At 46.8% G+C, this 72089-nt stretch overlaps 1 protein-coding gene across 1 annotated transcript; it reads right to left on the bottom strand.

Annotated features, from left to right (window-relative positions):
• Positions 1–34368: 34368 nt before the first annotated feature.
• LOC124689338 (putative disease resistance protein RGA3) lies at positions 34369–41828 on the bottom strand. Its single transcript, XM_047222886.1, has 5 exons — positions 41502–41828; positions 38078–39223; positions 36176–37378; positions 35644–35809; positions 34369–34589 (listed from the first exon to the last, which is right to left on the bottom strand). The coding sequence occupies exons 1-5, from the start codon at positions 41817–41819 to the stop codon at positions 34369–34371; spliced, it is 3054 nt and encodes a 1017-aa protein (XP_047078842.1). The 5' UTR covers positions 41820–41828.
• Positions 41829–72089: the final 30261 nt, after the last annotated feature.

Below are 72089 nucleotides of genomic sequence, written 5' to 3'. Positions count from 1 at the left end.
GGAGAAGTGGTGGAGGAGAAAAGAAGTAGGAGATTGGCACCGGCCAAATTCAAAATTTTCGGGCCAAACTTCTGTGGCGCACGGACCAGTGGTGCGCCACAGAATTTTTTTTTCAATTTTTCTATTTTGCAGGAAAAAAACTTTAACTGGACGTAACTTTTTACTCTTTTCGAATTTGGCGAGTCTAAAAATTGTCCAACCGGGCATGCCCGGGTGAATTCGAATGTAGAATTTTCGTGGGAACATTTTGATATATTGTGCGTTTTTTTTCGAGTTCGTATGCAACCAGAAATCCAGTTCGATGATTTTCACACGCAATTTTGCAAAAAAGTCGAAATTCATATTTGTTAAATTGTAGTGGTGCTAGAAGACATAATATATGGGAATCTTGAAGGATTATATTTTTTGAAATTTCTATCTATTTTTTTTATTTTGTACAAAGGTAAAAAAGGCGATCCACGGGGGGGGGGGGGGGGGGAGTTGCGTGGGGAGAAAAAATGGGAATTCTGTGGCGCATATTGTTGGTGCGCCACAGAAATATGAACTTCTGTGGCGCACATGCCACCATGCGCCACAGAATTTTAAATTTCTGTGGCGCACATGCCACCATGCGCCACAGAATTCTCTTCGCCCATGTGCAGTGCTGGACCCCGTGTGGGCCCCACACACTTTCTGTGGCGCACAGCCCACGGTGCGCCACAGAATCTCCATCTTCTGTGGCGCATGAGCTGGCAGATGCGCCACAGAAACTTCCAATTTTTTATGGCGCATTATAGTGGTGCGCCACAGAAATATTTTTGTGGCGCATGGGCCCTTTGGTGCGCCACAGTTGTGGTTTCCACCTATAATGGTTTTCCTACTAGTGAACCAGTTAATCGTTGCACATCTTTGAGACAAGTTGGCCTCTTGATGTTCAGGATAGCCTTGATTTTTTCTGGGTTAACTTCAATGCCCCTGTGGGAAACAATGAAGCCAAGGAGTTTTCCGGCTGGTACGCCAAAGACGCACTTCAGCGGATTTAACATCATGTTGTACCGTCGGAGATTATCAAAGGTTTCCTTCAGGTCGCTGATCAAGTCGGATCCCTTTCGGGTCATGACCGCGATATCGTCGACGTAGGCATGCACGTTCCGACCGATTTGGTCCTTCAAGCACCGCTGCATCGTACGTTGGTATGTGGCACCTGCGTTTTTCAAGCCAAAAGACATGGTAACATAGCAGTATGTGCCAAAAGGTGTGATGAAAGAGGTCGCCTTTTGATCAGACTCCTTCATCCGGATCTGATGATACCCGGAATATGCGTCAAGAAAACACAGAAGTTCCGCCCCTGCCGTCGAATCAATGACTTGGTCAATGCGCGGCATGGGGAACGGATCTTTCGGACAATGCTTTGTTCAAGCCGGAGTAATCGATGCACATTCTTAGTATTTCAGAATTCTTTTTGGGTACAAGGATGGGGTTTGCGACCCACTCAGTATGGATAACTTCTACTACAAAACCTGCCTCTAGTAACTTTGCTAATTCCATTCCTATGGCGCGGCGCTTCTTATCTCTAAAGCGTCGCATAGCTTGCTTCACCGGCTTTGCACCCGAATTTATGTTGAGGTAGTGCTCGGCGAGTTCCCTTGGTACTCCGGACATGTCAGAAGGTTGCCATGCGAAGATATCCATGTTAGCTCGGAGGAACTCGACGAGCGCGCTTTCCTATTTGGGGTTCATGTTGGCTCCGACTGAAACCTGCTTGGAGTTATCGCCTTCAATGAGGTCATGCTTCTTGGTTTCTATCGCGGCTTTGAACGAAGTCTTCTGTTCGGAGATCTGCTTCTTGGTGGTCTGCATCTCAGTCGGATCCACCGCGGCTCTGTAGCCTTGCAGCTCCTCTCCAGATATGACGGATTCTGCAAAGGCGGCCTCGCCTTCCTCGCAGTCCCTAGCTTTCTTGTAATCTCCGGATACGGTGATCATACCGTTAGGACCCGGAATCTTGAGCTTGTTGTAGATGTAGCATGCCATGGCGTGAAACTTGTGGTAGGTGGGCCTGCCGAAGATCACATGATAGGAGCTTTTGAAGGGCACCACTTCAAACGTGATCATCTCTTCGTGGTAATTGTTAACATCGCCGAAGGCCATGGGAAGTTTGATGCTACCCAGGGAGTTTGCCTTTTTACCCGGAACCACACCGTGGAATTCAGTGGTGCTATGCTTCAGCTGGTCCTTGGTTAGGTTCATCCTCTCCAGAGTCTCCAGGTACATGATGTTCCAAGCTAGCTCCGCTATCCATAAGGCACTTGGAGAAGTCATACCCGTCAATACGGGGACTCACAACCAGAGCATAGCATTCTTTTGGGATGACAGCCGGATGATCCGACCTGTCAAAAGTACAGGCTTTCTCCGACCACTTGACATACTGCGGCACAGCCGGAACTGTGGCGTTCAAGAGCCGGAGCGCCGATTTTTTCGCGCGGACTGTTGGAGTTCCGAGGAAGGTGTGGAAGGCTCCGACACTCTTTTTGCCGAAGGGATTGGACTTGTTGGCTGCGGTACCCTCCTTGGGCTCCAGCGAAGCGTCGTCCTCGTCCATTGCCTCGGAACTGTCATCTTATTTGTCCTTGTTCTTGCCCTTGCCTCCTTTGCCGCGTGGGCGGTGCTTCCGGGCTCGCTTGTATCCTGCCTCCGGGTCGTTCTTCAGATCGTTGACCCACTTGCAGTTGCGATTGGTGTGAGTGGATTTGCCCGTTGCCGGATCAAGATGAGCCAGACACGGCATATCCCTATATTCTTCGTACGTTTGCGGGGCGCGAGATCCGACAGCGGTGACCTCGTCAGCGCGCTGCTGGCCCCGGCCTGCTCCGCCTCCACGTTCGCGGCCTCTTCCTCCTCCTGAACCTCCGCGTTGGAACGTCATGGCGACCATGTCGGATCCTCCGCCTTTCTGGTCTTCAGGGGGGTTCTTCCGCTTGTTGTTGTTGCTGACGCCATTGTCACGGTTTTTCTTTTGTTGGTGCAGGGGTATGGCTGTAGCTGCTAGATCTCCGCTTGCGTCGTCATCGCTGGCGATGTTTATCATCTCATCAAGGGTGAGCTTGTTTGCATTCACCAGGCAGGTAAGCTTGTGGCGCAGCAGCCCTCCACTCTGCAAGCCGCCAATGAAGGCGTGCATTGCTGTGCGGTTATCTACGTTCTCGCACTCGTTTCTGGTTGCCAACCATCGGGTGAGGAAGCTTCTGGATGTTTCACCCTTCTTTTGGATGCAGGCTTGAAGATCGCTAGTGGTGGCCGGTCTCTTGTAGGTGCCCCTGAAGTGGTTCTCGAAAGCCTTCTTCAAGTCAAACCAGCAAAAGATGGTGTTTTCCTCGAGGTCGCTGAGCCAAACACGAGCTGGACCAATAAGGTACAACTGGAGCATGCGGTAGGCTATATTCGGGGTTCCTCCGGCAAAGGATACAGCATTGTAGTAATCCTCAATCCAGGTATCCGGCCTCTTGCTGCCATCCTAATGCTTCAGGTTTCCGGGTAGCTTAAGGTTCAAGCTTCTTGGCTTTGGTTCCTCTCGGATCATCCGGCCAAAGCACTTTGGACCGATGTAGTCGGATATGTACTCGTTGAGGCGTTCCCGAGCGTCACGGGGACCGCCGCCGGGTGACTTTGAGCAGGAACGGGATCTCCGGCCTCCGCCTCCGCCTCCACCGCCGCCTCCACTGGGTGGTGGCGAGGGAGATCTGTGAGGGGGCCTATAAGATGTTCTTCCGCCTTCATATTCCCGGCGCTACTCCCGCGGCTAGCTCCGGCTTCGGTGGCTCCCTTCCTCTTGGTGATGGTCGCCTTCGTCGTTCTGGCTCCTGCGAGGCTCAGGCGCGCGCTCTTCGTTCCGACTCCTTCTGGGTTCAGGCTCGCGTCCTTGGCTTCTGCGAGGTTCTGGCTCGCGGTCTTGGTTCCGACGAGGCTCAGGCTTACAGTCTTGGTTCCGGCTCCTGCGTGGCTCCGGCGTGCGCTCCCTGCTCCTGTTCCTAGGCGGTGGCATGTTGTCGCGGATGTTGATTCCACCTGGCCCATGGGGCCTGGTGTTTCCGGCAGGACTGCGACGACGAGGGGGCAGCGGAGGACGCGAAGTCCGGGGTGGTGGCGATGGAACATGATACTTGTCTCTGCCAGTATACATCGGGTCCTTTCCCTTTGCCGGGTTTTTCGGGGTTGAATTCGAGGGCACCGGGATTGGATTCGGATGTTCTCTGACTCTCCTTCTGCGCTCCGTGGATCCGGTGCGCGACTCGCCATCACGATGTTGACTTGCTAGGGCGTCCTTCTGCGCGGTGGATATGCAATGATCCGGATTGGATTCTAATCTGCGCGAGTATCTGCCTTGCTCTGTTGCTGCATTGCTGAAGCAACGAGCTTCCGGACGTAGTTAATGTCAATCTCCTCATCCTTCTTTTTCAGGAGCTCCGCAGCCTTCTTCATGTTATCCTTTGGAGTTGTGAGCGGCTGTTGCTCTGTGGGAGTTGCAAAGGTGATCTTGCGGGGGGGGGGGGGCTTCTCGAACGATTCTATCAACCTCCTCCTGCGCACAGGCCATCCTTTCCTCCCATTCCTTTCGGAGCTTCTTGACTTTCGCAAGTGATTCGTCGACCTCGCGATCCTTCTTTTGAAAGTGGACTACAAAGTTCGCAGCTTCTGTTCTCTCTTCCAGCATCGCAGCTGCGGTGTTGGCAAACTTCTTGGCTGTAGCCAGCATCTCCTTCCTTCTGGCTTCCAAAGCCTCCAGATTTGCGGCTTCATCAGGGGTTATTGGCTTGTTGAGGACATCAGACTGCGCGACTAAATCCATCCGTGCTTGCTCGACCATCTCTTCTTGTGACAAGACATCTTTTCGCGGTCTTTCCCGATCTAAGGGAGATCCTGCGTTGGATGGTCCTGGGTCGGAGGTGGAGTCTTCATCTTCCGTTTCCTGCTGATCCAGCGGTGCTACGGTTGCTAGAACATGCATTGGCTGGGCGGATTCTGCGTCAGTTTGCTCACCGCCTCCGAGTTCCTCGAGCTTGGGGTTGAATTCTTCCGTATCCATGGACGAGGAATCGCCGGAATTTGGGCTTAAGTTGCCGAGAATTGATTCCTCGGGATTTCCGGCTCCATCTTGTTCCGGGGCGTTGCTATCTCCGACAACCTCTTGCTGATCCGGAGCGTCGCCGTTTCCGGGTGCCTCAACCTGCAAGGGGTCAGCTCCGTCCTCAAGGGGGGCGGCTCCTCCGGTGTGGGCCAAGAAGTGCACGAAGTGACACCTTTGCTTCTCTAACACCTGGGAGACCCAGGCGGATCTGCATTGGTCTTCCACCGTTTTCTCCTGCTCAGGGGCGGATTGGGTGGGCTTTGATTTTTTTAGATCTAAGGCGGAATCTTCCTTAGGAAGTTCCTGCGACTCAGATCGGATCTTCGCGACGGCGTCCTGCTCAGCGGCAGTCGCGTCAGCGTTACTTACCAGTGCGTTTCCGTCTGAGTCGACGGTTTCGCCGATGAAGATGTGGATGCCGCCGATTGGAACGATGGAGAGCTTGACGGGGTTTGACCTAGCCGGAATCCAGAATTCGTCCGGAGGGACGATCGGAAAATTTCCGGCGTAAAGTACACGCCCCACAGCGATCGAGTCGTCGTAGCTTCCCATGGCGGAGCCCTCCCGGTTCCGGCCTCCAGACGCCACAGGCCCCATGGTGGGCGCCAACTGTCGTTGCTTAGTAGACGGTACCTCGGAGGAGGGATCCTCACGAGGGGGAAAAGAAGTAGGGGCCATAGGGCGGAGTGTCCTCGGGACGGTAGTACGCGAGTTACCCAGCTTCGGAACACCTGCACGATGACAGGGCCTACTGCTGCTTATCCGGAATTATCTAGGCGCTTGCGCGTTGTTACAATGGTTGTGGTTGTGCCTCTAGGGCTCCCGGGATCCGGCTTATATAGACGCACGGATCTAGGGTTTACATGGAGAGTCCTAGCCGGATTACAGATTGCCTAAACTACGGTACAATGTCTTGCCGTGCACGCCAAGGATCCGCCTTCCATATACGTCGTACTGGATCCGGGTTCCTAACGGGCCTCCACGGATCCGGGTTCCTCCGAAGGTCGGTACGGATCCGGCTTACTGATCCTGGGCTGGACTTCATCCTTCACGATCTACAGCAACTGGGCCGCCCGATGGGCCACATGCCACCATCACCGTCTACGGGCCACCCGGGCTTGCCGGATCTAGGCACTGTCGATGGTACACCCATGAAGTATACCCACAACACTAAGCATATACAATTAATGCCGACTCATTTGGAAAATGAGTGATGCGTAGAGACGCAAATGAATTGCAAAATACATATGTTTCTGAACAGTCAGATCCGTTGACTAAAAACCTCTCCCGTGAGCAAAACATGATAAGCACCAGAAGGCCAAGGTGTTATATCTTTTCAAATGTAAATTATATTATTGACTCTAGTGCAAGTGGGAGACTGTTGGAGATATGCCCAAGAGGCAATAATAAATTAGTTATTGTTATATCTTAGTGTTCATGATAAATGTTTACATCTCATGCTATAAATTGTATTAACGAAACATTGATACATGTGTGTTATGTAAACAACAAGGAGTCCCTAGTAAGCCTCTTGTATAACTAGCTTGTTTATTATTGGATGATCATGGTTTCGTGATCATGAACATTGGATGTTATTAATAACAAGGTTATGTCATTAGGTGAATGATATAATGGACACACACCCAAATGAGCGTAGCATAAGATCAAGTCATTAAGTTCAATCTTCTATAAGCTTTCGATACATAGTTGCCTAAGTCCTTCGACCATGAGATCATGTAAATCACTTACACCGGAAGGGTACTTTGATTACATCAAACGCCATTGCGTAAATGGGTGGTTATAAAGATGAGATTAAGTATTCGGAAAGTGTGAGTTGAAGCATATTGATCAATAGTGGGATTTGTCCATCCTGACGACGGATAGATATACTCTGGACCCTCTCGATGGAATATCGTCTGATTAGCTTGCAAGCATATGATTGGATCATAAGAGATGACATACCACGGTACGAGTAAAGAGTACTTGTCAGTAACGAGGTTGAACAAGGTATGGAGATACCGATGTTCGAACCTCGGAAAAGTAAAATATCATGTGACAAAGGGAATTGGCATCGTATGTAAATGGTTCAATCGATCACTAAGTCATCGTTGAATATGTGGGAGCCATTATGGATCTCCAGATCCCGCTATTGGTTATTGCTCGGAGAGGAGTCTCGACCATGTCTGCATAGTTCACGAACCGTAGGGTGACGCGCTTAAGGTTCGATGTCGCATAAGTAGATTTGGAATATGGTATGGAGACGAAGTTTGTTCGGAGTGTCGGATGGGATCCAGGACATCACGAGGAGGTCCGGAATGGTCCGGAGAATAAGATTCATATATGGGAAGTCATTTTCAGGGTTACCGGAAAAATTCAGGATTTTTCGGTATTGTACCGGAGGTTCTAGAAGGTTCTAGAGGGTACCATAGTGGGGCCCACCTATCCCAGACGACCAACATGGACCGGAGGGGTTGCATAGGCCCACATGGGCCATGCACGCCAGCCCCCCAAGGCCCATGTGGTTGGATCAAGTGGATAAGATCAAATCCCTTGAAAATAGGGACTTAACTTGGGGGGGGGGGAGTTGCCCCCCTTGTTTTGGCCGACCCAAAGGCTTGGAGGGGGGCCAAGGCAGCCCCCCCACGCCTATATAAGAGGGAGGGGAGGGCTGGGGCGCAGCACATGATTTCCCCAAGCCCTAGCCGCCCCTCTCTCCCTCCTCCTTCTTCCTGCGCAGGCTTGGCGAAGCCCTGCAGGAATTTCTCCTCCACCTCCACTACCACGCCGTCGTGCTGCTGGGATTCCGAGGGGATCTACCACACCTCCGCTGCCCGCTGGAACGGGGAGAGGAAGGGTTTCATCGACACCGTACGCGCGACCGAGTACGGAAGTGCTTCTGGATTGCAGCACCGGGGACGATCGTCTACACCAACAACGAGATCTAATCTTGTAGGCTTTGGAAATCTTCGAGGGTTAGTCTCACATCAATCTCGTTGCTCCGATCTTGTAGATTAGATCTTGGGTGTTCCATAGATTAGATCGTGGATTTATTCGTCTTTGCGGTAGGAAATTTTTTGTTTTCTATGCAACGAACCCCAACAGTAGGCACCCATGGCTGAGGCGGCAGTGCATACACATTCCGCAAGGCTGGTGACTGAACAGGAAGCTGCTGAAACTGAGGAGAATACTGTCCATGTTGGTCTACCCAGAAGGGATATATGGGAACTGGTACACGTGATGCTGACCATGCATAGGAACAATCGAACCTTGAGGCTCAATACCCTGCTGCTGAATAGGATCCTGCTCGAATACTTGATGCGCGTAGATGTACACGTCCGTTGGGAACCCCAAGAGGAAGGTATGATGCGCACAGTGGCAAGTTTTCCCTCAGAAAGAAACCAAGGTTTAATCGAACCAGGAGGAGCCAAGAAGCACGTTGAAGGTTGATGGTGGCGAAATGTGATGCGGCGCAACAACAGGGATTCCGGCGCCAACGTGGAACCTGCACAACACAACCCAAGTACTTTGCCCCAACGAAACAGTGAGGTTGTCAATCTCACCGGCTTGCTGTAACAAAGGATTAAACGTATCGAGTGGAAGATGTTTGCAAGAAAACAGTAAAACAAGTATTGCAGTAGATTGTATGCTATGTAAAGAATAGGACCGGGGTCCAAAGTTCACTAGAGGTGTCTCTCCCATAAGATAAAAGAATGTTGGGTGAACAAATTACAGTCGGGCAATTGACAAATAGAGAAGGGCATAACAATGCATGTACATGATATGATAAATATAGTGAGATTTAATCCGGGCATTACGACAAAGTACATAGACCGCCATCCAACCGCATCTATGCCTAAAAAGTCCACCTTCAGTGTTATCATCCGAACCCCTTCCGTATTAAGTTGCAAAGCAACAGACAATTGCATTAAGTATGGTGCGTAATGTAATCAACAACTACATCCTTAGACATAGAATCAATGTTTTATCCCTAGTGGCAACAAGCACATCACAACCTTAGAACTTTCTCGTCACTCGTCCTGATGTCAATGAAGGCATGAACCCACTATCGAGCATAAATACTCCCTCTTGGAGTTAAGAGCAAAAACTTGGCCAGAGCCTCTACTAATAACGGAGAGCATGCAAGATCACAAACAACACATAAACAATAGATTGATAATCACCATAACATAGTATTCTCTATCCATCGGATCCCGACAAACACAACATATAGTATTACAGATAGATGATCTTGATCATGTTAGGCAGCTCACAAGATCCAACAATGAAGCACAATTAGGAGAAGACGACCATCTAGCTACTGCTATGGACCCATAGTCCAGGGGTGAACTACTCACTCATCACTCCGGAGGCGACCATGGCGGTGTAGAGTCCTCCGGGAGATGAATCCCTCTCTCCGGCGGGGTGCCGGAGGCGATCTCCCTGAATCCCCCGAGATGGGATTCGCGGCGGCGGCGTCTCGATGTCTACGGGTGCTTCTATTCTTGTAGACAAGTGTTGGGCCTCCAAGAGCGAGAGGTTTGTAGAACAGCAAGCAAGTTTCCCTTAAGTGGATTACCCAAGGTTTATCGAACTCGGGGAGGAAGAGGTCAAAGATATCCCTCTCATGCAACCACCGCAACCACAAAGCAAGAAGTCTCTTGTGTCCCCAACACACCTAATAGGTGCACTAGTTCGGCGAAGAGATAGTGAAATACAAGTGGTATGAATGAATATGAGCAGTAGTACGGCGCCGAAAAAGTGCTTGCTGGCGTGCGAGTTGATGGTAGTAATATTGCGGGAAGTAAACATGCGGTAGTAACGCAGCGATAGTAACGCAGTAAAACAAGTAACAAGCAGCGATAGCGATATTTAGGAACAAGGCCTAGGGATTAGACTTTCACTAGTGGACACTCTCAACTTTGATCACATAACAGAATAGATAAATGCATACTCTACACTCTTTTGTTGGATGATGAACACATTGCGTAGGATTACACGAACCCTCAATGCCGGAGTTAACAAGCTCCACAATTGTTCATATTTAAATAACCTTAGAGTGCAAGAAAGATCAATACGACTAAACCAAGTACTAACATAGCATGCACACTCGTCACCTTCACGCTTATGTAGGAGGAATAGATCACACCAATACCATCATAGCAATAGTTAACTTCATAATCTACAAGAGATCACAATCATAGCCTACGCCAAGTACTCACACGATGCACACACTGTCACCTTTACACACGTGGAGGAGGAATAGAGTACTTTAATAACATCACTAGAGTAGCACATAGATGAATAGTGATACAAAACGCATATGAATCTCAATCATGTAAAGCAGCTCATGATATCATTGTATTGAAGTACATAGGAGAGAGATGAACCACATAGCTACCGGTACAGCCCCGAGCCTCGATGGAGAACTACTCCCTCTTCATGGGAGCAGCAGCGGTGATGAAGATGGCGGTGGAGATGGCAGCGGTGTCGATGGAGAAGCCTTCCGGGGGCACTTCCCCGTCCGGCGGGGTGCTTGGAACGAGACTCCTGTCCCCCGGATCTTGGCTTCGCGATGGCGGCGGCTCTGGAAGGTTTTGCGTACCGTGGCTTCCTCCCTAAGGGTTTTCGATGCAGGGGCTTTATATAGGCGAAAGGGCAGCGTCGGAGGGTCGAAGGGGCGACCACACCATAGGGAGGCGCGGCCCAGGCCCTGGCCGCGCCACCCTATCATCTGGGGCCCACAGGGCCCCCCTCTGGCGGCTCTCGGGTGTTCTAGATGCTTCCGGGCAAAATAGGAACCTGGGCGTTGATTTCGTCCAATTCCGAGAATATTTCGTTACTAGGATTTACGAAACCAAAAACAGCAGAAAACAGGAACCGGCACTTCGGCATCTTGTTAATAGGTTAGTTCCGGAAAATGCACGAATATGACATAAAGTGTGCATAAAACATGTAGGTATCATCAATAAAGTAGCATGGAACATAAGAAATTATCGATACGTTGGAGACGTATCGGCATCCCCAAGCTTAGTTACGCTCGTCCCGAGCGAGGTAAAACGATAACAAAGATAATTTCCGAAGTGACATGCCATCATAATCTTGATCATACTATTTGTAAACATATGTAATGAATGCAGCGATCAAAACAATGGTAATGACATGAGTAAACAAATGAATCATATGACAAAGACTTTTCATGAATAGTACTTCAAGACAAGCATCAATAAGTCTTGCATAAGAGTTAACTCATAAAGCAATAAATCAAAGTAAATGTATTGAAGCAACACAAAGGAAGATTAAGTTTCAGCGGTTGCTTTCAACTTATAACATGTATATCTCATGGATATTGTCAACATAAAGTAATATAACAAGTGCAATATGCAAGTATGTAGGAATCAATGCACAGTTCACACAAGTGTTTGCTTCTTAAGGTGGAGGGAGATAGGTAAACTGACTCAACAATAAAAGTAAAAGAATGGTCCTTCAAAGAGGAAAGCATCGATTGCTATATTTGTGCTAGAGCTTTTATTTTGAAAACATGAAAAGAGCATAAAAATAAAGTTTTGAGAGGTGTTTGTTGTTGTCAACGAATGGTAGCGGGTACTCTAACCCCCTTGCCAGACAAACCTTCAAAGAGCGGCTCCCATTTTATTTTATTTTTGGGTGGCACTCCTTCCAACATTTCTTTCACAAACCATGGCTAACCGAATCCTCGGGTGCCTGCCAACAATCTCATACCATGAAGGAGTGCCTTTTTATTTTAGTTTTATTATGATGACACTCCTCCCCACCTTTGCTTTCTCAAGCCATGGCTAACCGAATCCTTCGGGTGCCGTCCAACAATCACATACCATGGAGGAGTGTCTATTTTTGTTAATTAATTTGGGACTGGGAATCCCATTGCCAGCTCTTTTTGCAAAATTTTTGGATAAGCGGATGAAGCCACTAGTCCATTGGTGAAAGTTGCCCAACAAGATTGAAAGATAAACACCACATACTTCCTCATGAGCTATTAAACATTGACACAAATAAGAGGTAATAACTTTTGAATTGTTTAAAGGTAGCACTCAAGCAATTTACTTTGGAATGGCAGAGAAATACCATGTAGTAGGTAGGTATGGTGGACACAAATGGCATAGTGGTTGGCTCAAGGATTTTGGATGCATGAGAAGTATTCCCTCTCGATACAAGGCTTAGGCTAGCAAGGTTTATTTGAAACAAACACAAGGATGAACCGGTGCAGCAAAACTCACATAAAAGACATATTGTAAACATTATAAGACTTTACACCGTCTTCCTTGTTGTTCAAAACTCAATACTAGAAATTATCTAGACCTTAGAGAGACCAATTATGCAAACCAAATTTTAGCATGCTCTATGTATTTCTTCACTAATAGGTGCAAAGTGTATGATGCAAGAGCTTAAACATGAGCACAACAATTGCCAAGTATCACATTATCCAAGACATTTTAGAATTACTACATGTAGCATTTTTCAATTCCAACCATATAACAATTTAACGAAGAGGAAACTTCGCCATGAATATTATGAGCTAAGAACACATGTGTTCATACGAACCAGCGGAGCGTGTCTCTCTCCCACACAAGGATGAACTTATTCAGAGAACTAAGATAACAAAACAAAAATAAAAGCACACACAGACGCTCCAAGTAAAGTACATAAGATGTGACCGAATAAAAATATAGTTTCAGGGGAGGAACCTGATACTTTGTCGATGAAGAAGGGGATGACTTGGGCATCCCCAAGCTTAGATGCTTGAGTCTTCTTAGAATATGCAGGGGTGAACCACGGGGGCATCCCCAAGCTTAGAGCTTTCACTCCTCTTGATCATAGTATATCATACTCTTCTCTTGACCCTTGAAAACTTCCTTCACACCAAACTTCAAGCAAACTCATTAGAGGGTTAGTGCACAATCAAAAATTCACATGTTCAGAGGTGACACAATCATTCTTTACACTTCTGGACATTTCATAAAGCTACTGGACATTAATGGATCAAAGAAATGAATCCAACATAGCAAAAGAGGCAATGCGAAATAAAAGGCAGAATCTGTCAAAAACAGAACAGCCCGTAAAGACGAATTTAAAGCTGGCACCAGACTTGCTCAAATGGAAAAACTCAAAACTAATGAAAGTTGCGTACATATCTGAGGATCACGCTCGTAAATTGGCAGATTTTTTTGAATTTTCTACAGAGAACTGTGCCCAGATTCGTGACAGACAGCAATGCTGTTTCTGCGCAGCGATCCCAAATATAACATCAACTTTGACATAGAAACTTTACTTGGCACAAAAACATGATAAGGAGAGGTTGCTACAGTAGTAAACAACTTCCAAGACTCAAATATAAAACAAAGTACTGTAGTAAAAAAATACATGGGTTATCTCCCAAGAAGTTCTTTCTTTATAGCCATTAAGATGGGCTCAGCAGTTTTAATGATGCACTCGCAAGAAATAGAAGTTGAAGCAAAAGAGAGCATCAAGAGGCAAATTCAAAACACATTTAAGTCTAACAAGCTTCCTATGCATAGGAATCTTGTAAATAAACAAGTTCATGAAGAGCAAAGTAACAAGCATAGGAAGATAAAACAAGTGTAGCTTCAAAAATTTCAGCATATAGAGAGGTGTTTTAGTAACATGAAAATTTTTACAACCATATTTTCCTCTCTCATAATAACTTTCAGTAGCATCATGAGCAAACTCAACAATATAACTATCACATAAAGCATTCTTATCATGATTCTCATGCATAAAATTATTACTACTCCCAACATAAGCATAGTCATTCTTATTAATTGTAGTGGGAGCAAATTCAACAAAGTAGCTATCAAATATAGGAGGTATATTGTAATCATAATCAAATTTATCCTCCATAACAGGTGGTAACAAAAGACTACTATCATTATAATCATCATAAATGGGAGGCAAAGTATCATCAAAGTAAATTTTCTCCTCAATGCTTGGGGGACTAAAAATATCATGCTCATCAAAGCCAGCTTCCCCAAGCTTAGAATTTTCCATAGCATTAGCAACAATAGTGTTCAAAGCATTCATATTAATATGTTCCATGGGTTTTTTAATTTTCGCATCAAACCATCCATGTCTTAAATCAGGAAATAGAATAAAAAGGTCATTGTTGTCCATTATGCCTAACTAGTGTAAACAAGAAACCAAATGTCGCAATTGCAGAGTCTAAAGGAAATAGCTTCGAGCACACACACAATGGCGCCAGAAAAGTACTGTTACCTGGAACCGGAGTATGAGTGCCTTTTACCTTTCCTCCCCGGCAACGGCGTCAGAAAAGTGCTTGGCGCGTAGTTGACGAGGGAGGAAAAGTGCTTATTTGTCGGGCTTGCCAATGTGTGAGTGCCGTTTACCTTCCCTCCCCGGCAACGGCGCCAGAAAAGTGCTTGGCGCGTAGTTGACGAGGGAGGAAAAGTGCTTAGTTGCCGGGCTTGCCAATGTGTGAGTGCCGTTTACCTTCCCTCCCCGGCAACGGCGCCGGAAAAGTGCTTGATGTCTACGGGTGCTTCTATTCTTGTAGACGAGTGTTGGGCCTCCAAGAGCAGAGGTTTGTAGAACAGCAGCAAGTTTCCCTTAAGTGGATTACCCAAGGTTTATCGAACTCGGGGAGGAAGAGGTCAAAGATATCCCTCTCATGCAACCCCGCAACCACAAAGCAAGAAGTCTCTTGTGTCCCCAACACACCTAATAGGTGCACTAGTTCGGCGAAGAGATAGTGAAATACAAGTGGTATGAATGAATATGAGCAGTAGTACGGCGCCGAGAAAAGTGCTTGCTGGGCGTGCGATTGATGGTAGTAATATTGCGGGAAGTAAACATGCGGTAGTAACGCAGCGAGTAGTAACGCAGATAAAACGAGTAACAAGCAGCGATAGCGATATTTAGGAACAAGGCCTAGGGATTAGACTTTCACTAGTGGACACTCTCAACTTTGATCACATAACGAGAATAGATAAATGCATACTCTACACTCTTTTGTTGGATGATGAACACATTGCGTAGGATTACACGAACCCTCAATGCCGGAGTTAACAAGCTCCACAATTGTTCATATTTAAATAACCTTAGAGTGCAAGAAAGATCAATACGACTAAACCAAGTACTAACATAGCATGCACACTGTCACCTTCACGCTTATGTAGGAGGAATAGATCACACCAATACCATCATAGCAATAGTTAACTTCATAATCTACAAGAGATCACAATCATAGCCTACGCCAAGTACTCACACGGTGCACACACTGTCACCTTTACACACGTGGAGGAGGAATAGAGTACTTCAATAACATCACTAGAGTAGCACATAGATGAATAGTGATACAAAACTCATATGAATCTCAATCATGTAAAGCAGCTCATGAGATCATTGTATTGAAGTACATAGGAGAGAGATGAACCACATAGCTACCGGTACAGCCCCGAGCCTCGATGGAGAACTACTCCCTCTTCATGGGAGCAGCAGCGGTGATGAAGATGGCGGTGGAGATGGCAGCGGTGTCGATGGAGAAGCCTTCCGGGGCACTTCCCCGTCCGGCAGGGTGCCGGAACAGAGACTCCTGTCCCCCAGATCTTGGCTTCGCGATGGCGGCGGCTCTGGAAGGTTTTGCGTACCGTGGCTTCCTCCCTAAGGGTTTTCGATGCAGGGGCTTTATATAGGCGAAAGGGCAGCGTCGGAGGGTCGAAGGGGCGACCACACCATAGGGGGGCGCGGCCCAGGCCCTGGCCGCGCCACCCTATCATCTGGGGCCCACAGGGCCCCCCTCTGGCGGCTCTCGGGTGTTCTGGATGCTTCCGGGCAAAATAGGAACCCGGGCGTTGATTTCGTCCAATTCCGAGAATATTTCGTTACTAGGATTTCTGAAACCAAAAACAGCGGAAAACAGAACCGGCACTTCGGCATCTTGTTAATAGGTTAGTTCCAGAAAATGCACGAATATGACATAAAGTGTGCATAAAACATGTAGGTATCATCAATAAAGTAGCATGGAACATAAGAAATTATCGATACGTTGGAGACGTATCAGCGTCTCAGTAAGGTTTTCCGTATCGTGGCTCTCGGTACTGGGGTTTTCGCGACGGAGGCTATAAGTAGGCGAAAGGGTAGGTCAAGAGGCGGCGCGAGGGGCCCACAACACAGGCCGGCGCGGCCAGGGCCTGGGCCGCGCCGCCCTATGGTGTGGCCACCTCGTGGCCCCACTTTGACTCCCCTTCGGTCTTCTGGAAGCTTCGTGGCAAAATAGGACCCTGGGCGTTGATTTCGTCCAATTCCGAGAATATTTCGTTACTAGGATTTCTGAAACCAAAAACAGCAGAAAACAACGAATCGGCTCTTCGGCATCTTGTTAATAGGTTAGTTCCAGAAAATGCGTAAATACGACATATAATGTGCATAAAACATGTAGGTATCATCAATAAAGTAGCATGGAACATAAGAAATTATCGATACGTTGGAGACGTATCAATACTGGAGCCCCAGAACCAAGCGCAACCCCACCCTGGGCAGCCACAGGTGGAGCAGTCTTCTTCTTCTTGCTCTTGTGCTTCCGGACAACATTCTGAGCTTGCACGGGTCCCGACTGCATCTGGGTAGGCACCGGTTGCACCTGCGGCGCCGCCCCAACCTGAATATGTCCAGTCGGCAGCGGGTAGAAGGGCCGTGTCGGAGGGCTAGCCCCCGGGACCTGAGTGGCCACACCTCGTGGTGGAGGAAGCCCGCCAAACGGCTATCCGAAAGGCGCGACTGGAGCGCCAAGTCGCAAAGGTCCCTGCGGTGGGTCACCGGCGAAAGGCGCTCGCAAGGGCGGCACCCCCGCCGGCGAAGGCGGACGAGCAGGCACACCCTGGCCGGAAGGTGCCGTTACCGAGAATCCCCACGGTGGTGGATGACCACCAGCGGGTTGCTGACCCGCCATAACCGTCCTAGGATGAGCATCGATCTCCGCGAACGAAGGCGGGCGAAGCGGCCTCCACCCCCGCCGTAGGATGGAAGCGGTGGCCTGGCCGTGAGTAGCCCATGGCACCTGCCCGGCGATGAGGGCGACCGTGGAAGCGCTCGTGAAGACCATGGAGGATGGGATGGCAGCGTCTGCAGCCTTGATGACGATGACGAAGAAGATCTTGGCGGATTTGGTGGTGACGAACTTGCCAGCGAGCGGAACGGCGAACTTGGCGACAAAGAACTTGACAGCGAGCGGGACAACGAACTTGGTGTTGATGATGACGCAGCCCTCAGTAGCCTCGGTAGCAGCGGCGGCGACAACGACGAAGCCCGAGGCAAAGCTAGAGGAGCGGATGGCGATGGCGAGGCAGGAGGCGAGGTCGACGAAGGCGGCGGCTGGGGCGACACGTGCATGATCGACGAACAGATCGAGGAATCGATCCACAGGTAGCGTAGGGCCTGGCTTAGACCGGCCCACGAAAATTCATGCGACCCGTTTCCACCTGCATGCCTCGATCCCGATAACTTCTCCCCTGAAACCGGCCCCGTCTTCGCGTTTGAAATGGCAACCGATGGCGTTGGCTTGGCCTCCTCCACCGCGACGAAGAACTGGCCAAGGATGGCCGGAGGCGAGATACGCCTCGAAGGACACGGGCCTCGCCAGGTCCCCGCTCTAGCCCTCCTCTGCATCTTGATCCCTCACAGCGCAGAGGCGGCATCGCGGCGGGAGGCCTGGTTCGGCAACGCCCTGCCCTGCTCACTCTTCGACGCCAACGACTGAACGGAGTCCCTGCAACCAACGACAACCTCCTTACCTGAGCGAGACGATGAAGAAGCCTCCCAGAACCTTGACTCCGGCGTTGGATATCCGATATCGGACCAAAAGTCCGCCGCCAACTCCTCATCCGTCCGCCTCCCTCTACGGATCACCGTCGACCACCCCGGTGCTATGGGAGAGCCCACCACCACCATTGCTGATGCGTACGGTATATCCGAAGTCACAATAATCCTCCGACGAAGTGTCCGAGACGTCCTCCACGAGCACCTCAAAGCGAGTACCCAACGGCGCTGGAGGGCTGGACGAGGAAGGAACCGTGGAGATCGGCTCTAGAGCACCGGGCGCGAGCGTCAGACGACGGCCATGGCGAGAAACCAGAGCCTCGCCGGCGGCCGGCCCTAACGGCACCTCCGCCATCTCACGAGCTTTTCAAAAACTTCTCGACACTTGTTCCGAAAAATGGAGAGAATTTCACTTCCCGGCTTCTGCACCAACCAGGGATGCACACAGCCATTTGGCATGAGTACTAAGATTTTTAACCTTGCTTAAGATTAAAGCATAGTCCTCAAGATAAATTGCATTTGCATGAGTACCAGGACTAGCCTGGGCCTCAAGTATAAATAGAAGCCTAAGTCCGCGTCCGTGAGGATTTAAACTCAGGTGCTGGGTTTGTACGTCCACTCCCCCAACCAGTTGAGCTAGACGTGAGCTACAGAAACTGGAGCATCTTAACCTTTCATGCTGTTATAAATTGGTCGACCTACCTGAATATCTGCTCAAACTTAAGGAACTTCGTTATTTGGATCTATCAAGTTGGACTGAACTCCAACAATTGCCTCATTTATTCGGTGCTTTGAAAAGTTTAGAGTATCTTAATCTGTCAAGCTGCTACAGACTGAAGCTGTTACCAGAATCTCTTGGCGAACTTTATTTTCTCCAGTCCCTGAACCTGTCAGGCTGCTACGAGCTTCAACAATTGCCGCAATCCCTTGCAGATCTTGTAAATTTGGAGGTTCTAAGACTTACAGTTTGTGGTAGGCTTGAACACCTGCCCATATGCTTCAGTAACATAAAGGGCCTTCGTATATTGGACTTAGCCTGCTGTGAGAAACTTCTGGTGAATACTGAAATGCTAACATCTAATCTGGAGCATTTAACACTGTATGGATGTCAAAGGATCCACACGAAACCTGGATGTTTTGGCAACTTTCCTAAACTGAAGTATTTGGATCTCACACACTGCCTTCCCATTAAAAGTTGTGTGGAATCTCTTGGTAATCTGCTAAATTTGGAGTATCTGAACATTTCACATATTTCTCTTGAGTTAACGGAGGCTCTTACCAAGCTGAAGAGGCTCCACACTTTGGATATTACATGTTGTGGTCTATCAAAATCATTGCACATGACTCCGGTTTTGGCAGACATTATGCAAAGGATGTCTAGTCTCATTTGTCTGTTGACCGATGAGTCCCGGATTGCACTCAGTGTGCCCCAGCACATACACTGTTCAGTAGGCACAGACAAGTACTTCTATGAACTGAATATGAGCTTGTGATTAGCAACCTCTGGGGCAGTCAGGGGAGCTTACAAATTGCCGCGAGAGCAAATGTCCAGGACAGAACCGAGCTTCGCTTTCTGAAGTTAAAGTGGGCCACTACTCTTCAATCAAATGAGGATGGTAATATTTATGAAGCTATAGAAAAACTTCAGCCTCATCATAGCCTATCTCACCTTGAGTTATTTGGATATAATGGTTCTAGTTTTCCCTGTTGGATTAGCAATGTGCAGTATCATCCCTTAATCTTGTGAGCCTTCGATTGTGCCATCTAAGAGCATCTCTAGCAGAGCCTGTAAAAGTGCAAACTGAAAAACTCGAGTTCAGTCTTTCGAAAATGTGTTTACGGGTCGCAAAACGGCTGGCGCAGAACAGCTGTAAACTAAAACTGAAAAACGGAATATTTAAAAAATCTTCTTCTTCTTCACAAGAACTGTCTACGTCGCTGCCTAGATCTTTCCACGCAGACCGGCGGCCGCGCCCCTGACTGCAGCCGCGAGCTTGGGGGTAGGACGAGGACGGTCGTGCACAGGGAATTGAAGAACCAAACGCCGAAGGAGCTGATGAGACGCAGGTCTGGGCGGCGCGGCCGGACGCGGCCATGATTGGTGCTGTTGGCCGCGCTAATGCTAATTCTAATGTTGGCCGCGCGCACGCAGGCTAGCTGTCGCTGCTTGGCTGCGCCCGCTGCGCGCCTGCTTGCCGCCAGTCGCGCGCCGGAAATTGACATGTAGACATGTTTGGTATTGGAGCATGCTTACAGGATATTTAACCGACGTTGCATAATTTTAGCAGAGCAGCTAGAAATTGGCGGCTGGAGGTGGTTGTAAGGACGGCGGCGCTGGAGAAATCCATTCAGTTTTGGGCCTGTAAACCGTTGTTCAGTCTGTATTAATAGGGGCCGAGTCTGAAATTTTTCAGGCCCCTGAAAAAGTTTTTCGGGCCGGACAACGAGTTCAGTCTCTGTTACGCGCCACTTTGGACCCGAATCCGTAAATCGGCCAGAAAAATACGGTTCCGGCGTGGTTTACGGGCTCTGCTAGAGATGCTCTAAAGAACTGAGAAACTCTTCCTCCTCTTGGTCATTTGCCGAAACTACGCCAACCTTTTGTAAAATAAATAATGTGACAATGGATCTTCATGGACTCCAACAACTTTTTTGTCCGATAGATCAAGGGTCAATCCTTGGGCACGCTACTAAGTGGCATCATGCTAAGCGGCGAATAGTCCGTCCCGTAGGGTGACGGTTTCCGTAAATTACGCTGGGTAGGTGCCTGGCGATTTCCGTGCGATCCCGATCTAGATCTCCGGTGATCGACGTGAATTCTGTTCCGTAGTTAGCGATCGGTGCACTCTACACCTAGCAGTGATTTCCTCTTGAACAAAACCATCCACGAAAAGCCTTTCGCGAGTCCCCTAGGGCTCGTGATCGTAAAACACCAACCTAGGGTTCTTTCTGGCTGTGTGGTTTCCAAGGATAGAGGAGAAGGTGGGCGATGGAGAACATGGAAGGTCTGATGAGGGGGCTTCGGCTGTCGGAGGTGGAGATGAAAGGGTTGAAGCTGAGTGGGGAAGATCGGAGAAAGGGGGTGCGGGAGGAACCAAAAGCGACTGGTAAGTTGATGTCTGAGAAGCAGGCGCACCCGGAGGCTGTTGAAAATGCTCTGGGACCAATCTGGTGCCCTATGAAGGGAATCGATTGTAAGGAGTTGGGAGACAATGTGTTCCTCTTCACGTTCAAGCAGGGGGGAGGATGGAAGAAAGCGGTGGAGAATGGACCATGGATGTTTGAGAAGGAACTTGTAGTGCTGGAGGATTATGATCCAACAAAAAACGTGGAAGAATACTCTTTCTCTCACGTCCCGATATGGGTGAGGGTGTACAAGCTCCCACTGGGGAAGATGAACCTAGAGACGGGAACTGTGATTGGCGACAGAGTGGGGGAGTTTATCGAGATGGATGGACTGGAGAATGGTATGGCGGTGGGAAGATGCCTCCGGGTGAAGGTGAAGAAGTGTCTGGCAGAGCCGATAATGAGGGGAATTATGGTAGAGGTGGATGAGAAGGGGAGAACAATTTGGTGTCCAATGGAGTATGAGTATTTGCCAGAATTCTGTTTCATATGTGGAATCATAGGGCATATAGACAAGGGGTGCTCGATCAGACTGAAGAGGGGAGAAGAACCACAGTTTGGCAAGTGGCTTAAGTGGATACCACCCAAGAAGGTCAATCACTTTGGTGCATCTCGCAGCTGGTCAGACAGTAGGGGGAGAAGGAACTATTTGTCTCGCAGTACTGAAAGTCAAATGGGGTGTGATGGTCCCCCGTGGCGGAAAACTATAACTGGGGATGGAAGTGGAGTGAAAAGTAATGATGGCGGAGAAAAGGAAGTGAGTAGTCCACTAAAATTGGCCCTGAAGGGTAGTGCAGAGGAGAAGGAGGGGGGAAAGAAGCCGAGTACTGATAAGGGAGTTAGTAAGAATCTATCTTTCCAGGAGAATATTGAGGAACATAAGGAGAAGGAAGGGAAGAGTAGTCCATCGGTGGAGGCGGGGAAGGTGCTGGGTGAGAAGGAGTGTATGGTGGTCGATGGCACTGAGACTGATACATTACCTGTGGGGGATAGCAGAATTCAAACAGGAAACGACATTACTGAAGAACATACAGTGGGGAAAAGTAGAAAGAATGGTGGTGGTGGTGCCGTACAGGAGAAAAGGAGAGGCTTTAAAAGGACCCCAAGAGATCATGACTCGCGACAAACAGTGGATAGTAAGGGGACTGAGAAGGAGAGAAAGAGGGGAGCGGATGATATGGAGGTAGATGTGATAGAGGAGGAGAGGGAGAAGGGAAGGAGGAGCAAACTCCAAAAGAAAGGGGTGGACGATGCAAGGAGGTCGATGAATGATGTTGAAGCGGGGCTGTCGGAACAGCCCTGCGTGAACCAATGAAGCTATGTGGTTGGAATGGCCGGGGTTTGGGGAATGGCCCAGCTATTCGAGGGCTTCTGAACTTTCAGAAGCAGGTGGACCCTGATGTTTTATTCGTGTGTGAGACAAAGCTGAGGGAGGAGAGACTTTATTGGTTGAGGTGGAAGCTGGGGATGCCTAATATGATTGTCAAGGATCCGGAGGGGCAGAGTGGGGGGCTGGTAATGTTCTGGAAGAATGGAATAAATGTAAAGCTTATAGGTTTCATCTCACGACATCACATTGACATTGAGATAACTGAAGAAGATGGCTTTGTATGGAGGTTTACGGGGGTTTATGGGGAGCAGAAAACAGAGAAAAGGGAGAACACGTGGAGGCTGTTAAGGACGCTTAAACACCAAAGTGACAAACCTTGGCTGTGTGTAGGGGATTTCAATGAGATCCTCCACTCGTGGGAGAAGGAAGGAGGAGCTCCGAAGCCACATATTCAAATGGATAGATTTAAAGCGTCATTGGAGGATTGTGAGTTGGATGATCTGGGGTTTATAGGTGATCCTTTCACCTGGAGAAACAACAGCCACACCGTCGATAATTACATCAGAGAGAGGCTTGACATGGCAGTGGCGACACAGGCTTGGCGGATGCGATTTCCGGGGTTTAAGGTTGTCAATGGTGATCATTACCACTCGGATCACCGGCCATTAATAATTGAGACGAGTGGAGGGGAAAGAAGGAGAAGGGGCCCGGCTCGGGACCCAGTGCCGAAGTTCGAAGCACGTTGGCTTGAGGAAGAAGAATGTCGAGGCTTGGTGGAGAATGGGTGGGATCGTGAGGTGCAAATGAATAATAAGGGAGTGATGGGGGCTGTTAGAGGGGTTCTGGCTGATTTAAGTGACTGGAGTCGGAATGTACTGGGGGAGTTGGAAAAGAGGATCAAGAAGACCAAGCGGGAGCTCGAGGAGTGGAGAAGGAAGGATATCTCTCCGGTGCAAGTCCATAAGGAGGAGGTCCTGCGGTTTAAATTGAGCAAGTTGGAAGAACAAAGAGATATATACTGGAAGCAAAGGGCACATGCACATTGGATGAGAGAAGGGGATCGGAATACGAAATATTTTCACTCCTTTGCTTCGGAGAGGAGAAGGAAAAATAGAATTACAAAATTAAAAAAGGAGGATGGAGGGGTGGTGGAGGAGGAGGAGGCCATGAAAGAGGTGGCAACTAACTATTTTTTAAACCTTTTCTCTTCATCCACAGGTACACGTATGAATGAGCTGTTGGAGTGCATTGATCGCCGGGTTACTCCAGAAATGAATGAGATGCCGAATAAGGAATTTACCCACGATGAAGTGAAGGAAGCCCTGGATAGTATTGGAGATTTGAAGGCTCCAGGGTTGGACGGTATGCATGCACTATTCTATAAAAAATTCTGGGATGTGGTGGGTGAAAAAGTTAGTGAAGAGGTGCTTGGTGTGCTGAATAGTGGACATATGCCACCCGAGTGGAATGAAACTTGCATTGTTCTTATTCCAAAAAAAGAAAACCCGGACTGTATGAAGGATCTCCGACCTATTAGTCTATGTAACGTGGTGTACAAGTTGGTGTCCAAAATGCTTGCAAGTAGACTAAAGCTTATTCTTGATGAGATCATATCCCCAAATCAAAGTGCATTTGTGCCTGGTAGACTAATCACGGACAATATCCTCTTAGAATATGAATGCACACACTTTATGAAGAATAAAAGAAGGGGGAATGAGGGTTATGCAGCGTTGAAACTAGATATGAGCAAGGCTTATGACCGGGTAGAATGGAATTTTCTAGAGAATATGATGCAGAAACTTGGCTTTGCAGAGGTATGGATTAGAAGGGCCATGTTATGTGTCACTATTGTGAGCTATCAGGTGCGAATGAATGGTGATCTAACAGATGTATTCATGCCTCAAAGGGGTCTCAGACAAGGAGATCCTTTGTCACCATATTTATTCCTCTTGTGTGCGGAAGGTTTTTCGTCCTTGCTAAATAAGGCTGAAGAAGAAGGGGTGCTACAAGGCATCCGGATTTGTCAGGGAGCCCCAAGTTTTAACCACCTTCTGTTTGCAGACGACTCGTTGTTGCTTATCAAAGCTAATCGTGAGAGTGCCAAGTCCCTGCAACAAGTGCTACAATTATATGAGGTTTGCTCGGGGCAAATTGTTAATTTTGACAAATCTTCAGTGATGTTTAGTGAAAACACAAGGGGAAGGAAGAAAAGGCAAGTATTGGCTGAGCTAGGAATAAGAGCAGAGGAAATGACAGAGAAATATCTAGGATTACCAGTCTATGTGGGACGGTCAAGAACAAAAACCTTTGAGTATCTCAAGGATAGGATTTGGAAAAGGATCCAGGGGTGGAAAGAGAGAATGTTATCAAGGATGGGGAAGGATATCCTAATTAAAGCCTGTGCTCAAGCAATACCCACTTTTGCGATGTCTTGTTTTGACTTGACAAAAACCTTATGTGACGAGATGAGTATGATGATCTGTCGATTCTGGTGGGCGCAACAGGACAAAGAAAATAAGGTCCATTGGCTGAAATGGGAGACACTAACGAAGCCGAAGAGTGAAGGGGGCCTAGGGTTTAGGGATCTCTATGGTTTCAATATGGCCATGCTGGCGCGACAAGGATGGAGAATGCTCACCAACCCTGACTCCTTGTGTGCTCGTGTACTCAAGGCGAGATACTATCCTACCACTTCTATTCTGCAGGCAGTCCCTCAGGCCGGTATTTCATATTCATGGAGGAGCATTTTGAGGGGAGTTGATTTGATGAAAGATGGCCTAATCTGGCGGATTGGCGATGGTGCACTGGTCAATATATGGTCAGACCCTTGGCTTGGAAGGGATGGTAGCAGACAGCCGATCACACCACGACAAATGTGTGTACTAACAAAAGTGAAGGATCTCATTGACCCAATTACGGGACAGTGGGATGAGGTGCTGGTAAGGGAGATTTTTTGGGAGATGGACGCCAATTTAATCCTGAGCACCCCGATTAGAGAGGAATTCAATGATCCCCGGCCTGGCATTTTGATACAAAAGGGATATTTTCAGTAAAGTCGGCTTACATAATATATATCAAGAAGAGAGATGCAAACACAGGCTCCTCATCGGCGCAAGAAGAGGAGATGATGAGCATCAAGCGACGCGGCATAGAATGTGATACACGGTGTGGGTGTGTGTGCTGCCAAAGATTGGATGAAGATGGTGGCCATCTGTTTCTGAAGTGTAAGGAGATGAAGGAATTGTGGCAAAAGCTGGGCATGCCGGAGTTTCACCAACAACTGTGCACTTTTGAGACGGCACAGGACGTGGTACAGCAAATCTTGCTACTTGACGACGAGAAGAGGGTCCTGATCTGTTGCATGCTATGGCAATGGTGGCAGAAGCGAAACAAACAGAATAAGGAGGGGAAGCTCATCCCCACAGAGACGGTCTGGCGACACGCAAGATACTGGACAGCGGAGTGTATGCAATTCTGTGGGAAAGAGCAGAAGGAAGCTGTACAAACACAGATTCAACGATGGCAGAAGCCGGAGGGCGAAAGACTGAAGATCAATACAGATGGAGCCTTTAGCCCGGGGACACGCCAAGGAGGATGGGGTTTCGTCGTCCGTGATAATATGGGAGATGCGAGAGGGTCGGGAGCGGGAGCAGTCCGCCACGCCTGCAATGCTTTACAAATGGAAGCACATGCGATATGGGAAGCAGCTCACGCTGCGGCAGACTGGGGAATGGGAAGGATTATTTTGGAGACGGACTGGCTGACCCTAGTTCGGGCTTTGCAGAGTATGGACTATGATCTGGCGCCGGAGGGTTTCTTTTTCCGAGATATCCGATCGTTTCTCCAGTTAAACTTTATAGATGTAAGTGTAGTTCATGTGTCTCGTGTGTGTAATAAGGTGGCTCATCTGATAGCTGCTCATGGTGCTAGTCAGATAGAGCTGATCGGCTGTTATGGCTTGAAACTGTCTGTTGGTGGCCAGCGAGTCTGCTGAGCCGAATTAATGGAATCGATGAGTTCCAGTTCAAAAAAAAAAAATCCTTGGGCACGCTCTAGAAGATGGAAATCTATGGGGAAGTGGAATGTGTCTTTTCTAGGGTTTTTTTTTCTCGGCTGAGATTTCCGAAATCTCGGTACCCTCCGAGAAACATTGCTATCGGACAAAAAATTTCGGTTGTATTTAAATTTATACATCAGAAAAACAAGGTTAAATACTAATCGAACGTGGTAACCAACAGGTAGAATTGTCCGTTGTGGTGGTAAGACGCTCTGTTGGTTGAGGTCTCGGGTTCGAGTTGTTATTTTTTTATTTTTTCATGATTTACTCGACCTGATGTAGGATAAATAGCAAAAAATGTACTAACCTCTCCAGTCTATAAAAGGATGTCTCAACTTAGGACAAATTAGAATGTATCTAGATATTAAAATAGGTCTAGATACATTCAAATTTTGATAAAGTTGAGACATCTATTTATAGACGGAGGGAGTAACTGCATTACATGGCACTCGAAAACACGACGGGGCGGATTAAAGAGCACTGACGTGACCACTTTGGCTAGCAAACAGTATTGTTTAAAAACAATAGTTAACTTATTTGTTTTAACCTCATAAAAATTTGAATTCAAAATTTGTTTGAATAAATCCGGTTGGTAAATAACCGAGATTTCTGAGATTTCGCGGTCACCACTAATTCCGGTGCCCTCCAGTAAAAATTGCTAGCCGAGGAAAAAAAAAACCTTGGTCTTTTCAAACGAGACCAATCAGTAGTTTCAGAATTTCTCTTATACCCCAAAGGTCACAGTACCTTGTAGTATTTTGCATGTTTCACAGTATTCTGTAGCAAATTCGGCCAGGGAAAACGGTTTCCAATATAAAAAATATTCTAGGATCCCTTTGAAACATTGAATAATTTGAATTATGGGTTTTTTGGGAAAAGTTACCATTCTTCCAATTGAAACTTAATATATGTTTTCCATAAAAAGAAAAAAAAGGCTGACCAAGAAGCACCGGCTTAGGGCTGGAAACCTGCACCACTTAGACTTGAACCCTGCTTCTTATGAGCAGGCTATTTGAGGGCTCTTGTCAATCATGGTTACTTCTGATTTTGCATTCTACTAATATTTAAGTTCAGTTCTGACTTCTGAGGCATCCGGTCTTTCTCTTTTTTTTCTTTTGGCAAACTTTAGGAGGTAAACAGTCAACATGTTCTCAAGTCGCCGACCTCGGTCACGGTTGCCAACAAGGTGCCTCCAATCGCATCACAAGAAGATGTCTGAGGAGCAGGATGGGAATGACCCAGCACCATCTGCAATGAGGAAGCCAATTGATAACTCTGTCTAGGAACGGGTGCTAGGTGTTAAGAAGGAGCGGAAACGCATCTCCCTCCCGTGGCGCTCCCCAGGGCGCCGCCGGGGGCCGATCTCCCTTCTTCCGCCGCCTCTCCCTTCGTTTCTCTCCCTCCGCCGCTGCCGTCGGCGCTGGCCACGGTGGCGGTGGGCCCCGGCACCAAAGTGTCCGGGGGGTTGTTGGAGGCGGCGACCGGCGGTGGTGGCTGGGGCGGCAACCTCCGGCTTCGGCGTGCTCCGCGTCTAGGGCGGTGTTCCCTGGATGTGCGGCGACGACTCCTCCTCCACGGCCTCCGGCGATGGATGGTGGTGGCGGCGGCTGTTGGATCTTGGGCCCGCCAAGATCCATCGTCGGCTTCTGCTGGCGGCGCGAGGAAGGGGGCGGCGATGTGCGGGGCGAGGATGGTGTGGTTGCAGCTTCCGCCGTCCACCAAATTCTCCTTCGTCATCGTTGGTCAGTGGATGGCGGCGTGGAGGCATGTTCGTCTGCTTCGGGTTTGAAGGTGGTGGTCCTAGGGTTCTTCTTCTGCGAAGATGAAGACCTACCGGAGGCTGATCCTTTTCATCTAGCCGGAGTGTTGAGTTCCAGAAGGCTCCGCCGGCGAATGGTACATCACATCTTTTGCCTGTAGTTTGCTGGATCGGGTGGTATTCGGTCGCGCGCACCCATGCTTTTATTTCTGACCGTTTGGTTTTGGAGGGAGCGGCGCAAAGCTCTTTTTCTGCGTTGACATCAAGTGACTATGGATTCATGATGAAAGTTAGAAGAAGAGAATATCAGGAAGACCGGATGGGAGGACAAGCTAAGGGAGGTTCAAGTCTCCGCGCTGTTGAGAGACTTGCTTGGTGTTCCGGGCTTCACACACCGATATGAAAGTGGGGGCGACAACAGAGGTGAAGTACAGAGTCCTACCTTTCAGGGTGAAAACCTAAGGCCTGGCCTTAAGTGGTTGTGCCTGACAATGACCTTGTTGGAGGCATTGTTATGAGAGCGGGGACTATCTTCAAGGTGAAAACCTAAGATCTTTGATCGGGCGACGACGGTGTTAGAGCATTGTTCCCTTCTTGGCGGCGTCGCTTTTGGAGAGTCTGTATTTCAGGTGTTGTCTTGGTGGTGGATGTATTGTTGTTGTTAGGCCCAAGATACTGTAGCGGGACTTTTGTTTTTTTACTTTTATTTTCTATTTTTTTGGCTGTGTGCATCCGTAGTGCCATTAGGGTGATGCGTTGTTGCAGAGGCCGGGTATAATTGATATCTTTTGATATTAATATATTTTCTTTATCTGAAAAAAAGCACCATCTGCAATTTTTGTTGTTCCTGCTCCATCTGCTATGGCTGCTGGTGCTGCCCTGATTCGCAGCAGCAGCCCGTTTGCTAATGCCAAACGGGTTGTCATCAGCCGCTGCAGGCGCAAGAGAAGAGTTCCCTCCAAGTCCATGTCCAGGAAGGGGAGAAACACTCCAATCATCACCAAAGGCCTGCGCATGAGCGCTCTTATCAACAAAGCTTCTCATGGCTTTCGTGTCACCTACAATTCCCCGAGCCCTTTAAAGAAGCAGACGTCTCTCAGCCCACGCCAGGGCATCCGTTTCAAGAAGAGCAGGCAGATCTTCAGAATGCGTGTGTGACAACTTCTCAGATGAAGCCGCCAGCACCTGCCCCTCACCTCCACAGCAGCATGCTGCAGGCTATCTGAAAGAAGTTCGGTGGCGTCCCTCCTGCGGAGATCGATCAAGACAAGCTCCTGAAGATGAAGGCGATCAATGAACACGTGGACTGTGTCTCTTGAACCTGGTCGGCCCCTCGTGGTGGCTGTTTGTTTTATCTTCCATATGCCTTGTACTGTTGAGGAGGGCCTTTACTTATTTGCTGGTGCCGTTTCCTCGCTTGTTTCGTCACGGCCTGGTTATGTCAGTTTGTTCAGTTGCGTTCTCAACAACCTTTGGATGTTTGGGTGGAATTATCACCAATTGGAAACGGCCCTATGTTTTAAAGCAATGCTGTTGAAATCCTTGCTTTGATGTCCACATTGCTGAAATTTGGCCTTGGGTCTTAGCCCATAGCGTAATATAAATTATGAAATTCTCTTGGCTCGTGCAAGTATGGCAATGGGTGGGACTATAGTTTAGGTCTACATTGCTAGTTGAGAGGGATGTGGAGTGGTTTATAAGGGTTTGTTCTAGTCCTTGTGAATGAGTGAGAAGAGAGAGCCCTCGTGCACTCCTCCTCCTCCGCAGCCCGTCCCACCTCGTCACGACATGCCGCGCTGCATCACGGGCTAAGGCCACGAGTGGTTATTTGTTTACACTGGTGGTGGCATTGTTTCCTAAAAGTCTTGTAGACCATCTTAACAAGGTCAATAATGAAAGCAAAACTCACAACACTAGACATTGAAGCAGAGTGGCTTCGTAAGCTCTTGGTGAACTTACCTATGGTTGAGAAACTAATATCTGCTATCCCTGTGAAATGTGATAGTAAAATGGTAATCATCAAAGTAACAGTTCTAACATTAATATGAAGTCATCAAGGCATGCGAGGAGGAGATTGATATCTGAAGGAGAAACTTCAAAATTATTGCGTTGGATTATATCCAAAACATCGAGAAATTTGGTAGATCCCTTCACAAAGGGTTTATCGCACAATGTGATATAGAATGCATCGAGGGAGATGAGTTCGAGATCCACATTATGAATTGCCCACAATGGTAGCCCACTCTGGTCGGAGATCCCGTGAATTAGAGATGAGAGATAAGTTGTTGGTCAGCTGAGAGGAGATTATCCCTACACTGAATTTACCTCTCCGCTAAAGATGAAATACTCTCCTAATTTGCATGGCAGATTGATGTTTATTTTAATGTGTTCTAAGTGGCTTATTCAAGCAAAGATGTTGTTTTGCAGAACATCTTCCAAAGAACACACCTGTATGTGGTCTGATTGTTAAACGTTGCAATCTGTGGGAGTTGGATGATCTCTAATAAACTTATGAAAGGCCTTGGAGTATGATGTATAAGCTCCACACCGCAAGAAATCCTCGCGGCAACCCTGTATCGGTCTAGGCTATTGTTTGAAGCTAGTGCGCAGAAAACTTGTAGTTCAAGGCATAATTCACTATTTAAGTTGCAAACTAGTGTAATATAAAATTCTTAGTGCAAGTTCAACTTAACAGTATCCACCACGCACTAGTATATAAACAATATTCTGGAATAATGGTATTTAAAATGTGTCAATGAGACTTTGCGGAGGATTGCTGAAATTTAGCCTTGGGCCTTCCTTAGCCTATATCCCAATACAAGTTCTGAAATTCTCTTGCCCATGTGAGTATGGCAAGGGGTGGGACTAAAGTGCTAGTTGAGAGAGATGGGGAGTGGTTTATAAGGGGGGTGTTCTAGTCCTTGTAAGTGAGTGAGAAGAGAGAGAGCCTTCGCGCACTCCTCCTCCTTCGCCGCCCCGCCGCGGGTTGCGGAAATCTCGCTGGGCCGAGCTTAAACTAATTGTATTATTACTTATAAGTCATTAGCGGTTTCGTTCATTTTTTCTAGACCGTGGCTGTGCCGTCTCAGACATGGGCTGCGCCCCACGACCTTTCCGAGCTGCACTATACAAGACACATATGCGACTACCACATTCCAGAACCTTGCGCCCCCGTCTTCACTTTCCTCATCCCGTCCTTCCGCGTGTGCACCGACCGACGGGACAGTAGGCTTTCGGAATCCTACCTCTCGTAGACAATTAGGTTTTTGGGGAGCGCTTGCGCGCGACTACTGGAAACACGACGTCGACGAGTTCCCCAACGACATGTTCTTCACATACGTCAACGAGCTCTTCGGTAACCTCAACATGGGAGACAACACCGATGATGATGCTGCTCTTCCCATACGGAGCTCTTCCAGTTTCAGATCTTGCTATAGTTTCTAGTGCTGCTGTTTGGAGTTGATGCGACGGGTCTATCTTGTTTAGATAATATCTGTTCATCTACTTTGCAGATCTGTATATTTTGTTTTTTTCGCGGGGCTTTGGTCCAAGTACTGCATGCTTTTTTTGCATAGAATCATTTAGACAAATGCAAAAACAATCCGCATCTTGTTATCTTTCTTCTTATTATTATATAAGAGAATCTTATGGAGAACTATTATCTTATGGAGATAGATTGGTCCTTATTAATTTAGTTTTAATTAGTTTACCTATGTTTATGTTATCCTTTCTAGAGATACCTGTTGGGGTAAGGAAACGATTGGATTTCTATAGATCTAGGTTTTTCTGGCAATCTGATGAAAATAATAAAAAATATAGGCTTACAAAATGGAATATTGTTTGTCGGCCTAAAGATCAAGGCGGCTTAGGTATTGAGGTACTCGAACTCAAAAACAAATGCTTATTAAGTAAATGGTTGTTAAGGTTGCTTAATAAGGACGGGGTGTGGCAGGAGTTGTTACACAATAAATACTTAAGGCTTAAGACCTTATCGGCAGTACAACCTAAGCCCACAGATTCTTATTTCTGGAAGGGTCTAATGCGAGTGAAGGAGGAGTTTTTTAATAGAGGTTTTTTTTAAATTGGAAATGGAATGAATACTTGTTTCTGGGAACATGCTTGGTTAGGGAAAACCCCTCTGGCGAATCAATATACGTCATTATATAATATTGTGCATCACAAAAATGTAACGGTAGCTCATGTGTTAGCTCAAACCCCGCTGAATATTATTTTGAAAGGGGCGCTGTTGGGAAACAGATGGACTTTATGGTTACAGTTATGCCAAAAACTAATGACGGTAAATTTAGATGATGAGCAGGATCGCTTTGTTGGGGTTTGACAACCAATGGTAGATTTACGGTAAAATCTATGTATGAAGATCTTATGAGTGATCATACCCCATACTTGAGAAAATATTTGTGGAAAGTTAAAGTCCCTTTAAAAATACGAATATTTATGTGGTTCCTTAGTAACAAGGTACTATTAACTAAAGATAATTTAGCTAAATGGAATTGGAACGGATGTATGAAGTGTGTTTTCTGTGGTGAACAGGAAACCGTCGAACATCTATTCATTGAGTGTCCATTAGCTAAACTTCTTTGGCGTACGGTCAATTTCACTTTTGATCTTCCACCTCCAACCAATATTACAAATATGTTTAAAAATTGGTTAAATGGAGTAGATAGACAATCTAAATCTTTCATCCGTATTGGGGTTTCTGCTTTATGTTGGTATATTTGGAGAGCAAAAAATGATATTATCTTTAACAAAAACAATCTTTTCATTACTTGCAGGTTATTCATATGATGGCCCACTGGGTTAGCGATGGGCCCTCCTTTCGCCGGAGGGACAATGGGATGCCATGGTTTTTAGATGCACACGGCTCCAGACGGTCGCTCAGGATATCTTGTGCCATGCTGGCTGGCGTCATACTAGGAGGCTATAGTGATGTGTAGTTTTACTATGTTGTTTTTGTTCCGCTGGTTGATTTTTGTATCAACTGTAGGCGATGATTGAGATGCGAATTTTGTAAGACTAAATATTACTGCTTTTTAATAAAATACCGTGTGCATCATCGTGATGCAAAGCCGGGGTTAAACTCCCCATTTCAAAAAAAAAATAAGAGAATCTTTTTGTACTTACAAACGGAAATTCAACTACGTACTACGGAGAGGGAAACCGCAAATGTGACCATGGGAATATGGGATCCGAGCGCACGCAATGCGCGCTCAACCTACGAGACTCAAGACAGTTTGTGCAAATCTTACAGAAACCTACACATCCCAGTGCTGATTGGTGTCCTCTACAGGCACATACACCGCGAAATCCGCCTACGAGGCCTTCTTCATAGGAAGAACAAGGACGCCGGCAGCAACGGAACTTTGGAAGGCAGGGGCACCGCTAACGCACAAACTCCATTTGTGGTTCGCCATCCAAAACTGACTGGACGGCAGATAGGTTACAAAGAAGGGGATTGGAACACCCGGATTACTGCCTGCTCTGTTGTCAAGAGCCTGAGACGGCCAACCACATTACATTGCAATGTTCATTCGCCAGACAGATTTGGTTCGAAATGCTCCTGCCGTATAGGCTGCACCGTTTCACGACGGGGACAGCTGATGAGATTGCAGTATGGTGGACTAACCTGGCAGACGCCGTGCAGAGGAAACATCACAAGGAACTGAATGCTCTAGCCATCTTGGTGGCGAGATGCTTATGGCTAGAAAGAAACAGCAGGGTCTTCGACAAATTCGCGACGATGATGACAGAGATTTGTCGTAAAATCAAGGAAGAATTCAAGCTGTGGAAGAAGGCTGGTTCATCGTTCATGTGGAGTACTGTTAGGAGAGATTGATTAGTCTGTTGTAAGTGGAGTAGGGCCATATCGCTTGTGATTGGTGCCCTAGTGTTCTTGTAAAACCTTTCTACCTATCTTAATACAGAAGACGCGCAAGTCTCATACGTGTTCTTGAAAAAAGTGCTGATTGGTGTGAATCACATGTCCTCGACAACAATGGAAATGAACCGAAGAATAGAAGGCAACCCAAGGGTACCGAGCAGCGACCATGCCAGTTTCACATCATGAACACCTTAAGGAGAGGTCTGCCCTCCTACGCCACAGCCAAGTTGGTTATCAGTTCAAATCAACACTTCTCCCTCAGACTGGTTCAGTGGTTCTGCTGCTGAGCAACAACCCCATGGTTTATCCCACCACACAGAATATTGCACCGACATGCTCCATTGCATCCGTTTATGTGGTTGCCATCGCTGTCTCCTACCGTGGCCGCTTCATGCAGATGAACTGGCGTGTCCGAAGAGCATATGCTTTCTTCAGTGATCAGCACATCTTCTACGAAGCGCTCTTGGCACTTTTCATTGCATTGATAACCTGTCAAAACTCACGGGTAGACAAAAGAAATGAGGTTAATTACTATGCGTTCTGAATTTAAGTAGCATTGATCTATTACAATTGCCTTGGTTCTTCCTAAATTTTCAGTAGCGAAGTCTTTGCCAGGTCCAAAGCAAAGCTGCCTATGTTTATCAAATTTGTTCGCAAGTGAGTATCCAAGTTGGTTACAAGGATCCAGCTAAGAAAAAGCTGGTCAAAGGAAATTATATGTAATCATACTATCCAAAATACTTCAGTATTATGCACATCTTTGACAGCATAACAAATATCTACAGCCATATTTGTATCTCGCATAGTAAACAAGTACAGCCTCCGGCCCAAATTAAGTGGCGCAGCCATATACTATGTCTGTCTGCTCAAATTAATTTGGGCCGGAGGAATACTATACTTTTGTTTTACAAACTGAAGGCTGTTTGCCTTTTTTGCTCATTATGATATTTTAAAATAGAAAAAGGTCCCTTTTCAACATTAAACTCTGACCGAAGTTCAGTCTCGACCCTAGATTCTAAAAACGTATGAACTGCAAAATACTGAAACAGCTACTTTTCGCCATCTGGAGGATTTACAAATGGTTTTGATTGGCGTGGATCCCACATGTCCACTTGTTCTCCAAATCACTGGCATACCAAATTACCAATGCCATGGACAAACAAGAGCTAGAAGAACATGCCATCTAAAAGAAACTCCACCATTCAGATGCAAAAAACTTCACTATTCCAATCCAAGAAAATTTAGTAAAACCAGATCGCAAAACAGCATTCAATGACATGGCAGTGACGTGGACACATCACCTAAACCCAGTTTTCAAATCCCCTACAGGGGAAAAGTGGACTGCTTCTCTTTTTTATGGTAAACGTTTAAAATTTCAAGGTCATATTCAAATGGTTATAGAGAGTTCAGGGTCGAAAAATTAACTGCTCTCAGGGCTCAGGGTTGAAAAGTAGATTAGTTTCATAATTTTTTTTGAAGAATCTGAAGTCTGAACCTCTTATTCAGATGTTTCAATTGCGAATAAAATTATTTAGTACCATACCTGTTGTTTCTCCACTAGACAGTGGATGCTGCATCTTTGAAATATCTGAAGAGGAGACAGAGGCCAACGGTGCACTTGAGCTTGATGCAAAGGAATAAGAATAAGATGAAGACAGCAAGGACAGCTGTCCTGGTATCCCTTGTACTGTATCTCCATTTTCATTTGGCTACAGTAAGAAATAAGGACTGTGAGATGATTAGAACGACATTCTTGTTGAAAAAATTACTATAAGTAGTGTCCCATTTGGATTTGTAACATGTAGACCTCCAAGCTGTTTACTGAACTGTTGAAAAAGGATTGTGATGCATGTAGAAGTACCCAATTAGATTACTAGAAACAAAGGAATTTTCAATTTGAGTACAACTACACAACCTATCAGTTCTTCAGCCATTGCTAACACTGGGTTCAAATTTGCATAGTAGTTTTCTATACAATCAGGAACTTGATCTAGCAAAATTAAAGTAACTGAATGGGAGGGGAACAACAAATACTTCTTAGTTTTATTCTAGGAAAGATATGTGAATGAGTGTACCTTAGTAATAACTTCAGTTTCTTTTTTCACACGGGAAGCCAATTTTTTCTTTCCTTTCAGATCTCCAATAGAAGCAGGATTTTGAGTAATGGTTTCCGAGATATCACAACTTAATATGGCTTGCTCTGAAAGTTGATGAGATGGGGAACTTCCAGAGCTTTGAGAACAGAATTGGACTATACAATCCTGGCACCCAGAAACGTCAATATTTTGGAGCTTTCTAAGGCACAGTGGCAAATATTCGAGACTAGGGCAGTTTGAGAGATTCAAAATCTGGAGAGAAGTAAGGCATTCGAAGGAACCAAGAATTTTAAGATCAGGACAAGATGAAAGATTTAGGGCTTTCAAATATGCAAGCTGGCCAAATGATTGGGGGAGTTCCTCAAGTTTAGAACACTTTGACAGATTCAAATATTGAAGTGAACAAATGTTGCCCAAAAACCCAGGCAGCATTTGGAACTCGAAACCACTTAAGTTCAGATCCACAAGAGAACAAAGGCTAGAAAATGATTGCAATAATCTGTCGGGTAATGTCGGAAGCTTAGAACACTGCGACAAGTTTAAGAAACGGAGTTTGGTGAGGTTTTCAATAGAATCAGGGAAGGTTCTAACTTCAGGACAGCATGAAAGGTTGAGGTAATGCAAATCATGCAGCAAATCAAGGCTATTCAACTCCTGAAGTTTCAAGCAACCATGAAGATTCAAATAATTAAGCCCTTTCAAGTTGCTGAGAAAGGATGGCAGCTCTATAAGTTCAGTTTCTGAAAGATCCAATGTCTGCAGCTTATTAAAGCTAATAATTTGGGGAGGGAGTGTTGTAATGGACAAAGTCGAAGCATCAAGATACCGCAGTTGTTTCAGCTGAAAAACAGGACCAGGTATCTCATTAACAGAGCATTCACCGAGATCCAGAACACGCAAATACTTGTTCACTGAAAGAACTTCGCCAACATGCTCCATATCTGTACCACTGGTCTTGAAAATCAGTGACCTTGCCTTTGTAGGCCAAACCTTGCTATCTATTGACTGTAAGCTAGAAGCAGACACCTGTGCATAACGGTAATCACAGTATCTATTGTTGCGTTCATTCTCTGCGTCCAAAATCACTAGGATATCTTCACCGGCAACTGACCTAGCAAGATCATGTGCCAAATTATGCATGCAGAGCATTTCCTCTGAAGTATTGACTATTTCTGCAGTAACCTGTACAGAAGTTTAATTAGTTTACTTACACAAAATATACATACTCACATCTAATCATGAAATTCTACTTCTGTGCAAAGTTTAGCCATGACCTGGTGCGGCTATTTTAATTTATCTTATGAAGAATGAATTATAGATTTGCAAACAACCTATTTCAACGAAAGAAAATGCACACTTGCTTGTAAGTGTTTATTTGAATATGTTTATACCATGGTAGTTTGATGCAAATATTTAACTGTAAGTTCTTGGTGCATATTATGAGGTACGTGTAAAATTATTTGTTCACTTATACTATCATGAAGTCCACTCTAACAATTAAATCAACTTTATCTATGTCCTATTTGATCGTAGATATTCACCATATGGCTTAAAATCCTATTGTTTTCGAAAGCATGATATATTCCTCAACAATATTGGTTTAACATGTTCTCCAGAGCAAGTCAGTAATTAACCTTATTAATACTGCAATTTCCAAATCAATTATCAGTCAAAACATGACATTTTTATGTGAGATTTACCACATTACTTACAAATATTAATGAAAATCTATGAATATATGAGCTACAATAATCCTTGCGAGTTGTTTGACTTCTCAAATGACAGAGAATATTTATTGTGCACATAGCAAGGTTCACCATTTAGTGCATGCAAAACAAACCAAGAGGCAACTCAATAACATAGGTTCACCAAATAACTTACTTGATGTCCTTCTACAGTTTGAAGGAAATATATTGCCTTAAGTTCATCAATATACTTCTCAGCAGTTACATCAAGCGGTAAGGTTCCATGTCTGGACTCAATCATGTCAAGTGCAATCCATTGTTGAATAAGTTTTTTCTTGTCTATGGGAGATCCTTTAGGGAAGATTGAACAATATACAAAGCATAATCTTAGTTCATGAGGCATATTATAATATACTATCTTGAATGATGGAAACAATTGTGAAATTTTGTCTTCAGGATAATCTTCCTCTATCTTCCACATTTCTTTATCCTTGGCAGCTTGCCATATCTCACGCCTCTGTCTCTGAGCATTCACCACAGATCCAAGAAAGTTAGCAACCAAGGGTGTGCCATCACACCTTCTAACAATTTCATCTCCATATTCTCTGAACAGTGGGTCACCATGACCTGTCATTGCCCTTTGAGAGAATATCTTTAAACAATCATCTTCAGATAATGCAGACAAGTTGTAAGGCTGACAAGTAGACATGAGATTAGCAACTTTATCACTGTGGGTGGTCACTATGATCTTGCTTTTTGTCTGTCTACCTGTGAGCAACATCTGCTTCAGCCCATTCACTTCTTCATCTTTACCCCACAAGCTATCTAATACTATTAAGCAGCTATATTTATTTAGTATGGTTTGAACAGCATTCTTAATTGATTGCAATTGCATGTTTCCCTCAATTCTTTCGGTAGTTTGAGAAACTATATCCCTCCCAATTTTTTCAAGGCTGACATTACCCATAGAAACATGAACCCATATCCTGAATCTGAATGCCTTTGTTTGGGAATCATTGAAAACTAGTTGTGCAAGGCTTGTCTTCCCAAGCCCCACAGGCCCAACTATAGAAATAATGGAAATCTCATTGACACTTTTCTGTATTATCATGTCCATGAGATTTCCCAGGTCTCTATCTCTCCCGAAAATTGTAATGTCACTATTTCTATATGATGTTGTTTGCTTCTCATAAAGATCCACCGCTGAGTTAATATGTGAAATGAAATGATATTGAGTAGGTAAGTGCTGCCTTGTCTGTAGCAACTCTCTCTTAGATTTCATCTTATGAACCATGCTAACTTTCGAAATGATCGGATTGGAAAGTGAGCAGAATAATGATCCCTGAAAATTTACCAGCAATTTTTCTGAAAATCAAAATCATTGCTATCATAACAAAAGTTGTAAGCATGTACCATGTTAACCTACCAAAAGGCATCTGACGAAGTGCTTGTGCAACTAGATGCGATAAAAACATAAATGCAATGGTAAGTTAATATTGCAATGCTAAAACGTCTTATAAATCGGTACAGGGAATAGTATTTTACAATGTCAAAAGAAGGATTTGTCCCCCTTGCCTCTCAACTGTATATGTTTTCAGTATTTGGCCACCTTAAAACATTTTTTTCTTGTTCTGGCCTAGCTTATATGCTCAAGACTTTGAGTTATATGTTGAGAGCTCTACATTCATTACAAACATGAAATATTGTCGACCCACAGACAGAGATTTACAAGAATCCTAAAGCACTATTATCAGTAGTCGAATTGTGGGTGGGAGCAAATCAGGCCCTCAATATGCTTTCAAATTTGCGTTTTTCACTTTTTAACAGACCACAAAAGCACTACTTTTTCTCAAGTACTTTTGTTGCCTTGGAAAAGGGGGAAATATATAGTCATCATGTGAACTATCAACCAATATTGCTGGGCATGTGGAAGTATAATCTAGTGACCAGGTCCGGTCGCTCCCGCGGGCGGCGCCAGGAGCTAACCCTAGCCGCCGCCAGTCCCTCCCCACCTCTGTCCCTCCTCCTCGCCGCCGCCAGAGGGCGACGCCGGGCAAAGCCCCGGGGACGCCAGCGGCGGCGGGGCCTTTTCTCCCCTTCGCGCGGCGGTGGTGGCGCGGGCTGCTGCGGTTGGCGAGGGCGCAGCGCTGGTCGTGGGGCGCGGCGGCGTGGTCGCTCGGCGGCGGCGTGGCGGCTAAGTGTGTTGTGGTGCTCGTCGGGGTCTGATGCTCGGGCGCCTTGGCGGCCCAGATCTCGACGGCTGGCTCGGTGACCTCCGGTCGGCGGCGCTGCGTGGATCTGGCTACGGGCGGGCTTGTGGCGGCCCGGTGGAGCTGCATCGGGCGGCCGCGACGGCGGCGCAGCTTCGGGAGCTGCGGCAGCGGTGCTGCATCGGGCGGGCGCGGCGGCGGCGACGGGTCTGCATCGGGAGGCCGCAGCGGCGGGTCTGCTTCGGGAGGCCACGGCGGTGGCGCCGCATCGGGAGCAGCGTGGGCGGAGGAGCCAGCCGGTGGCCATGGCGGCGGTGCTGCTTCTGGTGGCTGCGGTGATGGGCGGGCCCCGATCTGGGCCTGTCTGGCCAGTTGGCTATGCGGTGGCCGCTTCGGATGGTGCGGGGTGTTCACGTCTGTGGACTTCGGCGGTCGTCCTCGAACCCCGTGTCGGTGTTGTCGGCGTCCCCTCTATATGGCGTTCCAGCGGCGCCCACGGTGATCTTCGGCGGTTCTCCATTGGCTGCGGACTGTGTTGCCCTCTGCGCGTCGGCGGCTACGGGTTGGCTAGGAGGTTTCTCAGAGCCTGCAGTTGGTGGTTTGTGCCGGTCCTTATTGGCGGGCGCGAGGTCTTGAAACTCTTCGCTGGGCGAAAGCTTTGTCTTGGCGGCCGGCCGGGACCGACGACGGTGACGCCTGTGGGCGCCGCATACTTCTTGAAGGCGTCGTCGAAGCGGGTGTTTCTTGTTCTCCGCTCGGGTTCTCCGGGGGAAACCCTAGATCCCTCGCGGGATCGGGCGTGGGCGGCGCTCTTGCGTCGCTTTGCCTCTTGGGGCCTCGCATTGGATGTCCACCGGACAAAGGGACTTGTGGAGTGTTTTGGTGGTTTTTCGGCGGAGGCGGGTTCGTCTTCGGCCAAGCGGGGCACGGCCTCGGGGCCGGTGTGGTAGTTGGAGCGGTGGCTCCGGTGTTTCGTCTCCGCCCTGTTGTGTTGAGGTGTGGTGTCGACCTGGTTGTCGTCGACCCGTGTGGAGCGCAGCCTCGGGGCTGGCGTGTGGTGTCGTATTGTAACGGTTTTTCGGCCAGTTTTCCTCATAAACGGGCCAACTCTTTTCTCCTACATCAATGAAAGACAAAGCTTTTGTCTTGTTTCAAAAAATAAAAATATTGCTGGGCATGTATCTAAAATTCTAGTTTCATTGACCAAGTAACACATCTTTTTTCCGGAAGAGAAACATACTAAGACATTAAATTAATCTAGATCCAAAAGTCACTCGTTTAAAAAATCCAAAATTCAGTTATATCAAACAAGGAAAACAAAATGTTACTTCAGAACGTAAGGCGTAATTATAATTCCTGATCACAAAACAATTTATTTAACGAGACCGATAATGAAGCCAGGCTGTTTACCTTCTTAGCACAGCTGCTGCTCCCTTCAAACTGCTCCTTGGATGAGTAGTATTCGTCAACGATATCTTCGATGTCGAAAGCCAGGGCCTTGATCTGGGCGAGCCAGTGCCGCAGGTTCGCCCTGTCGCTCCCGAAGGAGTTCTTCTCCGCATTTTTCAGCAGGTCTTCTAGGTACACCAGCGTGTCCTTTATGCTATCCAGGTCGTCGCTGAAATTGCAGCACAGCTTGACCTCGCCCTGCGCGGCGCCGACGATTTCGCCGATCTTGCGGGCAACCTGGCTCACAGCCGCGGCCACGAGCATCTCGGTGCCAACCATGGTCGGCAAGGAGAGCGTATCCGGAAGGATGCTGCGAAGGAGGCTTTGAGCAGGTATGGCCTTTGACCACTTGACCACACTGATTGATTGGCTTGTGGACCTTGCAGGTGCTTAGCCCAGGCCCTAGGATGTAAATCCTTGCAGTTAGACGAGAATCCCAGCCGATCTCGGAAATTAGGCTAGCAATCTAGCATCGACGCAAGTCCATGCGCAGGACGCTTTATCCTTTTTCCTGCATGGAACCCACCGGAAGGCCTAAACTCATGCACTAAATTCGTTTTGACTCCCACAGTTAACGCCCCAGTTAGCCCCTAGCGCTGTACTTGCAGACGCTAACAAATATTCTTTAGTAATTGATTCTTTTTAGCTGCACAAGCGCCTATCTAAGAGGTAAGAGCCTAGCATTGTACATGCCCTTAGGCTTTCCACAGCGTTGTAATTTTTCGGGGCCCAAACCACTTCGGGCTTCAATCATGGGTGCCCTCACGCTGTCACGCAGCCGGTGGCCAAACCAAAAAATTCCAGGCATCAGAGCAACTAGAGGCATCATGCCCGACTATTTCAGCCAATAAAATATACAAATATACTATCTATTAACTTTTAAAAGCAAATATCTCCTCAATCTTCTTCCCCACTACACATCAGCATGTGATTCCCATTACTTTTTATCAGGCCGGATCCTGCGTTGTGAGGCCGGTGCCACAAAATTCTTTCAAGCATAGACGTGGCTTTCTTTTCAGACTATGGGCATGGACCACATTGTGGAGAGCCTTACAAGCGCTTAGAGCATCTTCAGTCACGTCCCAAAACGATTCCCAAGGCTTTTTGGAGCTAGTTGAACATTTAACCGGCCTCGGCGTGCCCCAACCTTTTCTGCCCGACGCGGCCTAATATGGTGTCCGGCGTTCCGAGGCCGTTCCAACTCCACAAGGGACGTTTCAGGCGCGCCGGACAAAGCGAGAAGCGAGGCGGGTACCCACCTGGCGGCGACCACATCCATAATAGTTGGTTCTCGCCTTTATTTCTCGTCGCGCCTCCCCTCCCACGCCTCGCACCCCTCCGCTGCCGCTCGATTTGTCGGCCATCTCGTTTGACGGACAATATCTCCTGCTGCGGACACCGCCGTGACGACTGACTCCCTCGCCGTCCTTTTTGTCGCCGCCGCTTCGCCAACGAGTCCTAGAACGCGCAGGCAAATCCGCCCCTCCTCCGCGCACAGAAGGTGTTCATAGGTTTATGTGGTAGGTGTGAATGGTCGATGTTCATTGCCTCCTCTGGCGCAGATGAATTTTAACCATTTGTTTGCTTCAAACATATATAGCGAGGAAGAGATGATCGTGGAAATGATGGAGGACGAGCAAGCCTTAGACGACGATCTTCGGGAGTATTTGTTGATCATCGCGTCCCTCCAAAACATTCTAGACGCTGACGGGGAGAAGAAGAAGAGGCCGCGCCACGGAGGTTCAAAGTCGGGAAGAAAGAAGTCAAAGCCCGGCAGAGGATGGAGGGGCATACCATGCTGCACAACAACTACTTCGCAGAAGATGCAGATGAGCAACGGTATGTTCATGAATATCCTCCACGGCGTTCGAGAGTTCGATCCCTACTTCAAGCTGAAGCATGACGTTGTTGGCACGTCCGGGTTCTCATCGATTCTGAAGTGTACCGCCGCCATGAGGATGCTTGCATACGGAGCACCTGCCGATGCATAGGACGACTACCTTCGCATGAGTGAGTCTACTCCCGTTGAGTGCATGTATAAGTTTTGCCGAGCTGTGGTGGAAAAGTTTGGCAAGTACTACTTGAGAGGGCCAACTGAAGAAGAGAGTACTACTTGTCGTGGAGCAAAGTGGCAATTCTCTTCTTCAGTTGGCCCTCTCAAGTAGTACTTGCCAAACTACATGTAGAATTGCCACTTTGCTCCACGACAAGAGCCTTGCTTGAAGGATGCTGAATGTGCATTTGGTGTGCTCCAAGCTCAATTTGCTATTGTTTAGTACCCTGCTCTAAGCTGGTCTCACGACCAAATGTGGGAGGTGATGCAGGCTTGTGTGATCATGCACAACATGATTATCGAGGATGACCGCAAGAATCGTGCCAGGACATGTTGGTCCCTATGAGTGTCAGGGACCTCTTGCGAAGGTTAATCATGAGATGCCTGCAGATTTTACATATTTTATCACCATGCACGCAGAGATCCGTGACATCAATGTTCACGAGCAACTTCAACATGATCTCGTTAAGCATCTGTAGAGAGTCAAAGGAGTATCAGCAAATGCAACGGCAACCTGATCTAGCCCAATTTTATATTTATTTGGTTTGTTGTTGTTTTTGGTATTTTAATTTGGAAACAATTTTAGCAAATATAATTTTTGAGAGCTATGTTTGGTTGTGTTTATGGAATACTCTAATGAAAAAAAATTAAGACCTTGTTTGGGGCGCGACTAGACAGAAACACGCCCCAAATGGTGCCAAGCAACAACTTGTCTCCTAAATGCTCCTTCCGGGGCAGGCTTCGGGGGAGAGATTCTCTTAGGGCATCTCCAACGAGGTGACCCATTCCGCGTATGTGCGTCCGGATGGATCAAAACGGACAAAAACGCGGTCCAACGTGGTCATGCATCGCAAATGCGGATGTTCGCGGTGTCCGGGACGACCCAAACCCGGCCCAAATCTGGGCCAGGTTTGTGTGGCCGCGGATGGCACGCGGCGTCCTCGCGTGTCCGCCTGCTCGCCTCCCTGGGCCCAGCTATCGGTGGGGGCGGGATTATTATTAAATGTGGACTGGGAGGGGACTGTCCCTGTCCAGCCCACTTCCCCACTCGCAATCCATCTCCCCACGCGCTCGCAACCGCCGCCATGGCCCCGAAGAGGGATTTTGCTCCCGGCGCAAATGACGGCGAGGCCAGCAGCAGCCGCCGTCCTGCGCCTGCATTGAGGGCTGCCGGATACCGCTACGGTCTCTAAATCGGAGAGGCCGGCCGTGTCAGCGCGACATTGGCGCAACCCGCGCCGCTGGTGCCGAAGCCGGAGGAGGAGGACGACCCGGACATGCGTGCCTCTGGCGCTGTCCATCGTGGAGGAGGAGGCCAAGTGGACGTAGCTCGCGGCGGTGATCCGCACCTCCGCGATGGAGGTGGAGGCCCGGCAGGCGGTCGAGGACGCCGAGGCCTGGGCGTTGCTCGGCCAGGCCCGCCGGTAGGAGGAGGCCTTGCGCCGACGCGACGAGGCCAGGCTCCGGCAGGAGGAGGCCAGACGCCAGGAGACCAGGCGCCGACGCGACGAGGCCAGGCGCCGGCGCGAGGAGGACAGGCGCCTGGCGAAGCAGGAGAGGCATCTCCGCCTCAGGGAGGAGGCGGAGTAGCGGGCGGCTCTGGACCCCACTCGGCCTGGGAAGAGTGTGGTGACCCTGCATACCACTGCATGTTGTAGTATGCCAGTCGTTGATATAACATTCACGAAGTACCAATCCACAAATATTACATCCCTCAGAGTAGTACAACAGAACATAGCAGGTCCATAACTAATTCATTTATTATTACAAGCAACATATACATATCATCTCGGAGCTCCTCTTGGGTCCTAAGAGGGATACTCCTGGGTTCGAGGCGAACCCAACTTAACTTACAATATAAGAGTCTTACAAGATTATACATTTATTCTCCTCGAGCAGTTAAGTAATATGAGTTCGAACTGCTCGGTGCTACTACTACTACTAGGTAAGTCTAAACTTGCTCTTCACCGGAACCCTCCCCGGTTCCGTAGACTATGAGATAGTCTACTCCTTCAACACCTCCAGAGAGGTCTGGTTCATCATAGCCGATGACTTCGGCTCCTTCAGGGTTGTCGTTGTCCTCCTCCAGTCGATTCAGACAATCTAAGCAGGGGATTTAAGAGTGGTATGAGTACAAGCGTACTCAACAAGTTCATATTAGGAAAGAGGTGTTTAATGTACTATCTACGATACCAGACCAGAAAGTCTGATACCATGCAGGTTTTGATAATCATTTCTTCAAAAGGTTGCTTTTATTTAGAAGAACTATGTCCGTCAGCCTTCACCGGTTTACTAGAACTTCATGGAGTTCCTTTCCGGCAGCGTTCGCAGTTCCATATCCCGGAACAGGGAGTGACTGGTCACAGTTCGTTACACTCTGCAGAGTGTGTTGCTTTACCCATAAGAGATCTTAACCTTGGTGCCAATCGGGTGATCTTCCCGTCCACACTTCCTTTGGTGTGAGGCCCGGTATAAGGTCATAGCCAATCATATTCCTCCGCTACCTCGCACACCCACCCTTTGTTGCATACCCCGACCCTGGGTCCTCGTCGGTCCCATTATTCCCACTTACGGGTGGACCCCGACCACGGCAACAGTTCTGGGCTCTTACCATGAACTCCTTCGCCGGTAGCTGCAACCCATCATAGACCGCAATAACCGTGGGGAACTTTTGGCTTCCCCAGCCTACCGCTTGCTCTTCGGGCGACAAGTGTCTACGGACAATGTCGTGGGGACTTTGTTGGCTTCCCCAGCCTACCGCTTGCCCCCGACAGATACAAGTGTCTACGGTAAAGCGCGTCCGTTGATGTACAAGAGGTGGAAATACAATTGACTATACCGTCCCACTCCATATCTTATGGTTAACACGTTTATTACGGCACAAGAATCACTGGACGACATTTGTTGTTTAATCCTAGATGGATATAAACCCTTGCAATGGAACCTCCACCATATCAACACAATCCATGGTTCCATTGCCCACCACATAGTCATATTCATAGTTATGAAAATAGTGGTTTTGCTTTTTATGCAATAGTGATAAACATAGTACTTTGCAAGTAATTTGGTAAAAATACTCAAATGACATGAGCAAGCGATGAACTTGCATGAACACTGCAAAGTGTTGCAGTTGGATGGTGTGGACTGACCCTTGTCCTCTGTTGCTTAAAAATAGCATCATTGTCCGATAAGGGCAATGGTTAAAGAAGCAATTATGCATGCATTCCATTTTTAGGGTTTGTTCCCCCCTTCCGGTGTGTTATCATTTTATGTGAGAGGTTAATACTAAGAATAGTGTAGGGATACTATGTTTAGGGTAAAATACAACCTTGAAATATTGTCAAGGTGTTTTTTAAAGTCCAAAAGAATTTATGGACTTATTTTCATTAATGAAAATATAAGGTGTGATTTAAATGATTTATTTTAATCATCAGATTTGGGCTTAATCATGTTTGTCTTCAAAAATTCTATTTCATATTTTATTATGATAGAGGATTTTATGCTGAGCATTTTTCATATTTTTAATTATTTTTTAGAGTTATATTCTATTTTAAAAAATTCTTTGTAATACTCACTTAAATGGGTATTTTGGAAATGGCCAAAATACCCCTCGGGCCCACCTGTCAGGCCGCCGAGCTGGTTAGGTTGGACCAGACCATTGGGCTTGGTCTAGCCTGACCCAGTCACGCCGTAGATGCTCCTCTCCCCTAACCCTAACTCTCTCCTCGACGCTCTGGCGACTCGCGTCGCCGCCGCCGTCGCCGAATTATTCCGGCCGCCACCGGCCACTCCCACCGGCGAGATCGGTCGCAAAAGGACGGCCGCTCGACGGCGCACCGATCGGTCCGCGCCGATCTGCGTTTCTTCGCCGCCACTCTTCGCCCCCAACGCATCTGCGACACGGCCGTGGCGATTCACGGCGATTCGTCGCCCGCCGACGATCCTGGCGCCGTGACGTGGCCGTGTGCCTCGCCATGGTGGTGCTGGGGCGTTTGCGCCCGGCAACGCCTGGCCTGGCTGCGGCCTGGCGCTACCGTGCTCGGCCCGTGCCGCCGTGCCGCCATGGACACGCTGCGGTGCTCTGCTCCAGGTGCGTTCGCCTCCTTCTCTCCTATCTTCTCTACCTCCTCTCCTTCCTCTGGATGCCTTGGCATCCACCTTGTTGTGCTGCTGCTGCTACGCCGATGTGCTCTGCGCCACCTTGCTGCGGTACTTGCCTTGATGTGCTAGTTGCTGCTGCCTACATGCGCCATGAATTCTAGGCTGCTCGTGCTTGTGCTATTGCCATGCGTATGCTTCGTCGTGTGCTATCTGCTATCTCTGTGTTCTAGCTTGTGCTCGCTCTACTTGACTATCGAGTGCATGCTTCGTGCTTCCTAGCTACTTCGTTCATCTTTGTATCCCTGTTCGTGGCCCTCCTCGTAATTGCTCATGAGCATCCATTGATGCTCATGGCCTACTGGCTTGCTCCAGATATGACTACTGCCACTAGGGTATTCTGTGTGTGCATAATCTTGGCCTTGGCTTGATCATGATGCATGATCCTTGCATTATGCAAGTGCCAGTGCCTCTGTGTGATGCTCATTGAGTTGTAATTCATGGGAATGTTCTATTGAGCATGACTGTTGGCTAGACAGCTCCATCCCTTGTTAGTGTGCTTCTGCATACAATTATATTTCATATATTTGATTATCTGTGATACAATGGTTGGTTAATTTGTGGCTTTGGATGATCCTGTGATCATCAGGGCTTCCTGTTGGCTTATAAGTTTGTATGAATTCATTTCAAATGTTGTTGTTGCTTGTGGATCCAGCTCCTCACCAAGTACTGGTGGTTGCTGTTGCTTATGAAAGCAATACTGGTGGCTGATTGAAGGATTTGATACCTCTGGATGCATCTGTGTGTGTTGTTTTATTTATCTATGCTTGTCAGTGAAGCTTGGCTTCCTATTTACGACAACGGACATGATCTACACGATGCGGTAGTGATCCGGTGCATCCTATGCACTATCCGGATGGAAACCAACATGTGTTGGCACCTCCTGTGATGCATGAACTCCTTGGAGTGATGATATGCTTCTCTTGTGGCTTTTCTGTGTGGCTAGGTAGTTGTTGTGACCCTAGCAATGCTTGGTGTGCTAGTAAAGGTTGCTCCTACCTCTTCTGTATGCTACTGTGCAATATTACTGGTAGTCATTCATGCGCTTCCAGTTTAATTGATGTTGAAAAGAAAATAGACATATAAATGTCTATATTCTGATGGTATAGCTAGCTATAGGGTGCTAAGTGAATCTGTGTGGCTAGATAGGGATTAAATCCTTGTTGGATTTCTCTGGTTGTGTCACTGTGTTGACACAACCAGTGTTCCCTGGATGGTTTCCTTCTGGCTATTCATCCTTTTTACTTGCACCACATGGCTTGGTAGCCAGATGATGATACAAGCAGGGTTGTACCCTCTTTTGCTTCTGTGACTTATGCATATGCTGGGTTAGTATGAGCAAAACATTCCTTGCTCATGATTTATTGGTATACCTCTCTCCAGCTCCTAGTAATTTGTGTGCTGATGTAGAGGATTTGCTTCTGGTTGCTGATCAAGGCTTGCCCTGCTCCTCATGGCTAGCTGATGCTTGATCTATTCCATGATTTGTTGCTCAGCAGCAAGCAGTTCTTGGTGGAACTGTTTCTGGTGGGTTTTGGCTAGCTATGTGTTCTTCCTGTTCTTGAGTTCTTACCCTTGGAGATGCTGCCGATGATCAGCTAGGGTTTGCTGGTGAAAAGCTTTTATACCATCCAGTACCCTGCTTCCTTGGTCGACAGCACAACCATGTCACTTAGGTGACTCTCTCCTGGTCTGTGTGTTCTGAGACATGCAGCTATCCCTGTGAGCTGTCTGTGTGCTTCACAGGTTGGGACTTGGTCCTTTGGCTTGACACCCCGGCAGTGTTTGAGTTATCCTCTCAATCATATTTGCTAACCTGCCAAGTGGTTTTACCACTTGGCATAATCCCTATTTTCTTGTCTTTGTTGTCTTACTATGCAGGTTTAAGGAAATGATCAAGAAGATCAATCAAGTGATGTCCAAGAAAATCCTGAAGATTTACTTATCTAGTTTAGCCATTTACATTATCTTGTAATTTTCATTTTCTATTTTTCAATTTATTCAATTCTTGTAATGTGTTGTAATACTTTATATTTCAATTCTGAATATTGTAAAGACAATGTATCTTGTGTGAATATCAATAAAGCTCAAAGTTTCCCTAATGAGCTTTACTAAATAAATGTAATATTTATATTCTTGATTATTCATATTTGTTTAATGAATTACCTCAATTTTGAATTATGAGATATTCATATGATGTTTAAATTTGAAATTCAAATGTTCTTGTGTTTGAATTCAATCATGCAACTTAAGTTGTAATGCAATACTCTCCTCTCTTCTCAAAACCCTAATTTAGTTAGGTGAGAAGCAAGTTTGTCGCACTCTCGAAACCCTAACCCTGTAAGGTGTCGAGAGAGAAACTTGTCCCCCTCCAATGCAGTTTTGTTTTAAAAGCGCGAAATTTTCCCAGAATTTACAATGCAATGGACATCCCTTTCTAAAATCTACCCCTCGATCGTCTCTAAACCTGGGATATTACAGCCTTTCCCCCTTAAAGAAAACTTCGTCCCGAAGTTGTGGTTGTAATACACCGAACGGTTCGGGGTATGTTTTCCTCAGGTCTTCTTCCTTTTCCCAGGTGGCTTCCCTCTCGGGGTGATGCTTCCATTGAATCTTGCAGTACTTAATGGCTCTATTCCTGAGTTGTTTCCAGTTCTCCTCGAGAATCTTAGCTGGCTTCTCGATGTAAGTCAAGTCTGGTTGTAACTCAAGCTCATCATGTGATACTGGCTCGTCTGGGGTTTTTAAGCACTTCCTGAGTTGAGACACATGGAATACATTGTGAACTTGAGCTAACCTTCCCGGTAGATCCAATTCAAAGGCTAACCCTAGGTTTTGACTCAGTATCTTGAAAGGTCCTATGTATCTAGGGCTCAACTTCCCCTTTACTCCGAATCTCTGAAGACCTTTCATCGGACTTACCTTGAGGTATACATGTCTCCAACTTGTGGCTCCCATGTTCTTCTCTTTTGATCGGCATAACTCTTCTGTCTACTTTGAGCTATTTTAAGCCTATCTCTGATAATGTCAATGATCTGCTGCTTTTCTTTGACATAATCAGGATTGAATTCCTTGCTTGATCCTGCCTCATACCAACATATCAGTGATCTACACTTCCTTCCATACAGAGCTTCAAATGGTGCCATCTTGATGCTGCTTTGATAGCTGTTATTGTATGAAAACTCTGCTAGTGGTAAATGTTCCTCCCATGATCCTCCGAAGTCTAGGGCACATGCCCTAAGCATATCTTCCAATATCTGGTTTGTTCTCTCTGTTTGTCCACATGTCTGAGGATGATAGGCGGTGCTATAATCTAACTTGGATCCTAAAGCTTCATGTAGTTGCTTCCAAAATGCTGATGTGAACACGGATCCTCGATCTGACACGATCTTCTTGGGCACTCCATGTTTACTCACGATCTCCTTGATGTAAAGATCGATGAGTTTCTCCCCTTTATCTTGCTGGTTTACTGCTAAGAAGAGCGCACTCTTTGTCAACCGGTCCACGATTACCCATATCATGTCCTTCTTTTTATTAGTCATGGGTAGTCCGGTGATGAAATCCATTCCTATCTCTTCCCATTTCCATTCTGGGATTGGTAAAGGTTGTAACTTTCCTGCCGGGCTTTGATGTTCGGCTTTCACTCGTTGACATGTATGGCATTCTGCCGCGTATTGTGCTATCTCTCTCTTCATGTTATTCCACTAGAATAATTCCTTGAGGTCCATGTACATCTTTGTACTTCCCGGATGTATAGAGTATGGTGTTTGATGTGCTTCCCGGAGTATAACTTCCTTGATCTCATCAATATCCGGAACGCAAATCCTTTTCTGGAACCATAATGATCCCGACTCTCCTCGGTGAAATTCTGATGGTCTCCCCTCATCTATCCTTCTCATCTCCTCCACGATGAATGGATCATCCAATTGACCCATGATTATCTCATTCTTTAGGTTAACACTTAGTTCATCGGCTACTTGTAAAGCTGATAGTCCTTCATGAGCTTCTTTCTCCCAAAGTTGTATCTGGGCTTGGCTTATTTCCTTCTTCAACTCCGGTGATATTTCTTGCTCTACTCCCCCGGTACTCTTCCTACTCAAGGCATCTGCTACAACATTAGCCTTTCCTGGAGTGTAATTGATGGTCAAGTCATAATCCTTGATCAGTTCAAGCCATCTTTTCTGTCTCATATTGAGTTCCTTCTGAGTGAAGAAGTACTTGAGACTCTTATGATCAGTATAGATCTCACACTTGGCTCCATAGAGAAAATGTCTCCAAGTTTTAAGTGCAAATACTACTGCTGCTAATTCTAAATCATGTGTTGGATAGTTTACTTCATGAGGTCTGAGTTGCCTCGATCCATAGGATATTACTTTCCGATCTTGCATGAGCACGCAACCCAATCCATGTTTGGATGCGTCACAGTACACGGTGTAATCCTTGCCATCTTCCGGGACTGCTAACACCGGTGCTGTGGTTAGTTTCTCTTTCAGAGTTTGAAAACTCTTCTCACACTCATCAGACCACAAGAATGGTGTGTTCTTCCTTAACAGCTTGGTCATTGGCCCTGCTATCTTAGAGAATCCTTCAATGAATCTCCGATAGTATCCTGCCATTCCCAAGAATCCTCGGATTTCCTTGACATTCTTTGGTGCTTCCCAATCTAAAACTGATGCTACTTTGCTTGGGTTTACTGCTATCCCATCCTTGCTAATGACATGACCAAGAAATTCTACTTGATCTAGCCAAAACTCACACTTGCTGAATTTGGCGTAAAGTTGATGTTCTCTTAGTGTTTGCAACACTATTCTCAGATGTTCAGCATGTTCAGCTTTATCTTTGGAATATATCAAGATATCATCGATGAATACAATGACAAATTTATCTAGGCATGGCATGAAGATCTTATTCATAAGATTCATGAATATTGTTGGGGCGTTGGTTAGTCCAAAAGGTACTACGAGGTATTCATGATGTCCGTACCTCGAGACAAAGGCTGTTTTCGGAACGTCTTCTTTCTTGATCTTTATCTGATGATAACCGGATCTTAGATCAATCTTGGAAAAGACTCCTGCGCCTCTAACTTGATCAAAAAGATCTTGTATTCTCGGAAGTGCATACTTGTTCTTGATGGTAACATTATTCAGGTTCCTGTAGTCTCCGCACATCCTTCGACCTCCATCTCTTTTATCCACAATGATCATAGGTGATCCCCATGGTGAGATACTCTCCTGAATGAATCCTTTCTGTTCCAGGTCATCCAACTGTTCCTTGAGTTCTTTCAACTCCTTAGGCCCCATCTTGTATGGTGCCTTAGCAATTGGAGCTGTTCCTGGAATTAGGTCGATAGTAAACTCTATCTCCCTATCTGGTGGCATTCCAGGTAATTCCTTAGGGAACACATCTTGGAATTCGTTGACAATTGGAATGTCCTCGAGTTTCACCTCCTTCATACTATTCAACTTTAACTCAACTTCAATCTGAGTATGCTTATCTCCTTGGTATATGATTCTTTCTCCATCTGGGCTTTTCAGAGATACGGTCTTATTGGCACAGTCTATCAGTGCTCCATTCTCTTCTAACCAGTTCATACCTAGAATGACATCTATGTCCTTCATGGGTAGAACAAACAGGTTTGCATCGAACGCACATCTATGGATCATAATGACATGTGCTTCCTTAACGTGGGTAACTAAAATCGTTCCCCCCGCAGATAGTATGGTAATGGGTGTTTCTAATTTAGTGCAGTTAATCCCATGTTTGATGATGAATTGCTGAGAAATGAATGAAGTAGTTGCTCCCGTATCAAAAAGTACTTTGCCAGGATGAGTGAGTATCCGAAGCGTACCTATCACTGCTTTATCGTTGTTCACCACCTCCTCCAAGCTGGTGCAGTTCAACTTGCCGAAGGATTTCTTGTTCTTCCAATTCCCTCCGGTATTCCCGCCTCGGTTTCCTCCTCCTCCTGACTGGCCTCCACCATTCTTCTTCTTAGGGCAATCCCTAAGCATGTGTCCTTCCTCGCGACAACCAAAGCATATTATCCTTGGCCTCCTACAATCCTTGGAAACGTGTCCTGCTTTCCCACAGCTTCGGCAGTATATCTGGTTTGCAGGCTAGAATCCTTGGTTCCTCCTCTGGTTGTTGTTGTTGTTGTTGTACCTTGGCTTGAAACTCAAGCCAGTGTTTGGTTTGTTGCTAACAAATCTCTTAGGCTCAAATTTAGCCTTCTTCCTTTTCTCTTCTTGCAGCTGTTTGAAGTCGTCTTCAAGAGTGATGGCTGCATCCACTAACTCTTGGAACTCGGTAGCTCTCATCATCCTGAGCTGAACCTTGAACTGAGGATTCAATCCTCGCATAAACCTCTTCTTCTTCTTGTCCTCGGTGTTGACTTCCTCTATGGCGTACCGGGACAATCCAGAAAACTCCCTGACGTAAGTCAAGATAGCCTTATCTTTCTGCTCGAGACTTTCAAATTCTCGACGCTTCAGTTCCACAATACTCTCAGGGACATTGGATTCCCTGAACTTCCTCTTGAACTCTTCCCATGTAAATACCTTTTCAGCCGGATAAACGGCTAATGTTATCCCACCAGGATGCGGCGGGTCCACACAACAAGTGTGTTGCATACCTGACCTTCTCCAGGTCATTGCATCCTACAGTGTTGAGCTTACGCTCAGTGTCCATCAACCAATCCTCTGCGTCCATGGGTTCGGGCGCGTATGCGAATGAGATTGGCTTAGTATTCTGGAAGTCTGACAGAGTGACTCCCTGGTTCTCTGGTCTATCCACCTTGTTCTGTTGCAGCAGATCGTGAAAGAACTTATTCTGCTGCTCCATAGTGGTCCTTTGTCTTTCCTCCATCATCTGCATGGACTGGAGGAAGTTCTGCTGCGTCATCGGTGGTGGTGGTGGTGGTGGAAACTGGTTTCTGGCTGCTTCATCAGCCTCTTCCTTCTGCTTGGCCTCACGCTCGAGGCGCTGTACTTCACTCTCCTCACCCGGCGCTCCCGACATATCCCCCTAGTTCTGCAACACAAAGTGGTACTCATAATTACTCCATGCGCAAGTTTTCTGAGCTCAACTTTGTGCACAGAATTAGTCACGCAATGGAAATCAAGAAGCAAATGCAAATCATACAAAACATATACCAGGTATATACATACTTAAGTGGTTTATTACAATACTCAGTAGGATGTGAGTATGCAAACTCACTTATTGAAGTATATGTACAAATTTCTACAAATATTACATACTACAATACATGTGGTACAGCTGTATTGTAGTCACGCCTCCCTTGGTGGTCTCTAGTCGTGCTTCACTCCCGGTACATCCGGTCGAACGTGTAGTCCTCCTGACAGAATCTGGAACATAGGGTCTTCCCGTCGGCTTGTAGTCGGAATGGGAGGATGATCCCAGGGAGAAATATGTGTTCATGAATTGATTATTCAATGCATCATAATCCACCCATCGGGTGTACTCCCCGGTGACTCCGCCATAGGTATTTCCACCATCAGTGTCAGACTCAATCAGCATAGGATACTCCTCATTATCTCCTCTATTATACTGATTGTTCTGGAACTGGGTTGTGGCGTCCTCCTCCATCTCAGAATTACCTCTGACTGGATCGCCATAGGTTTCCGTGTCTGACCCCCAACGCCAACCTGTTGAGTTCTCTATAGGAGTCTCGGAACGCTGATGGTTTCCGGATTCCTCTCCACCCTCATATCCTCCATAGGAATTACTAGGAAAGTACCTAGGTGTAATAGGTGTGGTTTGTTGTTCTGGATGGTCAATACTAATGAAGTCACCAGCTGAATAAACTGGTGTGTGAACCACTCCCTCCATGGGTTCCTTTCCCTTTGTCTCCTCCTTGGGCTCAGTGAATTCTTCCAACATTGTGTCAATTTCTCCCGACAAATGTCGGTTCAACTGAAAGAACAATGTCAGTAGGTTGCGACTATTATCCATGTACTTAGCGGCTTCTGCTGGTTTGCGTTTAGCATACTTGAAGTGGTTAAGCATAGGATCATCTTCCTCCTCCATATGAGGAATATGAGAGAATTCGGAACCAATAAGTTCCTTTGTCTTATGTTCCCGAATATCAGTGATGGCTCTCATTATGGCTATGTGGTAGGCTGTTTGGATAGTTCTAGCCTCACCTGCTGGCATCACTACGCTCATTCCTAGGGATTCTGGAAGTCTTAGTCCTACCCTACACTTCGCTAATACTGTACCGTCGTAGTACATATATTTCATTACTTGGATTTGGGGATCGCACCCAAATTCAAGCAACATAGCACGAAGAATATCCGCGAGTCCTCCATCATATTCACTCAGGTTTGATTCCATCACTTTCACGTTACGTCCCGAACGTGAACTTGCCATAGTTGGCTGTAGAATAGAAAGAATATAATATTAGAAATGATGCATCATAATAGAGATAATAAAGAATTATCGCACTAAAAGATATGATTGTTTTATTCTCAAGTGAATAGATACCATATTTTTAGAGAATTCTTTACTAATCCTATTTGACTCCTAACGTTTTCGTCCCATTTACTAGGTTCCAACCTAAGGTCAAAGCTTTTGCTCTGATACCAACTGTGGTGACCTCGCATACCACTGCATGTTGTAGTATGCCAGTCGTTGATATAACATTCATGAAGTACCAATCCACAAATATTACATCCCTCAGAGTAGTACAACAGAACATAGCAGGTCCATAACTCATTCATTTATTATTACAAGCAACATATACATATCATCTCGGAGCTCCTCTTGGGTCCTAAGAGGGATACTCCTGGGTTCGAGGCGAACCCAACTTAACTTACAATATAAGAGTCTTATAAGATTATACATTTATTCTCCTCGAGCAGTTAAGTAATGTGAGTTCGAACTGCTCGGTGCTACTACTACTACTAGGTAAGTCTAAACTTGCTCTTCACTGGAACCCTCCCCGGTTCCGTAGACTATGAGATAGTCTACTCCTTCAACACCTCCAGAGAGGTCTCGTTCATCATAGCCGATGACTACGGCTCCTTCAGGGTTGTCGTTGTCCTCCTCCAGTCGATTCAGACAATCTAAGCAGGGGATTTAAGAGTGGTATGAGTACGAGCGTACTCAACAAGTTCATATTAGGAAAGAGGTGTTTAATGTACTATCTACGATACCAGACCAGAAAGTCTGATACCATGCAGGTTTTGATAATCATTTCTTCAAAAGGTTGCTTTTATTCAGAAGAACTATGTCCGTCAGCTTTCACCGGTTTACTAGAACTTCATGGAGTTCCTTTCCGGCAGCATTCACAGTTCCATATCCCGAACGGGAGTGATCGCTCACGATTCGTTACACTCTGCAGAGGTGTGTTGCTTTACCCATAAGAGATCTTAACCTTGGTGCCAACCGGGTGATCTTCCCGTCCACACTTCCTTTGGTGTGAGGCCCGGTATAAGGTCATAGCCAATCATATTCCACCGCTACCTCGCACACCCACCCTTTGTTGCATACCCCAACCCTGGGTTCTCGTCGGTCCCATTATTCCCACTTACGGGTGGACCCCGACCACGGCAACAGTTCTGGGCTCTTACCATGAACTCCTTCGCCGGTAGCTGCAACCCATCATAGACCGCAACAACCGTGGGGAACTTTTGGCTTCCCCAACCTACCGCTTGCTCTTCGGGCGACAAGTGTCTACGGACAATGCCGTGGGGACTTTGTTGGCTTCCCCAGCCTACCGCTTGCCCCCGACAGATACAAGTGTGTACGGTAAAGCGCGTCCGTTGATGTACAAGAGGTGGAAATACAATTGACTATACCGTCCCACTCCAGATCTTATGGTTAACACGGTTATTACGGCACAAGAATCACTGGACGACATTTGTTGTTTAATCCTAGATGGATATAAACCCTTGCAATGGAACCTCCACCATATCAACATAATCCATGGTTCCATTGCCCACCACATAGTCATATTCATAGTTATGAAAATAGTGGTTTTGCTTTTTATGCAATAGTGATAAACATAGTACTTTGCAAGTAATTTGGTAAAAATACTCAAATGACATGAGCAAGCGATGAACTTGCTCGAACACTGCAAAGTGTTGCAGTTGGATGGTGTGGACTGACCCTTGTCCTCTGTTGCTGAAAAATAGCATCATTGTCCGATAAGGGCAATGGTTAAAGAAGCAATTATGCATGCATTCCATTTTTAGGGTTTGTTCCCCCCTTCCGGTGTTTTATCATTTTATGTGAGAGGTTAATACTAAGAATAGTTTAGGGATACTCTGTTTAGGGTAAAATACAACCTTGAAATATTGTCAAGGTGTTTTTTAAAGTCCAAAAGAATTTATGGACTTATTTTCATTAATGAAAATATAAGGTGTGATTTAAATGATTTATTTTAATCATCAGATTTGGGCTTAATCATGTTTGTCTTCAAAAATTCTATTTCATATTTTATTATGATAGCGGATTTTATGCTGAGCATTTTTCATATTTTTAATTATTTTTTTTAGAGTTATATTCTATTTTATAAAATTCTTTGTAATACTCACTTAAATGGGTATTTTGGAAATGGCCAAAATACCCCTCGGGCCCACCTGTCAGGCCGCCGAACTGGTTAGGTTGGACCAGCCCATTGGGCTTGGTCTAGCCTGACCTAGTCGCGCCGTAGACGCTCCTCTCCCCTAACCCTAATTCTCTCCTCGACGCTCTGGCGACTCGCGTCGCCGCCGCCGTCGCCGAATTATTCCGGCCGCCTCCGGCCACTCCCGCCGGCGAGATCGGTCGCAAAAGGACGGCCGCTCGACGGCGCACCGATCGGTCCGCGCCGATCTGCGGTTCTTCGCCGCCACTCTTCGCCCCCAACGCATCTGCGACACGGCCGTGGCGATTCACGGCGATTCGTCGCCCGCCGACGATCCTGGCGCCGTGACGTGGCCGTGTGCCTCGCCGTGGTGGTGCTAGGGCGTTTGCGCCCGGCGACGCCTGGCCTGGCTGCGGCCTGGCGCTGCCGTGTTCGGCCCGTGCCGCCGTGCCGCCATGGGCACGCTGCGGTGCTCTGCTCCAGGTGTGTTCGCCTCCTTCTCTCCTGTCTTCTCTACCTCCTCTCCTTCCTCTGGATGCCTTGGCATCCACCTTATTGTGCTGCTGCTACGTCGATGTGCTCTGCGCCACCTTGCTCTGGTACTGCCTTGATGTGCTAGTTGCTGCTGCCTACATGCGCCATGAATTCTAGCTGATGTGCTTGTGCTATTGCCATGTGTATGCTGCTGTGTGCTACTGCTATCTCTGTGTTCTAGCTTGTGCTGCTCTACTTGACTATCAGTGCATGCTTCTGTGCTTCCTAGCTACTTCTGTTCATGTTGTATCCCTGCTGTGGCCCTCCTGTAATTGCTCATGAGCATCCATTGATGCTCATGGCCTACTGGCTTGCTCCAGATATGAATACTGCCACTAGGGTATTCTGTGTGTGCATAATCTTGGCCTTGGCTTGATCATGATGCATGATCCTTGCATTATGCAAGTGCCAGTGCCTCTGTGTGATGCTCATTGAGTTGTAATTCATGGGAATGTTCTATTGAGCATGACTGTTGGCTAGACAGCTCCATCCCTTGTTAGTGTGCTTCTGCATACAATTATATTTCATATATTTGATTATCTGTGATACAATGGTTGGTTAATTTGTGGCTGATACATCTCAAATGTATCTATTATTTCTTATGTTCCATGCTACTTTTATGACAATACTTGAATGTTTTTATACATACTTTACATCATTATTATACATTTTCCGGCACTAACCTATTAACAAGATGCCGAAGCGCCAGTTGCTGTTTTCTGCTGTTTTTGGTTTCATAAATCCTAGTAAGGAAATATTCTTGGGATTGGACGAAATCAACGCCCAGGGTCCTATTTTTCCACGAAGCTTCCGGAAGACCGAAGGGATAACGAAGTGGGGCGACGAGGCGCCGCCACCATAGGACCGCGCGGCCAGAGGGGGGCCCGCGCCGCCCTATGGTGTGGGCCCCTCGCGTCGCCCCTGACCTACCCTTCCGCCTACTTAAAGCCTTCGTCACGAATACCCCTGTACCGAGAGCCACGATACGGAAAACCTTCCAGAGACGCCGCCGCCGCCAATCCCATCTCGGGGGATTCAGGAGATCGCCTCCGGCACCCTGCCGGAGAGGGGACTCATCACCGGAGGGGCTCTACATCATCATGCCCGCCTCCGGATTGATGCGTGAGTAGTTCATCCTTGGACTATGGGTCCACAGCAGTAGCTAGTTGGTTGTCTTCTCTGCATGTGCTATCATTGTTTAGATCTTGTGAGCTGCCTAACATGATCAAGATCATCTATTTGTAATGCTACATGTTGTGTTTGATGGGATCCGATGAATCTAGAATACTATGTCAAGTTGATTATCAATCTATCATATATGTGTTGTTTATGTTCTTGCATGCTCTCCGTTGCTAGTAGAGGCTCTGGCCAAGTTGATACTTGTAACTCCAAGAGGGAGTATTTATGCTCGATAGTGGGTTCATGCCTCCATTTAATCTGGGATCATGACAGAAGGTTCTAAGGTTGTGGATGTGCTGTTGCTACTAGGGATAAAACATCAATGCTTTGTCTAAGGATATTTGTGTTGATTACATTACGCACCATACTTAATGCAATTATCTGTTGTTTACAACTTAATACTGGAGGGGGTGCGGATGCTAACCCGAAGGTGGATTATTTAGGCATAGCTGCATGCTGGATAGCGGTCTATGTACTTTGTCGTAATACCCTGATTAAATCTCATAGTAATCATCGTTGATATGTATTGAATCTTGATTTGTCAATTGCCCATCTGTAATTTGTTCACCCAACATGCTAGTTATCTTATTGGAGAGACACCACTAGTGAACTGTGGACCCCGGTCCATTCTTTTACATCTGAATACATTCTACTGCAATCATTGTTCTTACTGTTCTTTGCAAACAAACACCATCTTCCACTCGATACGCTTAATCCTTTGTTTTCAGCAAGCCGGTGAGATTGACAACCTCACTGTTACGTTGGGGCAAAGTATCTTGATTGTGTTGTGCAGGTTCCACGTTGGCGCCGGTTTCACTGGTGTTGCGCCGCACTACACTCCTCCACCAACAACCTTCACTTGCTTCTTGGCTCCTACTGGTTCGATAACCTTGGTTTCTTTCTGAGGGAAAACTTGCCACTGTGCGCATCATACCTTCCTCTTGGGGTTCCCAACGGATGTGTACATCTACGCGCATCAAGCAACTTTTTCTGGCGCCGTTGCCGGGGAGATCAAGACACGCTGCAAGGGGAGTCTCCACATCCAATCTCTTTACTTTGTTTTTGTCTTGCTTTACTTTATTTTATTTACTGTCTTGTTTGCTTATTATCAAAAACACAAAAAAAATAGTTACTTTATTTACTGTCTTGTTTACTAGCTCTATATTAAAACACAAAAAAATTAGTTACTTGTCTTTACTTTACTTGTTTAGTTTACTTTTTGCTTATTTTATCATGCTTCATCATAAGTTTACTTTGAAAGATATACCGGTAGGTAGTGGGTCTATCATTGGAAAGATAATATAGAAGAATTTTTCACTCATGCTAGTAAGACTGAAGATTTTGAAGATAGATCCTTGGTAGAACTTGCTCCTGATTATGAAATTGCTACTGCCTCTTTAGTGCACATGTTGGAAGCTAGATTTGTTAATCTTAATCCCATGATGCAACGTATGTTTCTTACACTCGGTGATATGGAAGAAGGGGAAAAGAAAGATTTTATTCTAGAAACCCTTCTTAGAGAATTTGGTGATGTAGCTAGAGAAGCTAGGAAAGTTTTTATTCGATATAAGATGCTAGGCTTGTGTACCAATTTTGCAAATATCCTTGAAAAAAGGGAAAAAGATAGGCTAAGATACACTAATAAAGTCAATTGTGAGGGGGAGATTAAAATACCGATACCTCATAAACTCATAGGAATGCACGAGGCATTAGAAAAGAATTTTGATTGGATTGTCCCTGAAAATTTATTTGATGAGGATAGTAAGCCTAAAGGTATTGAAAAGGGAGTTTCATACATAAACAAGATACAATGCATTGTTGAGAAAACTCCCGACTCCTCAGGTAATAATGTTGATGCTTCATCTCTTGATGTTACTTGATTTGCACTTTCTGCGCCTAGCTGAAATGCGTTAAAGAAAAGCACTTCTTGGGAGATAACCCATGTTTTATTTTATTTACTGTATTGTTGAGTCTTGGAAGTTGTTTACTACTGTAGCAACCTCTCCTTATCATGTTTTTGTGCCAAGTAAAGTTTCTATGTTAAAGTTGATGCTAGATTAGGATTGCTGCGCAGAACAGAATTGCTGTCTGTCACGAATTCGCGCAGATCTCCCTGTAAAAAAATTAAAAAAATCTGCAAATTTACGTGCGTGATCCTCAGATATGTACGCAACTTTCATTAGTTTTGAGTTTTCCGTTTGAGCAAGTTAAGTGCCCCTGCAAAATTCGTCTTTACGGACTGTTCTGTTTTTGACAGATTCTGCCTTTTATTTCGCATTGCCGCTTTTGCTATGTTGAATGAGTTTCTTTGTTCCATTAACTTTCAGAAGCTTTGTGCAATGTCCAGAAGTGTTAAGAATGATTGTGTCACCTCTGAATATGTGAATTTTTAATTATGCACTAACCCACTAATGAGTTTGCTTGAAGTTTGGTGTGGACGAAGTTTTCAAGGGTCAAGAGAAGAGGATGATATACTATGATCAAGAAGAGTGAAAGGTCTAAGCTTGGGGATGCCCCGGTGGTTCATCCCTGCATATTTTAAGAAGACTCAAGCATCTAAGCTTGGGGATGCCCAAGGCATCCCCTTCTTCATCGACAACTTATCAAGTCACTTCTAGTGAAACTATATTTTTATTCCATCACATCTTATGTTCTTTACTTGGAGCGTCGGTTTGCTTTTATTTTTGTTTTGGTTTGAATAAAGTTGGATCCCATCATCCTTATATTGGAGATATTACGCTCCTCTTGTTCATATGGAACACTTGTGTTCTTAATTGTGCTTTAATGTTCATGGCGAAGGCTGAAATTGCTTCGTTAAATTGCTATTTGGTTGGAATCAGAAAATGCTGCATATGGTTTGGAAATTTGGCAATTGTTTTGAGCTCTCATTAGATCATTTTTAAGCTCTTGCATCATGTAGTTTAATCTATTAATGAAGAACTACCGTAGAGCTTGTAAAATTTGGTTTGCATGATTGGTCTCTCTAAGTCTAGATATTTTCTGGTATAGTGTTTGAACAACAAGGAAGACAGTGTAGAGTCTTATAATGCTTGCAATATGTTCTTGTGTAAGTTTTGTTGTACCTGTTCATACTTTTGTTTGCTTCAAAGAACCTTGCTAGCCCAAACCTTGTACTGAGAGGAAATGCTTCTCGTGCATCCAAACACCTTGAGCCAAAACCCATGCCATTTGTGTCCACCATATCTACCTACTATGTGGTATTTTTCTGCCATTCCAAAGTAAATTACTTGAGTGCTAACTTTAAAATTTCATTCCTATATCTTTGCAATATATAGCTCATGGGACAAATAACTTAAAAACTATTGTGGTGATGAATATGTAGTTATGTGTCTTAGTTCTTATAAGTTGCTTGTTGAGCGGTAACCATGTTTCTGGGGACGCCATCAACTTTTTACCTTTGTTGGATATCATGTGAGATGCTATGCATGTTTGTCTTGTCTGAAGTAAGTGCGATTTCATGATCAAATGGTTTGAGTATGCATATGTTGTTGACGTCAGAAACCCACCGGCGGGCAGTGACTGGTCAACACCGTAGAGCCGGGAACAACTAGGGCTGCGGCTGGCCCCAGTCCCTCAGAGCGACGGCCCGCAAAGCCTCCTGGTCGCGCGCCGATGCAAATTGCAGGGGCGTGCCACCTGACCTATACCTGGTCAGGAAGGTGTGGATGATGCCTCGCTTAGTTTCCCCGTGGGGCACACACGTACACGTTAAATACGAGCCTCGATCGGCTCTCAGGTTATCCTGTGAATCGGCTCATGGAGCCGATCCACCCATGATTCGTCCAAGGTGGCCGAACATATGGTGGTCCTGCTTGATCAAGATAAAGCATATGAGATCCACGACGATTTGGGGTTTTCACCGCATAATCGGATCATCCTACTCACGATTGGGCCTCGCGCTCGCGCACGGTGATCGTAAGCCAATCCTAGACAAGGCCTAAAAACCAACACGAGGTTGATCCTCGGAACATCCTCGTCTAGGCCGACGCAAACTACACCCTACGCGCCGCCGGATCCTCCAACCCTTTGTAAGGCCTAACTATTGCAGATATTAAACTAATCCTTGATGAATCAAGGAGCAACCGTAACGGATCAGATCTACTAAATAACGATCAAGCGGGGTGCCGCCCTGCACCCATGATGAGGTACAAGGACGGCTAGATGCGCAAGGGTTGCACTACGACAGCATATGATACTAAGAACAATGCTAACCCTAACACATCTATGATAACTACGTTGCTCGCCATAAAAAAGGCTTCAGCACGAGCAACGCATGAACAACGTAGGCAGGCTCGTGCTGCCTAGATCGCAAGATGCGATCTAGGCAGCATGGTGCTTACCGGAGAAACCCTCGAGACGAAGGGGTTGGCGATGCGCCGAGATTGGTTTGTGGTGAACGTTGGTTGTTGTTTATTCCATAAACCCTAGATACATATTTATAGTCCAGGGGACTTTCTAATGTGGGCGTGCACTAAACCGTGCACGAGATAAACTCTAACTTCTACGTAGCCTATTATATTAAGATACACGAGCTAACTAGCCCAAACTCTGCGCATAAAGGCCGATTCACCTATTTCTTGATGTACATATCTTCAAACCCATCTTGATCGCGGCCCACCTCTGGCTTGGTCGAATTCCGATGATAACACATGCCCCCCTGGTTTTGATAATGATAATTGCAAAACCATATGCATTCCCTGAAGGGTCATGTCGTGGAAGAGCCGTTGCAGTCTTCTCCATGATGACGCCTTGCCTCCTCGTCTCCTCTGCATGACTTGGTGATTCTGGCACTACGTCCTCGGGAACTGCTTAGGTATTAAACCACGTATTCTCCCTTTATTTAGCCACTTCCTGTGGCTTCACCGTCGGCACACCGAAAAAACCCTCCTCCATCGCCATGACCTCCTCTTCGTCTTCTTCCTCATCAGGTCTTTCCACCCAATCCTCCACCTCCCGCGAGCCGACGCCTGAATGGGGTCCACAGGAGGCCCATGCGGCCGACATCCGCCGCGCCATAGCCGACGGGGACGAGTCGACCCACGACTCCTTCGTTTGGTCCGAAGACGACCAATCTTTAACCGGACGGGGAGAACGACCTTCGCTTTCTTCGTCGGCGCCGGAGGAGGAAAGCGACGACGACGGCTTCTCCCGGGACGGCTACTCCTCCACCGAGGAGGTGAAGGAAGAGGAGGAGGACACCACCTCCTCCGACGAACCGCCGGCCAAGCGTCTCGCCCCCGGGCGGGCAACATCTCGCGACTTTGACAGCCGATTATGGCGACGCTAGCGAAGAAGATGAGGACAATGAAGGTCCCGCCGGTGGTTTCTCCAGCGAGCGAGGATGAGCTCGGCCGGGAGCAGCGCTGATGATGGCGAGGATGAGGACAGCAGCGGCCCTTAGATAGGATAGAGCTAGGAACAGTAGATGGGACAACATCCCTCCTAGCAACCTCCTTTGAGAGCAATCGGCTCTTTATGTAAGAAATCTCTGCTTATCAATGAAGAAGTTCCCTTTAACTTGATTTTGCCGATTTCTTTTATACTGAGTCCGCCGATTGTCAATCCGGTAGATGCTTAATGAGCTGATGGCAAAGCATCAGCTTTCAAATGGATTGCAAAACAGATCGATCTGATTGCCTTCTCGGATGTCGACTTGCGATCCATGGAATTCAGACCCAAACTTCCAATCGAACAGGTCCGACGCGCATCTTTGAGATCCCAAGGCCTTTAGACTTTTAACATCATCCGAATATGATGTTCGTCCTGATAACAAAACTCCTGGGTTAATGCTCCCAGGAAAGCCTGACGACCTTGACGTTGAAGCTGACACCTCTGCTCAACAAGTGTTCGCTCACGGCTTTTCCGGCCGATGTCGCACTCTCGTGCCGCAACGAACGGCCTAAGGTCTAACCACCGATGATGGCCCCCTCCTTCAAACTCCTCCCGTCAACCCTGGTGGTTTTACTCGCAAGAACTCTCTCGTTCAGCATGGTTATGATGCAGAGACAGCCAATTTCAACACCATTGGCTCGCTGCCCCCGAGCCTCGATCAAGGCGAGAGTGAAGTTGCACCAGCTGCATTGGGCCACTATCAGCCCCTCTACTGTAGTGCAGCATTAGCCGATTCTGACCGAATCGGTTGTCAACGGCAGAGAACTTCCCAGGTGAGCTGCCCCCCAAGTCTCTTTGATCCGATGAGGCAACCTTTGGTGAAAATGAAGTTCAGTCCAACTGGATGACCGCCGATTGTTCTCGTGATCCTAGTCTGATCTGCACATCCATGCTATTCCTGATGTTTGGCCAGGGTTGTGATCCTCAAACCTGTCGGCAAACCTCAACCCCTTAAATGAGAAAAAGGGCCGTCTTGGACGCCCAAACTGATGCTTCTGTCGATGCTGCGGAGCTTGAAGTCTTGCCGAAGGAATTGGAAGTCGTTGAAGAGAGGGCCCGAGTCGCCAGGCAATCTCCATGAAGGGCCTGCTCTGGTTAGGCTTCCGCTTAAATCCCTTGAGTCGATGGCCGTGCATCGGCTTTGAATCCTTAAGTCGATGACTACGCATTGGCTGTGCTCAAAAATTTCTGTATTGTCGATTTTTTATTAGCCGATCGATTCATGAATCGGCTTCCCCGGGGTACATCCTTCGTGGCTTTCTACCTTCTTCGTGTATATGCCCCCCGAGCCGAATCCTTCAAGTGATTGAAGATATCGGCTTTTCAGCCAATTCAAGCTTTTCTCGCCACTCACCATGCGAAATAGCACATCAGTGAACAAGGGTGGTGCGAGTAATTTTAGCCGATCGCTGGAATCGTCTTCCCTTGTAGTCGTCGATCCGACTACTTACAGAATGTTGAGATTTCGAAAATCTATGGCAACGCGCCACCGGCCATCCTTTTTCTCCACAGGTATTACATCGGAAATCCTTTCGAACGTACTCGCATGGCCTCGATGAACCCAGCCGTCCAACAACTTCGTGATCTCCTTCGACTTCCTCAATCTCTTCTAGCTCGTCGGGCCGATGTAAACCCATATCCCAGCCTTTCCATCGCCTTCTAGGTCAATGCTGAACACAGTAAAGCGCATGTTGAGGATAACATTGGCCAATCGCCGGAGTTGGCGTCCCTTTTCATCGCTTGGGGCCGATCATGTGGATCGGCCACCACTTCACCTTTTCCGCGGGAGCGACCGCCCTCGGGCTTATCCTCGCAATGGCGATCTGCGAGCCCTGCCCTATTGATATCAGACGAGCCACCTGGCTCGCGTCTGATGCAGTGGCTGAGATCGACCATGTTGACCTCTGGAAACGGCTGTGTGTCAACTTTCATGGCAGACTGATCGAAGAGTAACCGGCCGTGCTCTATCGCCATCTGAATCTGCCCGCGCAAGGCTTTGCAGTCGTTGGTGGCATGGGTGAACGTGTCATGCCATTTGCAGTATGGTCTGCCGTTCATCTCTTGTAACGTGGGGATTTTGTGGCCGTCGGGTAACTCTCAGCTCGTTTTTCCTTCAGGAGCCAATCAAAAATTTGCTCCGTTTTGCTCAAATCGAAGTCAAATCCTTTTGCAGGCCCCGGTTGCTTTGCCCACTTGCGAGACACGGTTTTGCCCCCGGGTCCACTCAGAGCACTAGTGAACTCCCCGATCTCTTGCGAACCTTTATCTTTGTCCTTCTCGATCGGGGTGACGCGCTTGTACTTGTCCTGGTACAATCCCGGATGGCGCTGTTCATATGTTGTCCACTTCGAACCATGTCCGTGTCTACCGATGCGTGCCGCATCGGCACCGACCGATGCTCGTGCATCGGCTTTCGCCTGTTTGGGGCGCCATACTTTCTTTGGCGGGCGCGCCTTTGTCTCCACTATTTCGCTGGATTTTCGCGGCCAGATCGGGCCGCGCCCTTCTCCAACATGTACACAGTGCCGTGCCTCGCTTCTTCCAAGCTTCGCCGGCCGCCGCACCGGCGCTCCCGAGACCCGGCTGAGTCCACCGGGGCACCACCTTGGCTCGGTGGTACCTATCTTCTTCTCCTTCGACTCCTCGAAGTCTTCTCTTTGAGATGACTCGATCCGTTTGCTCCGAGGTGGGAGAGGTCCTAGACGTTTGAACACCGAAACTTCGCTCGTCCTTCTCCTTTGCTCGTGTGCATTCAGGCAGCTTCTCGATTGTTGGCAATCGGCTCATTCCGAGTCCCGGCAATGTTTGAAGAAGGGACAGTCCCGCGTGCTTGTCCATGTTGTCTTGCTCCTTTGACCTCCCTCCGGCGCGACGTTCGTACCCGTCGTCGTTTCGTCATGCGTCGACGATACCTCCTGTTTGCATCAGACCGACGATATCCTTCATCGTCGTTATCGTAGCGGCGACGTCGGTCGTATGGCCGTTCATATTTGCTGAGGAGATGCTCGGATAATGGGCGTGGATGCCGTATGTTTCTCACCTCCTCCTCGGCCAGGTATCGTTGATCGTCGTCTTGGGGCCGATCACGTGGAGCGGCCTCCTCTTTCTCTCTGCCACGAGAGTGGCTGCTCTCTGCTTTGTCCGCGTCATGGCGAATCACGAACCCGGCCATATTGGCATCGAAAGAGAACCCTGGTTCTCTTATGGAGTGGCTGAGATCGACCATGTTGACATCAGGCAACGGACGTGTGTCTCCGTCGAGCTTGATGCCGTGCGAACGGGTCTTCCCACGAGAGCCGACGAGTTCGGTTCCGAGGACCGCCTTGACCTTGTTATGCTTCTTCTTGAGCTTGTCGCCGGTGTCCTCGTACTTGACCGGAGTGCTTTCCGCCATCTCGATGTAGATGGCGATGTGGTGGATGTTGAAGATGCGTCCCACCGGGCGTGCCGTGAATGTGTTGACGTCGTAAACCCACCGGCGGGCAGGTGATCGGTCAACACCGTAGAGCCGGGAACAACTAGGGCTGCGGCTGGCCCCGGCCCCTCGAGCGACGGCCCGCAAAGCCTCCCCGGGTCGCGCGCCGATGCAAATTGCAGCGGCGTGCCACCTGACCTATACCTGGTCGAGAAGGTGTGGATGATGCCTCGCTAGTTTCCTCGCAGGCACACACGTACACGTTAAATACGAGTCTCGATCGGCTCTCGGTGTTATCCCGTGAATCGGCTCATGGAGCCGATCCACCCATGATTCGTCCAAGGTGGCCGAACATATGAGTGGTCCCGCTTGATCAAGATAAAGCATATGAGATCCACGACGATTTGGGGTTTTCACCGCATAATCGGATCATCCTACTCACGATTGGGCCTCGCGCTCGCGCACGGTGATCGTAAGCCAATCCTAGACAAGGCCTAAAACCAACACGAGGTTGATCCTCGGAACATCCTGTCTAGGGCCAGCAAACTACACCCTACGCGCCGCTGGATCCTCCAACCCTTTGTAAGGCCTAACTATTGCAGATATTAAACTAATCCTTGATGAATCAAGGAGCAACCGTAACGGATCAGATCTACTAAATAACGATCAAGCGGGGTGCCGCCCCTGCACCCATGATGAGGTACAAGGACGGCTAGATGCGCAAGGGTTGCACTACGACAAGCATATGATACTAAGAACAATGCTAACCCTAACACATCTATGATAACTACGTTGCTCGCCATCAAAAAGGCTTCAGCACGAGCAACGCATGAACAACGTAGGCAAGCTAGTGCTGCCTAGATCGCAAGATGCGATCTAGGCGAGCATGGTGCTTACCGGAGAAACCCTCGAGACGAAGGGGTTGGCGATGCGCCGAGATTGGTTTGTGGTGAACGTTGGTTGTTGTTTATTCCATAAACCCTAGATACATATTTATAGTCCAGGGGACTTTCTAATGTGGGCGTGCACTAAACCGTGCACGAGATAAACTCTAACTTCTACGTAGCCTATTATATTAAGATACACGGGCTAACTAGCCCAAACTCTGCGCATAAAGGCCGATTCACCTATTTCTTGATGTACATATCTTCAAACCCATCTTGATCGCGGCCCACCTCTGGCTTGGTCGAATTCCGGTGATAACATATGTTAGAGAAGAACATTGGGCCACTAACTAAAGCCATGTATCATGGTGGAAGTTTCAGTTTGGACATACAACCTCAATCTCTTATGAGAATATTATTTGTTGTTGAATGCTTAAGCATTAAAAGAGGAGTCTATTATCTGTTGTCTATGTTGTCCCGGTATGGATGTCTAAGTTGAGAATAATCAAAAGCGAGAAATCCAATACGTGCTTTCTCCTTAGACCTTTGTACAGGCGGCATAGAGGTACCCCTTTGTGACACTTGGCTGAAACATATGTCAAGTGATGATAATCCGTGTTATCCGAGCTGATTAGGACAAGGTGCGAGCACTATTAGTACTCTATGCATGAGACTTGCAACTTGTAGGAAGTATTATGCATAGAACATATGAATTATTACTACCGTTGACAAAATTGTTTCTATGTTTTCAAAACAAAAGCTCTAGCACAAAAACAGTAATCCATGCTTCCCTCTGCGAAGGGCCATTCTTTTACTTTATTGTTGAGTCAGTTTACCCACTTCTTTCTATCTTGGAAGCAAACACTTGTGTTAACTGTGTGCATTGATTCTTACATGTTTACTTATTGCACTTGTTATATTACTCTATGTTGACAAATATCCATGAGATATACATGTTACAAGTTGAAAGCAATTCCTGAAACTTAATCATCCTTTGTGTTGCTTCAATTCATTCTACTAAGAATTTATTGCTTATGAGTTAGCTCTTATGCAAGTCTTATTGATGCTTGTTTGAAAGTACTATTCATGAAAAGTTTTGCTATATGATTCATTTGTTTAGTCATTATCTTTCTTAGCAATCTTTTGCTTCAGATCACTCCATTCATCTCATATGCTTTACAATAATGTTGATCAAGGTTATGTTGGTAGCATGTCACTTCGGAAATTATTTGTGTTATCGTTTACCTACTCGAGGGCGAGTAGGAACTAAGCTTGGGGATGCTTGATACGTCTCAAACGTATCTATAATTTCTTATGTTCCATGCTACTTTTATGACAATACTTGAATGTTTTATACATACTTTACATCATTATTATACATTTTCCGGCACTAACCTATTAACAAGATGCCGAAGCGCCAGTTGCTGTTTTCTGCTGTTTTTGGTTTCATAAATCCTAGTAAGGAAATATTCTCGGAATTGGACGAAATCAACGCCCAGGGTCCTATTTTTCCACGAAGCTTCCGGAAGACCGAAGGGATAACGAAGTGGGGCGACGAGGCGCCGCCACCATAGGGCCGTGCGGCCAGAGGGGGGCCCGCGCCGCCCTATGGTGTGGGCCCCTCGTGTCGCCCCCTGACCTACCCTTCCGCCTACTTAAAGCCTTCGTCGCGAATACCCCTGTACCGAGAGCCACGATACGGAAAACCTTCCAGAGACGCCGCCGCCGCCAATCCCATATCGGGGGATTCAGGAGATCGCCTCCGGCACCCTGCCGGAGAGGGAATCATCACCGGAGGGGCTCTACATCATCATGCCCGCCTCCGGATTGATGCGTGAGTAGTTCATCCTTGGACTATGGGTCCATAGCAGTAGCTAGTTGGTTGTCTTCTCCGCATGTGCTATCATTGTTTAGATCTTGTGAGCTGCCTAACATGATCAAGATCATCTATTTGTAATGCTACATGTTGTGTTTGATGGGATCCGATGAATCTAGAATACTATGTCAAGTTGATTATCAATCTATCATATATGTGTTGTTTATGTTCTTGCATGCTCTCCGTTGCTAGTAGAGGCTCTGGCCAAGTTGATACTTGTAACTCCAAGAGGTAGTATTTATGCTCGATAGTGGGTTCATGCCTCCATTTAATCTGGGATCGTGACGTGAAGGTTCTAAGGTTGTGGATGTCTTGTTGCTACTAGGGATAAAACATCAATGCTTTGTCTAAGGATATTTGTGTTGATTACATTACGCACCATACTTAATGCAATTATCTGTTGTTTACAACTTAATACTGGAGGGGGTGCGGATGCTAACCCGAAGGTGG

The sequence above is a fragment of the Lolium rigidum genome, chromosome 2 (genome assembly GCF_022539505.1).
Source record: "Lolium rigidum isolate FL_2022 chromosome 2, APGP_CSIRO_Lrig_0.1, whole genome shotgun sequence".
NCBI classification, from domain to species: Eukaryota; Viridiplantae; Streptophyta; class Magnoliopsida; order Poales; family Poaceae; genus Lolium; species Lolium rigidum.
Note: the sequence above shows the minus strand (reverse complement) of the source record. Positions and strands in the feature narration are given on the sequence as shown.

What these genes read in the sequence shown, in the direction of transcription:
- LOC124689338 (XM_047222886.1), bottom strand. Translation starts at nt 41,819, where the DNA reads ATGGTTGGCACCGAGATGCTCGTGGCCGCGGCTGTGAGCCAGGTTGCC. An exon ending in GCAGCAGCTGTGCTAAGAAG is followed by an intron (nt 39,224 to 41,501) that starts GTAAACAGCCTG and finishes GTAAATTTTCAG; the next exon opens with GGATCATTATTCTGCTCACT. An exon ending in AAACTGAAGTTATTACTAAG is followed by an intron (nt 35,810 to 36,175) that starts GTACACTCATTC and finishes TTCTTACTGTAG; the next exon opens with CCAAATGAAAATGGAGATAC.